This window comes from Pongo abelii, chromosome 17 (genome assembly GCF_028885655.2).
Source record: "Pongo abelii isolate AG06213 chromosome 17, NHGRI_mPonAbe1-v2.0_pri, whole genome shotgun sequence".
In the NCBI taxonomy this organism is placed as follows: domain Eukaryota; kingdom Metazoa; phylum Chordata; class Mammalia; order Primates; family Hominidae; genus Pongo; species Pongo abelii.
The window spans coordinates 1,161,283-1,222,230 of record NC_072002.2 but is presented as its reverse complement, the minus strand read 5'-3'; the positions used below and the strand labels follow the sequence as shown (position 1 = coordinate 1,222,230).

General features: G+C 39.7%; 2 long non-coding RNA genes and 1 pseudogene across 3 annotated transcripts; all 3 read right to left on the bottom strand.

Annotated features, from left to right (window-relative positions):
• Positions 1–9,956: 9,956 nt before the first annotated feature.
• LOC129053946 (uncharacterized) lies at positions 9,957–11,541 on the bottom strand. The gene is made up of 3 exons (XR_010137507.1): positions 10,863–11,541; positions 10,420–10,578; positions 9,957–10,216 (listed from the first exon to the last, which is right to left on the bottom strand). It is a non-coding gene; the product is annotated as an uncharacterized LOC129053946 (long non-coding RNA).
• A 281-nt stretch (positions 11,542–11,822) lies between these two features.
• LOC129053740 (uncharacterized) lies at positions 11,823–18,106 on the bottom strand. 2 transcript variants are annotated; one of them, XR_008518538.2, is made up of 3 exons: positions 17,736–18,106; positions 13,424–13,503; positions 11,823–12,976 (listed from the first exon to the last, which is right to left on the bottom strand). It is a non-coding gene; the product is annotated as an uncharacterized LOC129053740 (long non-coding RNA). The 2 variants fall into 2 exon arrangements; XR_008518537.2 differs by lacking the exon at positions 17,736–18,106 and adding an exon at positions 16,382–16,793.
• Positions 18,107–25,811: 7,705 nt separating this feature from the next.
• LOC129053739 (zinc finger protein 285-like) lies at positions 25,812–42,009 on the bottom strand (annotated as a pseudogene).
• Between the last annotated feature and the right edge of the window lie 18,939 nt (positions 42,010–60,948).

The following is a 60,948-nucleotide window of genomic DNA, read 5'->3' as shown; positions in this document are numbered from 1 at the left end:
TTCTGAACCTGACACTAAACACATCAAGAACTAAGGCAATGGATGGAAACTATCTGAATTCAAATCCCAGCTCAGGCTCTTACCACCTGGGTGACCTAAAGGTAAACCACCTATGCTGTGTGACTGTTTGATTATCTTTAAGATGGGAATGGTGGCACCCAACCCAGCCTCAAAGGGCTCTTGTGAGGATTAAATATGTTAATTAATATCAAACGCTTAGAATGAACAGCACTCAATGTTTAAATACTATCGTTATTACTCATGCCCAAGTACTCCCTCATCCATTTCTGCATTTATTGAACAAATATCAGGGTATCTTCGAGCAGAATTTGCTAATGAATGAAGGAAATATCGTCTCCCCTGGGAAGAAAGGATGATAAGTACTACTCAAGTGAGACTCCACTGCCAAGTGCCAAAGGGTCATTCCCTCCTTCTCCCTGCAGCCTTTTACAAGAAGTCAAGGCTAAAGAAGGAAAGGAGGATGGAAGAAATCAGAACTCCTGCATGAATTACAGTGGACTGCCCAGACAGCCCGGAGTGATCCTCTCCTAAAGAAAAATCTCTCAGTGATCAGAAAAGGGCCAGGGATACTCTCCAGCTGGAGCTCTGACCCCATCCTGGGTTCACAGAAGCTTTCAGGGAACTGAGTCCTTCTCAGAAAATTAAAAACTGCTAAAAACAAGAGGTCCATCTTCTACCACCTGTCAGGCTCTGTTCCAAATCTTTTTATTTAACTCTCAAAAGAACTCCATTAGATAGATACTAGCACCATTTTAAAGAAAAAGAAACATAGGCAGAGAGATTAAGATACTCGCCTTTTATTATACTGCTAGGAAATCGCAGAGCTGGCTGATGGTCAGGGGAAAGGGTTGGGGGTGTACAGAACCCAGGAGATCCCCAGTCCCTGCGATGTAGGATCCTGGACCCCTGGCTCTAAGTGGGGTTCGGCCAGCTGCCCCACACTGCAGAAGGCACATTCAAAGAAAACAAATCCCACCCTTCGCCGCAAGTGGATTCTCCTCCCCTAGAGCTACTGCCCAGTTGCTACTGGCCCCCAGCAAAACGATTATCAGTATGGACGGAAGGAGCAGGACGCAGAGCGGGGAGGGTCACCTTTCTGGGAGGAAAGAAGGCCGTGGCCTAGCGTATCTTGGGTGGAAGTGGCTCTGCCTACAGAGACCTCCTGGACTACGCTTCCCAGAATTCCCGACGGGATCAGGGAGACGGCCTCAGCCTCCTAGAGCGGAAGTTACCCGACTACATGGGGCTCCCAAACTACACTTCCCAGAATTCCTAGGAAAACTCTTCACTTCTCTGCCTGCCTAGGACGCAAGTTCCTGGTGCCAAGCTGAGAGCCTGGATCATATTTCACATGTGCCGGTCCCAAAGGAATTCCTTAACTCCCCCTTCCTGGAACCGAAATGCTTCCAAAGACAGAGAGCCCCTATATATATTTCTCTGTTTTCCCCAGAGGATCGTGCATGAAAGGCGCCTTTCCTGGCGCGTGTGTCTCTGACCCTCTAGATCTTCTGGACAATTCCCGGAATTTCTTGCAGGGCAGCACTTCCCCTTAAGTCGTCTCTTTCTCGTTTGGATAGTCAGTATTTGTATAGTCACTATTCTCTTTTGGTTAGCCCTCTAATTTTATACTGCTAGTCCAGCTCTACTACCTTCTCCCTAGAGTTTGAATTTATTTTTCTTCAAAGGCTACACAAACCCAAATAAACTCAACCAAAGCGGACTTTACCTACCTTCCTACCTACCTACCAAGAAAATATCCCATAAAGGAGAGAACGGAGAAGCTTGCAATACAGGAAGAAAAAAAAAAGAATTACAGAATGGAAGCGATGTGTGTGCTAAAAATGCAGGCACTTAAAGGAAATTGGGCTGATTTGTACTGGACACCGAATTTGAGGAATACAGGACCTCAACCTTTCTTTGACTGGATTGCTTTTTTATTCCATTTTGGTGTGGACGCGTCTGAAACTGATAGTGCTGCTGCTACCTACCATAATGTGTGTGTTGCAAGATCCACAAGAACGTGGATGCCAAGAATCCACAAAAAAACAGATGCAACCATTGATAAGGCCATAAGCAGAAACAGCAAGTGTTTCCCACGTTTTCTCTGCTTTAATAAGGCAAATAGTAGGGCTGTACTGATACAGACAAAATGTTATTATTATGGGAAGGGATAAGTCCCTTGTAAAACCTTGAATTTTTTTTCTTCTTTGAGAAAAATCTATCACCTATTTTCACCCTGCTCTTGATATAGCAAATATTGTACGTTGTCTTATGGAGGATGATTCAGGGAGGACGGTGAATGGGTTGACTCAATCCAGAAAAGGAAGAGGAAAATAAAAAGACATAACGACCAATCTGTGAAAATGCTCAGTGGCTTAAGAGAGTATTAAGAGATGAGACTATTTGATTCTTTATTTAACTCCTTTCCAAGGAAATGTTTTTGAAAATCCACACGGTTTACATATTAAAGAGGATCAATCTGATAATAGGTGATTTCTTTGATAAAATGAAAGGAAAATTTGAAAATAAAAGTGACAGAATAATACTTTGTATACTTCCACTTCCAGTAATAATAAAATGAGTGATTTGGAACAAACATCTAGCAGAGGAAAGGTGAGCAAACTTTTAAAATGTCAAAAGTCATCAAAAGACAAGATAATGGAGAAATGGTGGGCCAAAATTCAGAAACGGTTGAGAGAGTCATGCATTTGGGGCTACTTTTCTCCTGGGGATGATGGTCTAGTCTAGGATCTGAAAAGCCTAGAAGTTCTGCAGCGCTTTTGACACCTATATGAAGCTGGGGGAACAAAAGATTCTAGCAAAAACTAAAATGCACATCTTTTCAAGCGCACATAAGATTTGTACAAATGAGTAAAATGATATGGGATTTCAAAATACTGAAATACTATGTTTTCGAATACAGTGAAATTTGGCTAGAAATCAATAAAAATACAACTAAATGATTCATGTGTGCATTTAATAAATATTGTCTCATCTCCAAACTCACCATTCTTCACTCTGCTTCATGGGGCTGGAATGGGGGAATCTGCAGCCAATCTTTCCCGACCTCCACACCCCCAATCTGGTTCTGTGTTCGGCAACTATTAGCTGAAGAGTATAGGGGTGGTGGGGGCAGGGAGATATACTATATCCTGTGCCTTCCAGCCAGCAGTACTTTTCCTTGTAGCAACTCCCTAATTTTCAGTTTTTCTAACACTTAAATACCTATTTCATCATGGCCCTTTATAAACATTTTTAAACAACTTCCCAAAGACTGACCCTTAGATGTCTAAGTCCTAAAACTGCAGGGCCCTGTTTCTGAGCTCAGAGACAGCAGAACCAGCTGAACACTGGCCTCTCCTTAGAGATCTGAGTTTCAGGTGAGCATGACCTTCCTCCAGGCTTCTAAGTTTTAGTAATTCCTGTCTCTTCACTTTTTGTTTCCTCAGACCTCAGGTGGTTGCTGCTTGCTGCAGTTGCTACTTCCTGCAGTTGTTACTTCCATCATATATTAGAGGTTTTTTTTTTTTTGACAGGGGGTCGCTCAGTTCCCCAGGCTGAAGTGCAGTGGTGCCATCTTGGCTCACTGCAACCCCTGCATCTCGGCTCCAAGCAATTCTCCTGCCTCAGCCTCCCAAGTAGCTGGGATTACAGACATGCACAACCACGCCCAACTAATTTTTGTATTATCAGTAGAGATGAGGTTTCACCATGTTGGCCAGGCTGCTCTTGAACTCCTGACCTCTTGATCCACCTACCTCAGCCTCCGAAAGTGCTGGGATTACAGGCGTGAGCCACTGCATCTGGCCTAGAGTTCTTTTTCTGCTCTTTCAGAAATCTAGCTACCAACTCTACAATATGCTAATTTTTCTTTTCAAATAATTGGTAAGGTTTCAGTGGATCCTAAATTATACACGTGTTTGGAAATTAATCAAACCACTTTTAAGTAATCCATAGATAAAAAGTATGGCATTGAAATTTGGTGTCATCAGTGAATTCTACCAAATATTTAAAGAAGAAATCATGTTAGTCTCAAAATTATTCCTTAGAATAACAAAGTAGGAAGCACTTTCCAACTAACTTCATGAGGCCACTATAATAACACTGACAAAATTTGTGAGAGGCTTCATTAGAATAGAAAATGACAGGTCTGGCTGGGCATGGTGGCTCATGCCTGTAATCCCAGCACTTTGGGGAGCTAAGGCGAGCAGATCATGAGATCAGGAGATCCAGACCATTCTGGCTAACACAGTGAAACCCCGTTTCTACTAAAAATACAAAAAAAAAAAAAAAAGCCAGGTGTGGAGGCACGCGCCTGTATTCCCAGCTACTTGGGAGGCTGAGGCAGGAGAATCGCTTGAACCTGGGAGATGGAGATTGCAGTGAGCTGAGATCGTGCCTCTACTCTCCAGCCTGGGTGACAGAGTGCGACTCCATCTCAAGAAAATAAAAGAAAAGAAAAAAGAAAGGAAAAGAAAATGACAGGTTTATCTCGTCATAAATATACTTTCAAAAATACTAAACAAAATGTTGCCAATGATATATAAAAGGGCAACACATCATGATCTAGGTATCAGAAACAGAAAAAGAAAGTTTACTTAATCACCCATTTGTCATAAGAAAATTTAGGCAACTAAGCGATAGTAAAGATCTACAAAAATGGCAACAAATATCAAAAGGAATAGTGAAATATTGAAAACATTTCCTCTACGATGGGTAACAAAATAATGATGTCCACTCCAACCATTTCTACTAAATACCACATTTGCTCCTTTATCCTGCAATCTTGCCAACTAATCTAATTAATTTTTATATTTTATGTGTAGATCTTTTGAATTTTATATGCATGCTCATGTTGACTGCAGATCTGCAACAAATGTGGCACTGCAGCACCATAGGAACACGGCAAATATTCAATACATGTTGCTGTTAAATTGAGTATTGTGAAATAAAACTGAAATTGACCTATACCTGCCACTATATGCAACAATCTAAGGCTGGTGTATTGTAGAGCCCAATTTGAAAAGCATTTCTTATGACACTTAAATCTACTCAGTATATAAACCCATAAGAAATGTGTACCAAAATACACATATAAGAATGTTCATAGCAGGATCATTCATCACAATGACATGCTGAGAATACTCCAGATGTCTATCGATGATAGTATGGATAAATATTTTTTGTTATTTACACAAGGTAAGAGCAAGGACATTGAACAAACTTTAGCTGTACATGCAATACCATGATGACTCCCATAAATATGTTGAGCAAAATAACTAGACAAACCCAGTAGATGCAGAGTGATTCCACTTGTACCAAGTTCATTAGACATGCAAAATTCATCAGTAGGAGGATTTTGGACACTTAAATAGTAAAAATATAAAGAAAAGCAGGGGAACCTTAAAACTTAGGGTAGTGGTCTCTTTTCATGGGGAAGAAAGCATCATGATGCTGTGAGAGTGGGGTGTGTGCAATTCTACCATGCTCCATTTTTGGTTGTGGGTGGTGATTATACAGCTGTTCATTTTATGTTCATACTCTTACATGTATATTTATGATTTGGACACTTTTCTGAATGTAAGTGATATTTCAATCCGTAAAAATCAATGATATATGACAAACAAACTGTGGTACATCAATACAATAGAGTATTATTCAGCCATAAAAAGAAATGAGATATGAAGTTATGAAAACACATAGAATAACCTTAAATTCATATTGTTAATGGAAAGAAGCCAGTCTGTCAGAGCTACATACTGTAATTCAACTATATGATAATCTGGAAAAGGCAAAACTAAAGGTCAGTAAAGTGATCAGTGGTTGTTAGAGGTTCAGGGAGATTAATTGGCAGAGCACAGGGTATTTTTGAGCAGTGACACTATTCTGTATGATACGGTATGGTGGATATATGAAGTTATGCTTTGTCAAAACCCATGGAATGTACAACACAAAGAGTAAGCCCTAATGTCAACCACAGACTTTAGTTAATAATAATGTATCGATATTGGTTCATTAGTTGTAACAAATATGCCACACACATGCAAGATGCAAACAATTGGAGAAACTGGGCAAGGGAAAGGAGAGTATATGGGAAATATTAATATTTTCTCTAGAATTTTTTCTGTAACCCTAAAACAGCTCTTAAAATAAAGTCTATTTTAAAAAATCAATGATATATTTCAAAGGAAACTGAATATATGGCATAGACATTTATTCAGAACTTAGAGGGAAGGGCTAAAAATAATAAGGAACTCTGTAATGAATAGGAACATATTGATCAGGTGTATCTTATAAGCTAATGAGAAAAAATAAGGATTAGAGAAAGAAGCAGATTGTAATAAATAAATCATTAAGAGAGAATAAACAATTTATCCAAATGGGCAAAATCGCATATTGGAAGGAGGAGAAGAAGATGGAGGAGAAGTGGGTGGAAGGCCAGGGTGTGTAGGAGGAGAAGTAGGAGGAGGAAGAGTAAGAGAAAAAGGAGGAAGAGACTCCTAGAGATGCACTTGTAGACACTGAGAAATTTTTTTAATGGTAAGGCCGAAGACTAAAGAATTGAGTCAATTTCAAACGAATGAAAAAATAAGCTTTTCATTTGAATTATTGTCTGCAACATTAAAAGCAGTAATAAAATATAAAAATAATCTATGGGATTTTGAGATGAAAAGATTGATCCTTCTATGGTCAGAGAATGTTTTGTTCATGTCTACTATTCTTGGCATACAAGATTCAGTGGCGAATCACTTCTAAATTCTTTCTGGAAAATATTCTTCAAGACGTATTACAGGCCTTTGGCAACAACACAGATAAAGCTTCCACAGACCATCTTCCTAGTTTATTACATAGAAATACTGAATAAAATGTGAACATAAAAATATTTATTTGAATACGGGAATGTTTGAGGGCATACATATTAAAAAGAAAAAAAAAACATTATTTATTTGTTCCTTTATATCCCCCACTACCCACTCTCAATTTCTCTCCTGTAGCATCAGTAGCCAGGTCGATCTGTTTAATGTGTGCCTGTTGTTGGTATGTCTTTTTGGCAAAGTGTGTGGAATTTCGGATGCATATATATACCTTGTGTTATAAAACTGTTAAAATTTGTCACTCAAAGCAATGTTTTTCTCAATATTTTACGAAAAAATATTTTTTTTGAAACAGGGTCTTACCTTGTCACCTAGGCTAGAGTGCAGTGGCATGATCACAGTTCACTGCAGTCTTGACCACCTGGGCTCAAGCCATCTTCCCACCTCAGCCTCCAAAGTAGCTGGGACTATAGGTGTGCCCAACCACACCTGGATTTTTGTTTTTTTCCTAAGATAGAGTCCCATTATGTTGCCCACGCTGGTCTCAAACTCCTGGCCTCAAGTGATCCTCCCACCTTGGCCTCCAAATGTGCTGGCATTATAGGCAGGAGCCACTGTACCTAGCTCTGAAATTTTATGACATAAAGAAGAGTTGGAAGAATTATACAGTAGTCAACCATATATTCTCAGCTTAGATGCTAAAATTAGCAGCATTTATGTCTTAGTTATCCATCTAGATATCTTACTTATTACTTATCCATCAGAACATTAGCATTACCCAACAGATTCCCTCATGACACTTACCAGTCAGTCTCTGACCCCTTCTCCCAGTGGCAACCACTGTTCCACTTTTTCACCATAAATTTTACTAATTTTAGAATATGAAATATATGGAACCATATGGTAAGAACTCTTCTGCATTACAATTCTTTGAATATAGTGTTTTTCTGATCCATCCATGTTGATGCACGTATCAGTCATTTGATCCTTTTTATTACTGAGTGATGTTCTATTGCATGAATATATGTCTTTGGCAACTTGCTCACATTTTAATTGTCTAAATATTTTTATGAATAAAGATCCTGCAGCATACTTATAAAAGTCTTTTTGTGGGCATACGCTTTCTTTTCTCTGGAATAAATATCTATGATTAGAATTGCTTGATGTGTTTAACTGCTTAAGAAAACACCAGATCATCTCCCAAAAGATTAATTTTACACTGTCTCCCAAAATATATGCAATTTCTGATTGTTTTGAATCCTAAGAAGCTTTTGCTGTTATTAGTATTTCTTTTTTGAGACAGAGTTTCACTCTTGTCATGCAGGCTGGAGTGCAGTGGCATGATCTTGACTCACTGCCACCTCTGCCTCCTGGGTTCAAACGATCCTCCTGCCTCAGCCTCCTGAGTAGCTGGGATTACAGGCACCTGCCACCATGCCTGGCTGGCTAATTTTTGTATTTTTAGTAGAGATGGGGTTTCTCCACGTTGGCCAGGCTTGTCTCGAACTCCTGACCTTGGATGATCTGCCCACCTTGGCCTCCCAAAATACTGGGATTACAGGTGTGAGCCACTGCGCCTGGCCTGTTATCAGTATTTTTAATATCTGCCATTCTGGTGGTTGTGTAGTTGTATCTGTCTGCAGTTTTCATTTGCTTTTTCCTGATGAGCAATAATGTCACACTTCTTCACGGGCTATATTAACAATTTGTATGTCTTCCTTTGTAAAGTAACTGTTCAAATTTTGCCCATTATAATTGAGATGTTGGGCTCTTTAATATTTTATTGTACAAGTCTTTTTATATTCTGGGTGTCAGTCAGTCTGAAATTTGGGCAGAGTTTAATGTAGAATAAGGGGCAATTCTTTGCTTGACATCTTGTTCTCAGGATTTATTCCCTCACTTTCCAGGTTCTGTGGTCACCTCAATCTCTGTCGTCTAGATCTTCATGCCACTGGATACTACAGAAGCATCCACAGATTCAATGAAAAAGGGATCAAAAATATTCAGAAAAAAATACAAATTAGCAACACAACAATAAAAATAACACAAATGAAAAACGAAATACAGTATGACAACTATTTACAGGGCATGTTTATTGTACAGGGATAGAAATAATTTGAAGTATGCAGGGTGATAAGAAAAGGTTACATGAGAATATTATGGCCATTTTACATAACAGACTTGAGCATCCAAGGATTTTCATTTCCATAAGGGTCCCTGAATCAATTCTCCACCGATACCAAGGGACAACTGTATTCAGGATTTTTTCACCTGGTTCATGAAGGATATTCACCTGTAGTTTTCTTTCCTTATAATTTCTTTGTCTTGTTTGGTATTATCAGATTAATGCTGGCCTCATGAGACAAGCTGGGGGTGGGTAGGTGTTCCCTTCTCTTTTTGTTTCTGGGTTTATTTAAAATTCACATCTTTACTCTTTAAATGTTTAGTAGAATCCACCAATGAATTAGTCTCAGTATTGCTGTTGTTGTCGGAAGGCTTTATCTATTAAATCAGTTTTGAAATATATATCAGGCCAGGCAGGTGCAGTGTCTCAAGCCTGTAATCCCAGCACATTGGGAGACCAAGGTGGGCAGAGCACTTGAGCCCAGGAGTTCAAGACCAGCCCAGGCAACATGGTAAAAACCCATCTCTACAAAATATAGAAAAAATTAACTGTGCATATATATATATATGTGTGTGTGTAAAAATTGTATGTACACACCCATACATACATGCAACTATCTAGATTATCCATTCTGAGAGAGCTTTGGTAGTTTGTGCCTTTCGAGTAATATTCTATGCCATGTAAATTGATGAATTTATGGACAAAGAGTTGTTTGTAATGTTCCCTTATAATCCTTTTAATATCTGCAAAATCTGTAATAACGTTCCCTCCCTCCTGATTTTTGTTTTCTTCTTTTCCCTGTGGGTGAGTCAGTTGAAAGGTTTATAAACTATATTGACCTTCTCAAAGAATAAGGTTATGATTTTGTTGATTTTTAGAGATTGTTTTTGTGTTTCCAATTTCATTGACTTGTGTAGCTGCCACAAAACTTCACTGTATCCTCTCCAGGACCCAGGACCCAGCTGGGCTCAAGAATTAAATTAACATAACACAGATTAACAGGACAATAGCAGGCAAATTTATTTAATACAAGTTTTAAATGTGATCAGAGCCTTCATTACAAAATGAAGCTCCAAAGAAACAGTCAGTTTTGTATACACTGTAGTGAACAAAGAATAGTAAGTTGTTAAGAAGCAATTAGGCCGGGCCTGGTGGCTCATGCTTGTAATCCCAGCACTTTGGGAGACAGAGGCAGGAGGATAGCCTGTAGCCAGGAGTTTGAGACCATCCTGGGCAACACAGTAAGATCGCATCTCTACAAAATAAAAATAAATGAATTTTTTTTAAAGAAGCAACTAAATCATGTGGACAGGCTTGAAAGATGTTATTTTAAGGTGGTCTGTACAGAATTCTTTTGGGCTTGACTTCTCATTTTGAGGAAATGTATATTGCTCCTTTTTTCTAGTATAAGGAGTGGATCTTCTTTCCTCCTTCCCACCCTCCCTCCTTCCTTCCTACCTTTTCCCACAGATGTTCCAGCAGAATGTGCTAATTAGTAAATATCTTCTGCCCTGAGAAGAGAGATGACATGGCAAGAAGAAGGATGCTAAGTCATACTCAGTTAAGGTTCTGCTGCTAGGAGCTGAAGAGTCATTCTTTCCTCATTCCTGTGACCATCTGCGAGAAATCAGAACTGTGTCTCCCTCCTGCATGAATCACAGAGGACATCCCCATACAATAGCCTGGAGTGATTCCCGCCCCACCCCCGCACCCCCATCCCCACCACCACTTTTTTAAAAAGGGAATCCAGGAATCGTCCTGCTTCCTGTAGAGGTCAGAAAGAAGGGGCAAAATAGCACTGCAGGTGGAACTCTGATCCCTTCCCAGGCTCACAGAAGCTTTCAGGTAACTGGGGCTTCTCGGGAAATTAAAAAAAAATTAATAAAATGAACCACACTTACCACCTTTTACTTGTGACTATCTCATTTAATTCTCCACTGAACTGCGTTGGTTTGAAACTTCTATTCCCCTCATGTTACATAAAAGGAATGCTAGGCACATACAGTTTGAATTACTTCCCAATTTCACACCCCTAGAAGGTGGCAGAACTTCCTGGTCAGTCCTGGAGTAGGAAGACAGCGCACAAAATACAAGAGATCCTCAACCCACCAAGACCAAATGCTGCAAACTCGACAAAGGCGCACTCACCTGGGGCCTAACCCCATCTTCCACTGCTAGCCACGGATGCTCTTCTTGAAGACAAGGAGGGCCACCGCCAGGCTAAAGAAAACATTGCTGTCTCAGGACTCACTCAACTTCCTGAAAGGAATGCTGACCTCACTTTCATGGAGCAGAAGTGACTGTAGTTACCCACAATTCCTGGATTATAACCTCAGAATTCCCAATGAGATAATCGTCACAGCCACGCCCTCCTGTAGAGGAAGCCCGGCTGCCTACACAGAGCTCCAAGGTTACTGCTCCCAGAATCCTCGCAAAGAATTGGCAATGTCGTTGCCTTTCTCTGGTGGAAGGCTGGCTACTACTCTTTGAATTTGGAATGTATGTCATACAATTCTAGAGCAGAATGCAAAGTCAGCACTGTCCTCTTTGAACCAAAATGTCCCCAAAAACAGGATTCTAATTTTTATTTAACATTTCCCCCAGAAGCCCAATCATTAAAGCTACCTTTCTTGGAACAAAAGTGTTTTTGACGCCGTGAAACCTTTGGACCATTTCCCAGAATCCTCTTCAGGTAGCACTTCTCACCAGCGTTTCCCTTTTTATTTTGAATAACTAGGTTCAGTCCGAATCATTCTATCTCACTGGTCAAGCTCAGCATTCTTTTTCCTTATTCTCATTTTTTTTTCTTTCACAGGTGACAAAACAAATGTATTTGAACGCCCCTCCCACCCTGTCCCCCACCCATTTCCCTTTAGTAGAGAACACAGTTTAAAATGAAAAGGAGGCATAAATTATAAAAGGGAAGATATGTGTGAGCTAAAAATGCAGAACTTAGAAACTGGGCACGAAGGTAAGGAACACACGATCTGAAACCTACTTTGACTGGATTTTCTACTTTCATCCATGTGTGTTGGATGCATCTAGAACTCTTGGCGGTGTTATCTGATATCAGCTATTCATTCCATGATACAAGAACCCACAAGAAGGTCATGCAAAGTTTATTAAAGTATAAAGCAGAAGCAGCAAAAGCTTTTGGGTGTTCCTTGAGTTTAATTGTTCATTGTAAAACATGGCTCATGAGGCAAATGAAAGGAGGTGTGTTCATGTGGAGGAATTATTATAATATGAAAAGAGATAAATATATAAAAATTTAAAATTTCTTTTTGTTCAAGTTCAAATATCACATCACCCACTTCCAGCCTATTCTTATTATCATAAATACAATAATAACTGTATTTCATTCAAGTGAGTCGATTGAGAGTTGGACGCAAATCCAGAAAATCCAACAAATAAAAATACCTGAAGGGTCTGCTTACCACTTTTCTTCTGGACAAGAACTTAACATTTTCATACCTTTATATTATGAAAAATTTCAAACATTGATAGAATTAAAGAGTGAAGTATTCCATCACCTCATCACCCAGATTCAGCAATTTTCAAGTGGCAGCACACTTCCTTTATCTATCAATATTGTCTTTCTGCCCTTTTTGTTATTGTAATTTTAAAACAAAATCATGACACTGTATTATTTTCCCCCTAAACACTCCCATGCATACTTCAAAGAATTACATTTTCTAATATAACAAAAATACAACTATCACACTGAAGAAAGTTAATAATTCCTTAGTTTTATTTTATACGGTACAAAACAAAACTTCAAAATTTCCAGTCATCTCAAAAATACCCATTCTTTGCATGTGATTGTTTTCTCTCTTGAGTCTCTTTCAATCTGGAATAGTATCTCCCCTTTGATCCTCTTTAAATTCATGCTTTTGGCCTATAGAAGACATCAGGTCAGTTGTCAAGTAAGATGTCCCAAATTCTGGATTTTTAAAAATGTTTCATTATGCTGCCAGTTAACATTTTCTTGAATATCTCCTGTGGCTCTGGTAAACTACAATTTAGATTTAGAGAGAAGATGAGATTAAGGTTCATCGTTTTCGGCAAGAACACTTCCCCATGGGTAGGTTTATTCTGGCCTTGTTCAGTAGCATCACCTTCTCCTTAGTGCAGATCACACCACATTCTTCAATATTACTGTTTCCTACAGCACCTAAGATACTACACCTCAATCATGCACACAAATGTCCATTACAAGAAGAACAAGATTCAAAGACTTTGAGGGAAAAGGTGAAGATTTTAAGAATCAAAATTTTTTCTCTTCCAATTGCTAATCTCATCCTATTAAGCATCCATAGTCTTGCAAAGTGTGAAAGAAAAATAAATCTCAGAACCCCCAAATCACTAAGCCAGAGGGAAAAGTCAAGCTAGGAACTGTGTCAGGCAAACCTTCCATTTTACTACTTAATAAGAAAGCTATAAAGAAGAAAAAGCTACATACCTCCTTCACAATTTGTCGACAAGGAAATTCCTTGTGGGCCTGAACGTCTTTATCCAAAAGCATTTCTGTTGAATTTCACCCTGGTAATGTAAATTGATAGCTTATATTCACAGGTGTGGGACAAAGGACAGACAGAACTCAAAGTCATTCCTCTGTTCACCTGAAACAAACGCATATCTGATTGCTTCCTCTTCCCTATTTTTTCTGTAATAATGCATATTCACTAAGCAACATTAAGATCTAAGTCACTATTCGTCTACCCACCTCTCACGTGTGAGTTTTGTATTCAGTAAAAAGCTAATCAGAGCCTCAAAATAATGCCACAGTTTCTCTCTTATCTACCTATGATGTAGACGCTCCCACTCCCATTCGAGATTGTCCTGCCTTTCTGGACTTAAGCAATGCATAACTTGCACATACTGTTTGATGCCTGATTTCTCCTAAAAGGTATAAAATCAAGCTGTGCCCTGAACACTTTTGGCACATATCGTCAGAACCTCCTAAGTCTGTGTCACAGGTGCGTACTTAAACTTGGCAAAATAAATGTTCTAAATTGATTGAGACCTGTCTCACATACTTTAGGGTTCACAAAAGTATGCTTTAGTGAACACCCATGTCCATTTGTTCTTGATCTTTAAATGAGTGTTACCATAATATAAATTCCTTGAATGGGGACCCTTGAATCTAAGAGTATGCATAGTGCATAGAGACATATTACCAACCTTATCCCCAAACAAGTGATATGATTGACTGAGCCAATAATATTTGGGAACCTTTTCCCCAAAAATAGATGCTATGAATTGAAATATCTCCTTGCATGGCATGTTTAAAATACTTCTACCATTGCACATACCGACTTATCAAAGTTATCCGATCTCTGATCTCTGTACCTATAAAGCAATGCTTCCCAGCCAAGGTCACATACACTAAGAAAGTGTCTCACAAATAACTTTTAAGTGATAACTGGTACCAAATCTGATGTTATTTAAAAACAAAAACAGAGGCAAGTCAATATTCCTCACATAATAGCATCACCGGCACCTGAACTGGTTTGCTGTCTAGAGTAGGAGACCCAAAGATGATTTTAAAGCTGCGGGGCCAGGTAATATATTTAACTTGTAGCCTTTGGGACATATGCTATTGACTGGCTCACAGAGCATCCATTCATAATCCCTTTGACCCTGCATGTCTCTTCTATAAAATCAGGGGGGAAAATCAAAATACTTTTTTAATGTTCCTTAAGTCTACGGTTGTCATGGGACAATATTTTGAACAATTAGGTATAAGTGTAAGTCTTCTGTTTATACTAGAAAGAAGAGAAAAGATTTGGTTGGTATTGAGGATATGAGATGGATAAGGGATATTGAAAATGCAATAGGATCAATGAATTGTAGAAATTGATGAGGTCAATATCACAGCAAACCATAGGAAGATCTGGCAAGAGAATATGTAGGGCAGAGTGTAATGCCTTAAATGGAGACTATGGAGGGATTGCAGCTATTGCTAATTTAAGGCCTATAGTATGACCATGGAAATGAGTACCCCAAGTAGGATAGACAAAAAAGATGACCAGAGGCATGGAAGTCAGCATATATCTCTTAAATTGTAAAACATTTCATATATACATAAAATTATGAGAATAATTTTTAAACACATCCCAGATGCCCAGGTTTAACAAGTGCACATTCACTCAATAGAATGTAACACAATCATTAAAGATGAACTTTATGAAGAATGTGGGAAACAGCAAAATTAACTTATTGTATATTACTAACTGAAATACTAATTTAAAATTTACACATTATTTAATAAAAAGCAAATATCTACATGAGTATAAAATAAACCAAAATGAAAATGTTTACATGAGGGTGGTGCTAGTAGGATTATAGTAAGTCCTAACTTACTTCTGAACTTACTTGTAATGAGGTCCTGCCACTTAAAAAAAATAAAGTTCCAGACACTTTTAAAAAGTCACATTTATTGAAGTGCAATATACATACATTATAAAGTCTACTACTGTTAAGTATATAGTTCAATGAGTTTTAACAAATATGTACAGACAGGTAACTACCAACACAATCAATTTACAGAATATTTCCAATGCCTCAAAAACTTCCCTAGGAAGCAGCAATGCTGATTGGTGGGTCCAACACAAGGGCTACGGGAGTACAGGACCCAAGAGACCATCAAACCCAATGATGCAAGACCCTGCCTCATTCTCCAAACCGGGACTCAGGAACCTCCCCTAACACTAGAAAGCTCTACTGAGTTGAGGGAAACGCAAACACTTCCAATCCTAATCCTCCGTCGGCTGCCACTTTTCCTCTTCAAGACAGAGGGTCTTGACCATCTTTGGTCCCTCACCCAGGCTGAGGAGGCGCAGAAGCCTCGCTGGGGCTCAAGTCTCGCATGCAGCATGATGGCCGCAACTTTCCCTGGAGCGGAAGTTCCTGCATCTCACTTCCCAGAGTCCGGAGTCACACGAGAGGGCCACACCCTGTACTCCCGAAGACGAAGTGTTGTCGACTATATGAAATGTCTGACCCACACTTCCCAGAATGTTTAAGCAGGACGACGACAAGGACTCCACCAGCCTGGGCGAAAATACTTCCGACTACAGTTCCCAGAACACCCAGCACGCTAGTGCTTCTGCTTTCCTACAGCTCATTCTGTTGGTTAAGTGCGTTCAAACTGAAGGTCACTTCTGCATCGCGATTAGCCCTTGGGCTTTTTATTTTTGTAATTTTTTTTTTCCTCAAGAAAAAATGAATATGTGAAAATATAAAGAAAATATAACTATTTGGGGATAAAAGTGAAGGTTTTAGTATGAAAAGAAACACAGTTTAGCGGAAAAGTGATGAGTATGAGAAAAAAACAAGATTCTAAAAGGGAGTTGGGCTGTCCACTGGACATAACCTTAAGGAATATGGAATCTCAGACGTGGTTTACCTCTCTTACCTCTTTATATGTGCCTGTAGTCATCTAGACCTCTGCTTATGCTATCTGGCATGGATAATTTATTTCAAGATGCCAAGAATCCACAAGGAATTCCGAGGACAAATCAGTCTTGAAATCAAGCACAGAAAGAGCAAGTTGTATCTGAAAAATGAAGGAAGCTGTACCGGCAGGAAATTTAGAAAATATGATATGGAAAATCGCTCCTGTCTTGAAATTTTTTGCGTTCAAATCAGGCTTGGAATTGGCTATTCCTCTGTTGCCTGTTGACCTCATATATTTAACATGAATGTATCTTTTCTACAAATCTGTTTAAGCCATGTGAATTTATTGTTATTCAGGAAGAGGTGGGTAGGTTGAGATGGGAGACGGACTCCAGATAACTGTAAGAAGTCAACCTAAAGGAAATATGTACTTACCACTTCCTTCTGGGCAGGAAAAAAAATTTTTTAATGAAACTTTCGATATTAACACAAAAAGGCAGAGCTTGCAGTGAGCTGAGATCGCGCCACTGCACTTCAGCCTGGGCGACAGAGGAGACTCCATCTCAAAAACAAAAAAGAAAAAGAAAAAAAAGAAAATGATAACATGAAACACCAAATACGCCTTCCCTAAATTGAACACTTCCCAACATTTTGCCATACAGGCAATATCTATGACTATTGAATTTTGTTACTGAAATATTTTAAAGCAGATCCCTGGCCTTGTCCCTTCCCAATACTATCTGTATCACTTAAAAATAATGATGTTTTAACATAACCACAAAATCGTTACCTTATGAAATAAAATTAGCAATTCTTAGTATTATCTAATATGCATCCCAATTTGAATCCTGTTTTTTTGGGGAAGAAATACTTTTACAGCTGGTTTATTCCAGTCATTATCAGAATATTTTGATCCATTGTATTTGATTTTTATCTCACCAGGAAGTCATTTACTCTAAAACTATGCCCCCACCCCGACCCACACACACAGAGCACCACCACCACCATTTTTTATTTCCTTGAACTTTTGGGGAAATAAAAATGTCAAATTAGGTGTCTAAATTCTGGATTTGTCTAAAGGAATCCCCATATTTTCTCCTCTGCTCTTTTAAATGTTCTGTAAAGTAGAAATTTGATGTAAAGTCTAGATTAAATACAAGTTACTGGTTTTTGCAATACTTCATAGAAGGGACTGGAAATATTTGAAACAGAAACCATATTCTCTCCAACTAAAGTCAATGCAAATCCTCAGCAAGTTTCCCTCTGAAGAGAAAGACAAAAATAAATAACAGCAAATATGCAAAAAGAGACAGATTAAAATATGGAAACCATCATAAGAAATCAGATTCTAGACTGAGTACAATGGCTCATACCTGTAATCTCCAGCATTTTGGGAGGCTGAGGTGGGAGGATTGCTTGAGCCAAGGAGTTTGACACCAGCCTGGGCAATACTGTGAGACCTTGTCTCTGCAAAAAATCCATTAAGATAAGCTGGGTATTTGAGACCACTTTTATCTCAAAAAAAGTTTGAGGTGGAATTTGCCAATTCCTTAAGGTAAAAACCTGAGAAGCTGATAGTTGGATTCTAGGACCTGCCAAAGATGGAGTGGATAACCATGGTTTAAAAAATCACTTGGGATGCGGTGGCTCACGCCTGTAATCCCAGCACTTTGGGAGGCCAAGGTGGGCAGATCACGAGGTCAGAAGATTGAGACCATGCTGGCTAACACGGTGAAACCTTCTCTCTACTAAAAATACAAAAATTAGCTGGTTGTGTTGGCACACACCTGTAGTCCCAGCTACTCAGGAGGCTGAGGCAGGAGAATCACTTGAACCCGGGAAGCAGAGGTTGCGGTGAGCTGAGATCGTACTACTGCACTCCAGACTGGGCTACAGAGGGAGACTCCGTCTCAAAAAAAAAAAAAAAAAAAAAAAATCACTTGGGTTTTGTGTATGGAACACCAAAGGGCTGCATCCTAGGAGTAAAGTTGAATGGGAAGTAGGCCCAACCTGGCAGGTATTCAAATCCAAATCCAAGTCAACTCAATCCCTGACCCTGTATTGCTTGTAAATCTGGCAGAAATAAATAAAATCCTCTATAGAGATCCTAAGCATCCAATTTTTTTAACCTTTAATTTTAAAATAATCACAGATTCATATGAAATTGAAAAGATAGTAGAAAGAGGTCCCATGTACCCTTCACCCAGTTTCACCCAATGATTATACTGTCCTTAATTAAAATACAACATCAAAACCAGGGAATTATATTGATACCATGAATATGTGTAGTTGTATGTTATCACTTGTAGACTGATATAGCTACTACTACAATCATGATAAATAACTATTCCATCACTGCAAAGCCCTCCTTCTTGCTACATCTTGATAGTCACACCCAGTCACCTCCCTTCCACCATTCCTGATATCTAGAAACAACTAATCTGCTTTCTATCTCTATAATTTGGTCATTTCAAGAGTGTTATACAACTAGAACCATAAAATAGATTCACATTTTTCACTTAGCATAATTATCTTAAGATCCCTCTAAGTTGTGTGTGTATCAATAGTCCATTCCTTTTTATTGCTGAGTAGTATTCCACGGTATGGATGTACCACGATTTGTTTAACGTTTACCTATTAGGGAATATTTTGGTTGTTTCCAGTTTTTTGCCATTATGAATAAAGCTACTATGAACATTCATGTACAGGTTTGTGTACATTTGTTTGTGTATGTAAGCTTTCATTTCTCTGGAGTACATGTCCAGTATTGAAGTTATGGGGTTCTATGATAAGGATATGTTTAATTTTTTAAGGAACTCTAAATTGTTTTCTGGAGTGGCTCTACTACTTTACATTCCCAACAGAAACTTATGAGACTTCCAGTCTCTTTACGTCCTTGCCAGAGTTTGACATTGTTGCTATTTTTAATTTTAGCTGTTCTAATAGATGTGTAGTGATATTTCATTGTGGTCTTGATTTATATTTCCCTAATGACTAATGATGTTGATTATCTTTGCATGTGCCCCTTTGTCATACGTATATCTTTTTCAGTGAAGTGTTTGTTTAAATCTTTTAGCTTAAAAAATTGGATTGTTTTCTTATTGAGTTTTGAGAGTTCTTTATATGTTCTCTATACAAGACTTTTACACATATATGATTTGCAAATAGTCTATCACTCCCTAGCTGGTCTTTTCATACCTGTGTAAGAGTTATGATTTTATTTTTTGAAAATTATTTTGTTAACAGTTTTGGGGGTCCCACAGAGATGCCAAATAGATTGATGTAACAAATCCAGGTGATGTTTGTCGCCAGAAAAGTACACCTCAGTGATGGTCTTAGGCCCAGTTGCATTGTCTCTTGGCTCCCAGAGGTAAATACAAAGTGGCAATAGAAATTTGTTGATCCTCTGTTTTTCTCATTTTAATTTTCTTCTAATTTTGTCTTTCATTTTTGTTTTGTTTTGTGCTCACTTATGGCTGACAAATTTTCACCATTGGCAACAATAATTGGGAATTTTTTATGATCTTCTTTTTAAAGTGACTATCAGTGCTGCTCCCAATTTCTCAACTTTTTCAGAACTATCCTTGTCAAAAGGCTTATAGTCTTAGACAAATTTATATGATACATTTATTCAGCTGCTGCAAAATATAATTCAACTAACTCATCATCAGTAAATAACTTTTCTTGCTTAACAGATTAGCCGCCCTAAAACTTACTTTGGTTATAGCCTCATTTTCATGTTATTTTATAAAAGTAATTCTGCTTTCATAAGATATTCCATTTTAATTTTTTTATTTTTGGCCATAATTATCTGTGATTTGGAAATATTGGGATAAAGTTTTAATCTGGCAGTATTAATGTTATAATTTTTCTTCTTGTGCAGCTGTCACTGCATAACAAACACAATAGTCAGCCGTCTGATTCTATAACAAAATAATCTAAACTTTACTATACCTTAAAAGCATAACATTCAAAATTTGATTTTCTCTTCTTGTTTTGACATGATGGATATGCAAAATAAATAAAATATCATAGTAGAGTGATACATATGGCACTCAAAAATCTGTTAACTTGTAATAACTGTGTTACTGTGATTTATGATACACTGAGTAGCAGTATGAAGTGATGAGAGCATTATATATTGTCTCTATCATAAGTACACAACTGTACCAATATAATATGAAAACAGCCACAGACAATATGTAAACAAATAAGCATGACTGTGTTTCAACCAAAATTTATGAATGTTGAAATTTGAACTTTATATACTTATAATATGTCATAAAATATTCTTCTTTTGATTTTTTTGAGTATTTAAAAGTGTAGGCTGGGTATGGTAGCTCACACCTGTAATCCCAGCACTTTGGCAGGCCGAGGAGGGCAGAATGCTTGAGCTCAGGAGTTTGAGACCAGCCTGAGCAACATGGTAAAACCCCATCGCTACAAAAATGCAAAAAATTAGCTGGACGTGGTGGTGCATGCTTATAGTCCCAGCTACTCAGGAAGTTAAGATAAGAGGATTTTTTGATCCCAGGAGGTTGATGCTGCAGTGAGCCAAGATCATGCCACTGCACTCCAGTCTGGGCGATGGAGTGAGATCCTGTCTCTATAAAAAATGCAAAAGCCATTATTATTTCATGTGGGTATACAAAAACAGTCAGTATACCATATTTAGCCATTAGGCCAGAATTTCCCAGCCACTGGCTTACTCCATCTTACCCAGAACCAGAATTCAAAATTGATCTATAAAGTCAACACAATATCAATCAAATTTACAGCAGGTTTTTGCAGAAAATAATATTAAGATTTACATTGAAATGCAAAAAACAGCCAACTAAAAAAACTAGAATATTCAAAATTGTTTTGAAAAGGAAGAACATCATTAGAGGAATAACAGTATCAGATTTCAAAACTTATTCTAAAGCTCCAGTAGTCAAAACATAGTAATAGCTTAATAATATTTATATAAATCAGTGGAACAGAAGTGATTGCAGAAAATAGAGCCAAGTACATATGATCAGTTTATTTTCGGTGCAGCCACAAAGATAATTCGATGAGGGAAAGTTGTTTCAAAAAATAGCACAGAACACCTGGATATCTATTCGAAAATTATGAACCTCAACACTTACCTCACATCATACACAAAAACAACTCAAAATAGGTAACGGACCTAAATGAAAAGCTAAAACTACAAATTTTACAAGAAAATATAAGAGAAAATTTTTAAAACCTTGGGATAGGCAAAAAAAGATTTCAAAGGTAGGCAAAAAAGAACACAAAATCTAATTTAAAAAGATAAACCAGAACTTCATCAAATTAACTTCCTCTCTTAAAGACATCATTAACAAAATGAAGAGGCAACCCAAGACTAGGAAAAATATTCATAATGTATTTATCTGAAAAATAATTGGTATCTAAGCTATATTAAGAAATCTTACAACCCAACAATAAGGAAACAAACCAACAAAAAACAAGCAAAACTTTCAAAAGTTCTTTTCCAAAGAAGATATAAAATGACCAATCAGCACATGATAAAATGACTGATAACCACATCATTACTTATCAGGGAAATGCTAATTAAACCACAGTGAGATAACACTACAAATAATCCCAATGACTAAAAATCCCAAGTGTTGGTTAGCATGTACAACAAGTGATCTTTCTTTGATTGCTAATGGAAGTATAAAGTGGTATAGTCACTTTTAGAAATGGTAAAGTTAAACAGACACTTAGCATATTCACTGTTATTTGCCTTGTACCAAAAGTATAATTCTTAAAGATGTGAGATAGTGGTTTGAGAATAAACAAAAATGGGCTGGGAATGGTGGCTCATGCCTGTAATCCCAGCACTTTGGGATGCCGAGGTGGGTGGATCATGAGGTCAGGAGAACATCTTGGCCAACATGATGAAACCTCCTCTCTACTAAAAATACAAAAATTAGCTGGGCATGGTGGCGGGCGCCTGTAATGCCAGCTACTCAGGAGGCTGAGGCAGGAGAATCACTTGAACCCAGGAAGCGGAAGTTGCAGTGAGCCAAGATCGTGCCACTGCATTCCAGCCTGGTGACAGAGCAAGATTCTATCTCAAAAAAAAAAAAAAAAGGTCAGAGATTTCAGTAATAAACATGGAAGATAGGAGACTCTAGGAATGGATATACCTAGTGTAGTATAAATGTGACCTTTAAGATCAGTAAATAAAAAAGGGACTCATCAATAAATGTTGAAAGCCTTGACTATCCAATTGGAAAAAATTAAAATTAGACTTGTGCCTGACACCATTTAAAATATATTCTTCATGTTTTGAAAATAATTAGTGCCTAGGAGTATGGGAAAGTTTTCTTTTACAAAATCATTATACAAAAATTTCATAAACATATTGAAATTTTAACCACATAAATTTTTTTAGCTAAGTTGCCCAGGCTAGAGTGCAGTGGCTATTCACAGGCACGATTGTAGCACCCAATAGCCTCAAACTCCTGCCCTCAAGTCATCCTTCTGCCTCCCCAGTAGTTGGGACTACAGGTATGTTACAGGTATGTGCCACCTCACACAGCCCAAACACATAAAGAATTTAAGTGAACAGTAAAGTACCTCATTCTTTATGTTAATAGACAAGGACAGGCAATTCTTCATAAAGATAACATACACTTAGCCTATGACAGCAATTCAACTCTTAGGTATTTACCCAAGAGAAATCAAAGCATATGTCTGCAAAAACACCAATACAAGTATATTCTTAGTAGCTTAATTCAAAATTTCCAAAACCTGGAAACAAATGTTCACCAACGTGAGAATGAGAAAACTGTGGTAATTTCCTGGTTACTCTGAACATTAAATGAAGACTGACAAGCATAATAGTATAAATGAAGTTAAAAACTTTATGTTAAATGGTGGCAGCTTCTATTGAAAACAGAACGGCAGATCCTGAAAAAATTGAAAATACAATTACCATATGATCCAGTAATTCCACTTCGGGGTGTGTGTTCAAAAGAATTGAAAGCAAGGTCTTGAAGAGATATTTGTACTCCTATGTTCATAACAGCATTATCCACAGTAGCCAAAATTGGAAGAAACCCAAGTGTACAAAGGAAGAAAATTCTGACATATTCTACAACACAAATAAATCTTAAGGACACTATGGTAACTTAAATAAGCCAGTCACAAAAAGGCAAATACTGGGCCAGGTGTGGTGGCTCACGCCTGTAATCCCAGCACTTTGGGGGGCCGAGGTGGGTGGATCACAATGTCAGGAGATCGAGACAATCCTGGCTAACATGGGGAAACCCCATCTCTATTAAAAATACAAAAAATTAGCCAGGCGTGGCGGAATGTGCCTGTAGTCCCAGATACTCAGGAGGCTAAGGCAGGAAGATGGCGCGCGTGAGCCCTGGAGGCGGAGCTTGCAGTGAGCCAAGATGGAACCACTGCACTCCAGCCTGGGTGACAGAGCGAGACTCCATTTCAAAAGAAAAAAAAAAAGTCAAATACTGTATGATTCCATTTATGTGACTCAGAGAAGTCAAATGCATAGAGACACAAAGTATAGTGGTTGCCAGTGGCTGGGAGCAGGGGAAAATTGAGGGTTGCTGTTGAATGGGATAGAGTTTTAGTTTTGCAAGATAAAATGGGTTTTGGAGATTGGTTGTACAACAATGTAAATGTACTTAACACTACTAAGCTATACACTTAAAAATGGTGAAGATGGTAAATTTCATGTTATGTATATTTCACCAGTAAAAAATTGTAAAAAGCTGAAAGCATTCCAGGCAGCTCTAGTTTGCATCTAAGATTAAGAGACATTTATTTCCATCAAAAACCAAGGATCTGAAAGTAACCAATTTATGAGCTCACAAGTTAGCCTGACAGTCTCACAGATGCTGGCACAAGACGAGAGACTCCTGACTCTGAGACAAAGGACTTTATTTAGTCACAACCACAGCAGTAGCCAGAGTGTCATTCTTTGCAATGACTTTTGGCATTCTAATCCCATAGAGTGACATGGAAGGCCAGGTGCTGCAGGCCTAGCGGGCTGCATTGTAGGAATAGAACCCTAAGCTTAGGAAACCTGAATCTTTTATGATAGCCCATGGGAACAAAACCACTGCCCTTCACCCTAGAGGGAGACACTGTCTTCACTAGAGTGGGCCATAAACAAATCTACTGCTCTAGAGGGAGACACTATATTTTTGTTCCCTAACATGCACCTTTGAAAAGGCAGTGGGGAACAAAGGTGACCAGTGTCTCCACTCAAAGCCATGCAGAAAAAGAGAAGTAGACACCTAAGTAACCATAGTGTCTGCAGAAAAATAAAAGAAAAAAATAAGGGAAGTAGATACAGAGAATGAGTGGGGAATGAGGAATAATAACTAATGCTACATTCTAATTCAAAGCCAGTTGACTTCAGAAGAAAAAGGCCAATTCTGGGTTTACATCTCCTCTGTTAGTGGTATGCTAATAAATGTTTAATAAATGGCTCTCCAGAAAGAAAAGTATGTACATTATAGAAGTTTACTATAAATTTTAGTAACATAGAATGTTTTTGGAACACAATTTATAAACAATAGAAAATATGCAACACTCTTTATTATAAATTACTAATTTAGAAAACCATGTTGAATGAAAAAAAGCCAAATACAAGAGTATATTACAGTATGACTTAATTTATATAAAGTTCAAGAACAGACAAATCCAACATATGGTGATAGAAACCAAAACAGTGATTATATCCTTTTTTGGAAAGAAATGAAGGGAAAGGGGCACAAGGGAACTTTTTGGGGCAAAGAAAATGTTTAACATGTTGAATGTGCATTATTAACAAGGATATGTACATTTTTAAAACAAATGTAGTTAAAATCTGCACTTTATGTAAATTATACCTGAAAAAAATGAGTTAAAAAAATGACAAGACAGATCAGACACCTTTGGTAGCTGTTACTATGTGTTTCTATGGGGAGTCTAGTGGAGGCACAGCCACTGATCCCAGTCTTCCAGCTGCATGTTATTTGTATTTATTACCTGCAATTTTATGAAGAACTAGTGTTAAGTAGCCAGTGAACCCAGCATCAGTTATTAAAATGACTATTATTTCTCCAACATATTTCAAGGCTGATAAACTGACTCATTGTATACATGTGGATCTGTTTTTGGACTCCCTATTCTTTTCCATTGATCTATTTTTTCTCTCCTGAGCTAATACTACACTGTATTAATTACAGAAAATTTATAATAAATGTTGATCTCTGGTAGTGTAAGTCCACCAATGTTGCTCTTCATCAAATATTATCATCACACATAAGGGACTTCTTTTTTTTTTTTGAGACAGAGTCTCTCCCTGTCGCCTGGGCTGGAGTGCAGTGGTGCGATCTTGGCTCATTGCAATCTCCACCTCCTGGGCTCAAGCCTCAGCCTCCTGAGTAGCTGGGATTACAGGTGCCTGCCACTATGACCAGCTATTTTTTGTATTTTTAGTAGAGACGGGGTTTCACTATGTTGGCCAGGCTTGTCTTAAACTCCTGATCTCGTGATTCACCCACCTCGGCCTCCCAAAGTGCTGGGATTAGGACGAAGTTTTATAGGGAAAACACATAAGCTAAGGGTCTGGAAGAGAACGCACAGGACCACAATTTCTCTCACCACTTGAAGAATCACCAGGGCCTGGGTGAAGGAGGAGATAGACCACACCTCACCCCTATGCTTTTATCCTTCTTAAAGAGCAATTGTGAATGCATCCATGTTGGTGGGGGAACAAATTGACTATGAAGGTAATCTGGACTACTTAATTAAAGCAGAAAATCTGGCTTTAGTTGTCAGATCAAATGACTAACTGATCCGACATATTGACTAGAACAGACAATCTGGCTTTAGTTGTCAGAGCTTCACAGAAGTTGCATGAGATAGCCAGGTTCTAACACCTCCCATCAGAAAGAGAAAGCCGCTGGGAAGTTGAGCTCATGTAAAGCCCTTCCCACTGAAGAATGTGGGAGTCTGAGGCTCCAGATAGCTCCTCACCTAGGCATCCCAAAGGGAACTCCCAGAATTACCTTTGGACAATTCTGGTCTTTGCACACAATTATTATTGTGAATGAAACATTTTGGCTACATTTTATAAAAGACACTTACATAGTGATGCTATGAATTTTCATGTGCCAATTTTGTGTGAAACCAATTTTTTGACCTGATAATTTTAAAACAGACTTCAACTGGTCAAATTTTACAGGTGAATTTGAATTTTATGAGTAAATAACATTATTCTCTAACATAAAAATAGTACCTTCGTTTTCCTTCCAATGATTATGTCTCAACATTTTTTATCTTGTCTTAATCCCACCGCATGAATCTAGGCCAGTGTTGTGACTTGCTTTAATCATTAGAATGTGGTGGAAGTATCATTGAGCCTGTTCTCTGATGAGGCCTTAAGAGATCACAGTTTTTGCTCTTGAAACCCTGGCACTATGGGACCAACCCTAGATTGGTCTTCTGGAGGATGAGAGACCATGATGACAGAGAGAAATTCATTGTCTCATCTATGACCATCATAAAACAGCCAGGCCCAGATGAGCCATCAGCTGAATGCAGATGCATGCACAAAGCCCAGTTAAGGTAATCTAGCATGTCCCACAACAGAACTGCTCAGCTAAGGCCAACTGAACTTGCCAGCTCACACATCATGAGCTAAATAAATTTGTATTTAGAGCTACTCAGTTCTTGTGTGTGTTATGAGGCAGAAGCTGATAAGCATATTTAGGATAAATTATACATGAGCAGAGTCTGTTATGCTTTTATCAAACCATTGGATTTGACATGCTCATATTTATTTAGGATCTCTGCATCTACATTTGTAAATGAGACTGGCTCCCACTGATTGGGTGCTGGACTAATTTCTGCTTTTTCCATGCTACTTTGTTACAAGAGGAAAAGCAAACAATGTTATGAAGTAGGGAGACAATCCTGTTAGCATCATATATTTAAAAACCTTAATGTGATATGCAAGGGCTGCTCCTGACCAAACTGGAGGATTGCCTGGGACACCTCCACCAAGGCTGAGGGCTGAGTCTCTCATGAGGGAATATAGCACCCATTGTAAACCCCAAAAGCTTCCTGGGATAATGTGTATCCCAGATTTTTTCTCTAACCTACTGTTTGCAAGTAGGAAGACTGGAGTATGTAGTGGACATGGACAATAATATGTGGACATGTTTATAGATCTAGATCATTGTTGATGGAGTCATGTTATTCCATTATATGGGATGCCTTAATTTACTTAATCTCTTACACATGAAGCTTCAGGTTGTTTACGGTCTTCTCATTGCCAAATTCTTAGAATATATTTCTTTCTGAAACCATATTTTTCCACTCATGTAATTACATCCTAAAAATACATTCTGAGAAGGAGGATCATTGGCTCAAAGACAATTCAAATTGTACATCTGATATATATAGACAAGATCCTCTCCAGCAACTTTGTACCCGTTTTTTTTTCCCACCAACTTATGTAAGAACACTCATTTCTTCATTTCTACTGACATAGAATTTTTAAAATACTTCACTCTTATCCACCTGATCAGTAAGAAAATGACACTTCACAGACGGTTTTATTTGCATTTGACTGGCTATTCTATTTACAAACTATAACTGGCAGGAAAATGTAATGAAGGAAAAACTAGGAATAAACCATGATCCAAATGAAGAAACCTATAAGTCAATTAAAACAAAAAAGGACATTGTTTTTGAAGAAAAAATAAAAGACATTGTGGGCTGAGTGCAGTGGCCCACACTTGTAATCCCTGCACCTTGGGAAGCTGAGGTAGGAAGATCACTTGAAACCAGAATGAGACTAACCTGGGAAATAAAGCAAGACCCCATCTCTACAAGTAAATTTTTTAAAGAAAACATTAGCTGAACATGGTGGTATATGCCTGTAGTCCCAGCTACTCAGGAGGCTGAGGCAGGAGGATCACTTGAGCCCAGGAGTTCAAGGCTTCAGCAGTGAGCCATGATCAGGCCACTGCACCCCAGCCACCTGGGTGACAGAGCAACACCCTGTTTCCAAAAAAAAAAAAAAAAAAGAGCAAAGAGATCGCCTCTCGAATTCATCTGTTACCCCCAATTAAATGACAATTTTGGGAGGAAGCTGACAGAAAGAGCACCCTTTAAAAACCCATTATTATACAAGTCTGCTGAGAAGAAGACTGCATCAGTCTGAAATGAACACTGTTGGTTTTTTACATGTTATTGCTCACTTTAGTAAATGTTAGCTTTATTCAATTAATTTTATTAAGACTAACCACAGAACACCTATTCTAGTTAATTTTTAATCGCATTTAATGTGTGAGCTGACAAATTTATTCAGCTCCCACACTACAGACTTTCTCTATTGTATGAGATTTCTTACGTCTGTGGGTTGTACTTTTCAGTAAAGTTTTACCACAGCTATATCATCTTGAACATTTCTTTTTGGTGTACACACCAAAGAATGAAGGTTATCACTGGAGAAGTCCCATCCATACCATTTTAGATGGTTGCACTGCCACATCAAGCCTTAAAGACTTAAAAGCTTTGAACTCTGAATTACAATGTTGCTTCTGTATGTGGACTCCAATGACAATGAAACATATTGCTATAAAATCCCTCCATGCTAGTCAGGATGGCCTAGGCAATGCTGCAGTAAAAATTAAACCACTAAAAATCTCAGTGGTGAGACACAATGAATTTTTATTTCTTACTCTAAAAAGAAATCCAACACAGATCAGATAGCGACCTTCTATCGACCCAGTCTGGAATAAGCAGCCTCCAAGGTCACCTTGGCAGGGATAGAGAAGCCTGAGGATGTTTATAAAGGCTAGACCTGAAAGTGGGTTGTATCACTTTTGCTCACACTCCATTGGCTAGAACTCAAACATGGGCACACTCTTAACTGCAAGAGTTACTGAGGAATAGAGTCTTCTTATTTGCAAGGAAATGGAACCAGTATGATTAATACAGCACTGCCTTTGCCACATCCTTCAAATGTCACTTCTGCAGAGCTTCTTGCCTGTGCAGAGAATCTCATAGAAAACCTGAGTACTAATATTCTTTCATAGTAAGAGCATTGGTTTCATTCCTGAGCACACTTTTGAATGTTCTTCATACAGAGAATATTTTTCCGTTGGGGACTAAAAAAAATCTAGGGACTTTGGCTAAACTGAAGACCTTACCATAATCATCCCAATTAGAATTTTTTTCCTGGATACACCCTTTAATGGAAATTTGACCTCTAACTACAAACACTACCACAAACCACCCATTTGTCAAGAGTAACCTACTTTGCCATTGTAGCATACAGAAGTTCTTGAAATCCACAATACTTGCCTGGCACACCCCAGTGCTGCGGGCTGACATTGTCGATGGCATTGTCCCTGTCTTTTGCTCCCCCAGCCTTCCCACAGGCTGAGTAAGCTTCTATTATCTGGAATACAGTGTGGCTTCTGTTTTCCTAATTTAACCCTGACTTACTACGTTTATAATGTTTCTCTCTGCTCATGTAGTCTTTGATGAGTCAGAAGGTCTTTCCCATGCTCACAATGTGTGTACTGTGTCTCATATATATGCACTCTCTGTTGGGCAAGGAGGTGTGAATTACGACTGAAGCCCTTACCACATGCCTTACACTTATAGGGCCTTTGTCCTTTGTGGACTCTGAGATGAACATGAAGATCTGAATTCCGGCTGAAGCCTTTACCACACTCATCACATTTATATAGTTTCTCTCTGGTGTGATCACTCTGATGGAAGTGAAAATATGAACTGTAACTAAAGCACTTTCTACACACTTCACATTTATATGGTTTTTCTCCAGTGTGAACTCTGATGAGTGTGAAGAACAGAGCTATAAGCAAAATCCTTTCCACACACATTGCATTTGTATGGTTTCTCCCCTGTGTGGACTCTCTGGTGAATGTGAAGCTGTGTACTTTGGCTGAAGCCCTTTCCACACTCACCACACCTATAAGGTTTCCCCCCTGTGTGAAACCTCCAGTGGACTTGAAGAACGGAGCTTGAACTTAAACACTTGCCACACTCACTGGATTTGTAGGGCTTCTCTCCAGTGTGGACTCTCTGATGGATAAGAAGGTTGGAGTACTGTTCAAAGCCCTTCCCACACTCTTCACCATTTGTAGGGCTTTTTCCCTGTGTGTACTCCCTGATGAATACAAAGAAGTGACCTAAATCCAAACGCTTTCCCACATAAGTCGCATTTGTAGGGCATCTCCCCTTTGTGGACTCGATGATCTTTGTGAAGGGAGGAGTTGCACCTGAAGCCCTTGCCACATTCTTTACATTTGTAGGGATTGTCTCCTGAGGGGACTTTCTGACATCTGGGAAAGTCTGAGCTCTGTTAGCAGTCTGCAGGCCATTCGTGGAATTCATAGGGAGTCTCTTCTGAGTGGCTTTTACAATGAATGATAAGATATTGGCTCCGACTTAAGTTCTTTCCATACTGGTCACATTTATAAGATTTTTCTCCTAGGTGAGTGCTGTGATGGACACGAGGATCTGTATCATCTGCAAAGGCCACCCCACAGTTATTACATGTGAAAGGCTGTGGTAAAGCATGGGCTGCATCATGTTGTTCAACTGTTGATTTCATACTCAAGTTTTTCCCACAGTTGGGGTGTCTACCAGGGTCCTCTCCTTTACGTTCTTGGGACTCATGATGATCACGTGAGGTCCAATTGAGGCTGTCATCATGCCAAGCACGTCTGTACAATTTCTTTTCCACGTAAATTCCCTTATATCTTCCCTGAGATTTCTGGGGCTCGGTCATTATGTTGGCTTTCTTCCAAGATTCTGGGGTAAGAACCTGTGTCAGGCTTTGCCATGCTGTGATATCTCGATTTTTGATAATGGCATTTACTCCATAGTTTTTGTTTTCAGAAATCTGAAGAGACATGCCTGCCCACTCTTCACAGAGGTAAACATCTTCTAAATGTGGGGAACACTGTTCTTGAAGGTTCATGATATAATCCTGACTCACACTTAAATCCCGGATCCTTTGTTTCCAAATCTGCCAGCAATGAAGCACTTCTTGAGAAAGGCAATTTAACCCCTTTTCCTGAAGATTCAAAATGTTTTTTTAATCCCGTCTCCCATGAGAAGAAAGAGAATTTGTGAATCACCTGTCCAGAGGTTTTGAGAAAATGAAATATTATGATGGGGTGGGAAGTTGTCCCTGGCTCCCATTGACATGTGAGACAGTTAGATCAACAATAATTATAACCTGTGAGCTGCCAATTAGAAATCAAGTATTGTAGGGAAATTAAGAGAAATCTTGGCCAGGTGCAGTGGCTTATGCTTGTCATAGCAACACTTTCAGAGGCTGAGGTGGGAGGGTCACTCAAGTTCAGGAGATTAAGACCAGGCTGGGCAGTACGGTGAGATCGCATCTCTACAAAAAAATTAAAAATTGTCTCGGTTTTGCCTATGATCCCAGCTACTTGGAAATGTGAGGTTGGAGGATTGCTTAATCCTGTGATGCAGAGGCTGCAGTGATCCAAGATTGTGCCACTGTATTCCAGCCTGGGCGAAACGGCAAGACCTTTCAACCCCCACACAGCAAAAAAGAATAAAAGGAAATCTTAGGAAAAATTTATGAAGGAAGAAATTCACCTCCCCGCTATAAGAGTAGTCAATAAAAAGACTTTAATAATCTTGCTACAAAAGGTATGGGAAAGGCTCCCATTTTGTGTAGTGTATGTGTGTATAGAAATAATACACATTGATGGAGTGTTTTTCATATGTTGGGCAGAGTAAGGGACACAAAGGGTTACAAGAAGTTTCAGAAACAAACAGGTTCTATCTCCTGATGGCTTCCCTTCCTTCACATCACTGTCATATGGAGGACTATCATGTATGTTTGTGTACAAACTGCACAACTGTACATGGTGAGCCTTAAGGGGATGGGGATAAAAAGGCAATGGGGATTGAAATAGGGATAAACACTGTGAAACATGGTCCTGGCATTGTGCGGGGATGCATATGTAAACCTCTGAGACAAGCTCTAAGAGACAGCCTTTTTATGTTCCCCGACGTTCTTTGTCTTCATGAAAAGATAGAGACCACTCAGATCCTATAATCCATTTCCTTAAGTTCTGACCTTTTAAGTTATTGCAGAATCTCAAACAGCCATGACTATGAGAATGGGGAACAGATACTGTGGATTGTCAATGGCCTGGCACCCAGGGAAGCAAGATTGTGGTATATAACAAACCGGGGGCTGAGGCAGAAGAGGACGATCATATTTTTGGGACCCTATGATGGGTTTCAAAATGGCATGAATATCATGGTCAAGTCCCACTGGATACTGCTTCTGGTTTAAGGTCCTTTCTGGGTTGTTTTATTGAAAGTGACTTTAGTTTATAAGATAGTATCAGGGAAAGGGAGACCATGAGCAGCCCCAAATGGGCTTTAAGCAGTGGTTTCCCAATTGTTCTGATTGTAACCCACAATAAAATCAGCATTGTGATTCAGTAGGAATAGGCACGAACATCAACACAGACTGCTCACTAAAACAGAAGTTTTATCAGCTGATACTTACATACGATGTGCAATGCACTTTGATAAATTCTTTTGTTTTCTGTTCTATTAATCTATTTTGCTTTTTAAGAATTGCTAGTTATGACACAGTAATTTGATTTCAGGACTCACCAAAAGGGTTTTATCCTGCAGTCTGAGAAACAACTGCAGGGATATGCAGATTTATGTAGAAGGTCCTGTGTTTACAGATTACACTTTGGTTTCACGAGGTTATTTATTAAAAACACAAGACCTAGGGCAAGATTAGGAGGGCTCAAGTCCTAGTTCTTCTTATAAGCTGTGTGATCATGGGCAAGTTATTAATTCTGTGATTCAGTTGTTTCGTCCATTGATATGGTTTGGCTGTGTCCCCACCCAAATCTCTTCTTGAATTGTAACTCCCATAATTCCCACGTGTCATGTCCCATAATTCCCACATGTCACAGCCCCCACACTGAGTCCCTACCAGGGCACTACCTAGTGGAGCTGTGAGACGAGGGCCACTGTCCTTCAGACCACAGAATGCTAGATCCGACAGCTTGCACCGTGTGCCCGGAAAAGCCACAAACACTCAACACCAGCCCACAAAAGCAGCCGGAAGGGAGACTATACTCTGCAGAGCCACAGGGATGGAGCTGCCCAAGACCATGAAAACCCATCTCTTACATCAGCGTGACCAGGATGCAAGACATGGAGTCAAAGGAGATCACTATCGAGCTTTAAGATTTGACTGCCCCGTTGGATTTCAGACTTGCATGGGGCCTGTAGCCCCTTTGTTTTGGCCAAGTTCTCCCATTTGGAACAGCTGCATTTACACAATGCCTGCACCTGCACTGTATCTAGGAAGTAAATACATTGTTTTTTTATTTTAAAGCCTCATAGATGGAAGAGACTTGGCTTGTCTCAGATGAGACACTGGACTGTGGACTTTTGAGTTAATGCTGAAATGAGTTAAGACTTTGTGGGACTGTTGGGAGGCATGAATGGTTTGAAATGTAAAGACATAAGATTTGGGAGGGGCTGGGGTGGGATAATATGGTTTGGCTGTGTCCCCACTCAAATCTCATCTTGAATTGTAACTCTCACAATTCCCATGTGTCATGGGAGGAACCTGGTAGGAGGCGATTGAATTATGGGGGAGGGTCTTTCCTGTGTTATTCTCATGATAGTGAATGAGTCTCATGAAATCTGATGGTTTTTAAAAGGGAGATTCTGAATGGGCGCAGTGGCTCACACCTGTAATCCCAGCAATTTGGGAGGCCAAATTGGGTTGATCAGGAGGTCAAGAGATTGAGACAATCCTGGCCAACATGGTGAAACCCCGTCTCTACTAAAAAATACAAAAATTAGCTGGGCATGGTGATGCATGCCTGTATTCCCAGATACTGGGTAGGCTAAGGCAGGAGAATTGCCTGAACTTGGTAGTTGGAGGTTGCAGTGAGCCAAGATAGCACCACTGTACTGCAGCCTGGCTACAGAGCCAGACTCAAAAAAAAAGGGGGAGGGGTGGTTTCCCTGCACAAACTCTCTTCTCTTGTCTACCACCATGTGAGACGTGCCGTTCACCTTCCACCATGACTATGAGGCCTCCCCAGGGATGTGGAACTGTAAGTCCAATACATCTCTACCTTTTGTAAACTGCCCAGTCTCGTGTATGTCTTTATCAGCAGTGTGAAAATAGAGTAATACTTCCATAAAAGGGGGATAATAACAGTAACTATCTGTATTAGTCCATTCTCATGTTGCTAATAAAGACATACCCAAGACTGGGTAATTTATAAAGGAAAGAGGTTTAATTGACTCATAGTTCCATGTGGCTGTGGAGGCCTCACAATCATGGCAGAAGGTGAAGGAAGAGCAAAGGGACATCCTACATGGCGGCAGGCAAAGAGAAAGCCTGTGCAGGGGAACACCAATTTATAAAACCTTCAAATCTCATGAGACGTAGTCACTCTCATAAGAACAGCACGAGAAAGACCCCTGCCCCATGATTCAGTTACCTCCTACCAGGCCCCTCCTACAACATGTGGGAAGTATGGGAGCTACAATTCAAGATGAGACTTGGGTAGGGACATAGCCAAACCATACTTCTATCTCATACACTAAACTTAGGTAACACATAACTGTATATGAACCTCTGAGAAATGAAAACGAGGTTAGATATTTATCAAAAAGTAATCAAATAAGCCAACACTTAGATTACACTTACTATGTACAAGTTAGTGTTTGCTATTGTAACTGCCAACCAAACCAAAGTTCTCCCTTGGTTCCTTTAACAGTGGTTTATCCAAAACAATGGATAAACATTGATTTTTCTGCAGAAGCAACCCATAGATCAAGGCTCTTGGTGATGTGTGAATTTTATAAGTCTCATTCTGAGAAATACGAGGAAAGAATGAGAGCCTAAATGTGTGATTAGGGGAGGGAGTGATTACTAACTGCATTGAATGCCCACAGGCCAGAGTATGAGATTTGGGGAGAGCTCCCTCACAAACCCTTCACAAGGGGCCAGATCCTCACACTGATCTGTAAAAACTCATTAACTGCAGGGTTCTAACCTGCACATGCATCTCTTAGGAGTTTTCTTTCCAGTGGTCAAAGTTTCTCTTTGTGATCTAACTGGAGTTTTCTATCTGGTATGAAATGACGATTTCAGGACACAGGTCCAGTGGTCTGATGCTCAGTTACTCACCCACGGAGATGAGGTTCCTGAAGTTTTCCATCATCACGTCTTGGTACAGGTTTACCTGGGTTTTATCCAATAGAGCCAGCTCTTCCTTGGTGAAGACAATAGCCATGTCCTTGAATGTCACCCTTTCCTAAAACATCAACCACATGCCACGTCAATCATCCACGCAAATGACTGGTGTTAGTCTGTTTGGGCTGCCTTAATAAAATACCACAGTCTGATTAGGTTAAACAAAATAAACTATCTTCTTACTGTTCTGGAGTTTGGAAAGTCTAAGATCAAGTACCACCAAGATAAGTTTCATTCAGGTTTCTTCTCTTGGCTTGTAGACAGCTGTCCTCTCACTGTGTCCTTACATGGCAGAGGGAGAATGAGAGCAAGCTCTATTGAGGCTCTCTCATAAGGACATTAATCCTATTGGATCAGGGATTCCCAAAGAACAATATTAATCAAATTATAAAATATGGCCCAGGAAATAGGCACAGATAAATGTATACTAAGGTGTTGTGCTGATACACAAGTCTAGTACTGTTCCATGATTTCATTTCTCATCACACACCAAGATTTGGTATTTTCACTTTTTCATGGCAGATTAATCTATTTTTATCATGTTAAAAGGAACTAAGAAGACAGGGTAACTAAAAGCCTGGCTCCTAGATTCAAAAAACACAATAGAGAAAAGGGAGATTATTAGGATAATTAAGAACACTTGGATATCAACTCGGTATTAAAAAATGGTGGTATCAATGTGAAATTTCTTGAGTATGTTAGCAGTAAGGTGGAAATGTAGGAAAATGCTCTTACTCTTAGGAGACACAAGCTGAAATATTTAGGGATGAATTATATTAATGCCTGCAATTTATCCCCAACTGGGTCATCAAAATACAATATAGATATGTGTGTATATACGTATATTATGCATATGTTTGTGGGTGATTGTCAACAATTGGTGAATCTAGGTGAATATTACACATTATGCTCTTCTTTCATTTTCCTGATAAATTGAAATTTCTCAAAATAAAAGGATGTGGGGAATAATCTGATGTTAATAACCATCTCCTAATCAAGAAACAAATTTTTACATAAAATATTTCTATCGCTGCATATATCACACTGCTCAGAGTTAAGTATTTACAGATATGTTCTCTCAATAGACTCTGCATCTCTAAATAATGCAGAGCTTTCAAACGAAAGTTGCAAGCGGTTACAAAGGACGTCACGAAGAATATGTTCCCAACAATTGTCCAATTACCCAAATCTGACAATGATTAAAAACAAAATCTAGGGGAGTCAGCACGGTTGTCCTAATAGCATCACTCTCTCAGTAACACAACTGTATACCTTCTTCTGTGGGAGGCAACAAAATCGAATTTGAGTTAATCATTCAGGAAATACAGATACCCTGAAGTCTACTTGGGGTGTTCAAATGTAGGGAGAAGGGGTTAGGGATAGAGGTTCACCCAGCCTATGCCCCATTCTCCCTTCTCTGCCTCAACTATAGAGCCTGGGATAACAAAACACTCATTTCTCCACCACCCTTGTAGCTGGATGGATGCCTTGTAGGAAGCCTAGGCAGCGATTGTCATAGGATGCAGATACAAGGAGAGCCCCAAAATATTAAGAAACCAAATTTATCAACGAATAAACACTTGCAAAAATCTATAAATCTTTTCCTGTCTTAAGTATTCTTGTATAACCATCTATGAAGTATTCTTGTAAAACCTTGAACCTGAATCTATTCAAGCATCTGGTGCTTCCACTTACAAGAAATACTGTGGATAGATAACACATTGAAAGATAAGAAAAGGAAGCAAACAAATGCATTCCAAACATAGGAAAGAACACAGGACACCAAACTTGGTTTCTACAACAAGTCAATAACAGGAGAGAATAAAGTAGAGGGGCAAATTTCTCTAGATTAAAAGAGATTATGAGACACAACAGCCAACTATATGATAGTATAGACCTTGGTAAGATCCCATTTGAACAAACCAACGGTTAAAAATATTTTTGAGATAATCAGGGAAATTTGGTTATTGTCTGGGTATTAGATAATACGAAATAATTATTGATTATCTCATTAGTCAATATTTTAGGAAATATATACTGAAATACATAGAGAATGTGGTAAATTAGATTGCTGTTTAGAAATATCCTCTTCCATACTCACTAATCCCACTAAAGGACCAGAGTGTGTTTTCTTACCCCTTTAGTTTTGACTTGGCAATGTAACTTACTCTGGCTACCAAAATGAAGCAGAAGTGAGAATGTGCCTGTTCTAACCTGGGCCTTGACAGATCTCACGCGTTCACTTGCTCTCTTGTCCCTCTGTCTTCACTATGAGGGCACACCCAAGCTAACCAAAACCAGCAGAGTGCTACCAAATATTCTTGGCATCGGCTTTAGGTCCAGGCCGTAACCATTGAGGACACTGTTATAGGAGGTTGGAAAAATGGTGACCTGGATGTAGTGGTGAACATTTGGTAAACTGTTGCTGTAATTTAGAAGATAGAAAATTTACCTAATGAATCTTGGACTTGGGCAAGATGGTTTCCAGGCAGAAGGATAAAAGTGTGAGCTCATTCATTTTAGTTGCATATATAATAAAGTACTATAAAAAAGTGATGTGCTCAGAGAAAAACCAATACAGTGTAAAATAACATGCCTCTTAAAATACTCTGGGAAAGAAAAAAATGAAAAAGAGATTAAGCAAATCTCTTTGGCAAAAAGTTAACCATTGAAACTGCATGATGGGTACTGCAAGTGGAGATTCATAATACCATTTGTTTTTTTGTGTACTTTCATAATTAATTTTTTTATGATTAAAAGAAAATCCTTCCTCCACACTGTGATGGTGTTTTTAATGTGACAACTTGGCTAAGCTACAGTCCTCAGTTATTGAATCAAACACTAATCTAGGTATTGCTATGAAGATAATTTGTAGATGTGATTAAAGTCCATAATCAGTTTACTTTAAGGGAGATTATTCTAACTAATCTGAGTATGTCTGATTCAAAAAACTGAAAGGTCTTATGAGCAGAGCTGAGGCTTCCCTGAGAGGTGGAGAAATTCCACCCATAGACAGCGGCTTCAGTCTGTGTCTAAGAGTTCTGGCCATCCTTCCTGAGGGACTGCCATGTGGATTTTGGACTTGCCTAGTTAGCCTCCATAATCATATAAGTCAATTCCTTAAGATAAATCTCTTAATATATATGTCTTACTGGTTCTGCCTTGCTGGTTGAACTCTGACCAATAGATACCCATTCAAATCTTGTTACTTATCGAACGAGACCAGTGACATTTAGAGTATAGTCAATGTATATGCTGCCCATGCACTTGGATGCTGCGGCAACACCAAATTGCTATAAAAGTTTCTGAACTTACTCTTGATTCTTTTTCCCTCATGGGGCAGTGATAAGCAGTTCATGGACTGGTACTGCTACATGAACCACACTTAGAGTAGCACCAAAGTAGACATCTTGAAATCTGTGAGTTTGTTTCTTCACTTCTATAAAGGGAGTCAAACCATCTGCCTCACAAAGTCATTATGAGCAAGATGAAGTACCTAATACATAGTAGTCATTCAAAAAATGCTGACCTCCTTTCAGAAAGCAGAAGTGTCTGGTTCCTCAGAATGAACAGTATATTTAAAGAGAAAGAAACCTTTCACTTACCTGGAACTTAATCATACCGTCTTCCTTTTGGAAAGGGCAGGATTCTGGAAAAGCAGAACTGCAAAGAAGAAAGAATCCATGAGATCATGGATTCAACAAGTTATAAATGAACATTGGTTCCTTCCTTATCTGAACAAATTTCTCACAATTTTTTCTCTCCCTAGATATCATCTCTTCTCATTCTGAACAGACTGAACTCCCACCTCCTCAAGACTTCCCTAGATTTGTCCACAGTCCCTCAATCTCAGACCACTGTGTAACTCCTATCTCTCTCCTCAAGCTTTTGGGTCAAAACCTGCACATTCTTTTCCTTTTCTCAGACTTGTGAATGAACTGACATAATCTACATCTGAATTATGCTGGAAAAAAGGATCCAGAATTGCTGAATAAGGGAGCAATCTCAGGGCTAGGCACAGTGGCTCACGCCTGTAATCCCCAGCAATTTGGGAACCCGAGATGGGTGGATCATTTGAGGCCAGGAGTTCGAAACCAGCCTGGCCAACATGGTGAAACCCCGTCTCTACTAAAAATACAAAATTAGCTGGGCTCGGTGGTTGGCACCTGTAATCCCAGCTACTCAGGAGGCTGAGGCAGGACAATCACTTGAACCTGGGAGGCAGAAGCTGCAGTGAGCTGTGCTTGCAACACTGCACTCCAGCCTGGGCAAAAGAGACAGACATTGTCTCAAAAAAAAAAAAAGAAAAAAAAAAGAGAGCAATCTTAGGATGACAGGGGTCTTCTGCTGTTTCCACTTTCACATGCAAGACTTGATCTTGTATGGCCAGGCATGTGGTCTAAAGAACTTGCGATTAGCCAAGATATACAAATTAAATTCCAATTTTTATTATTATGCTAATCAATAATACAAATTTTTAAACATATACACCTTGACTCTTGGCTTCCTAAACTATCTCTCCAGCACCCATTCTATCCCTTGCTTTTGCAAATATTGATGACACACCTATGACATATAAGACACATCCTCTGCTCTGGAAATGCTCATCGTATACTGAACTATACATGCTCTCAGACTGCACGTAGCAAAGTAGATAGACAGACCTTCTAAGCTTGCCACTTCATATACACTAAAGCCCCTTCCTGTTCTGCTTATATCAGTGGATTCCCTTGCCAATTAGCTTCCAGTTGAGTTTAGCCAATGGGGAAAGCCAGCAAGAGATCCAGGGAAGGGACAAGAGTGAAGTCAGAATATTTATTCCCCCAAGTTTTTCCCTACAGGTTGCTGTGGAATGGCTATGTTCCATATCCATTGACCAAAGGTCATGGCCACCATCAGGCAGCTGTCATCCAATAAATATTTCTTCAGGTTTTTGCGACTGCTTCCTCCCTTAGCCCTTCAGTCCAAAAGGCAGTAAGTTACCCTGCTATCACCAGCTCTGAAATATTGCCATATCCTTTGTTGATTACCACAGCCTGCCTAAAACTTTATAGATTGTCCCTTTATTAAGCTCTTCTCAAATTACCCCATTTGAGTGTTCTGTTTATTTTTTATTGGGATTCCATCAGATAAACCCTGTAAACACAATTGCCTTTCACCTTTGTGGAGAAACTTACTGTATAAAATTGGCACTTTAAGCACTGTGGAAACTCCAAAGATTAAAAAATAAAAGCCAAAAACCAGGTTCCTGCCTTCTAAGATAGTGCTTCTCACACTATCTGTGATAAAGGACTAGTTTTTTTATTATTATTACTGTTACTTTCAGTCTGTCACAGACTGATATTTTGGTAAGATACACTAAAAAGAAATTACTGGAAAAAGGAAATTAAGAAGGTATGCAAATTAAAGCCCAATTGTTATTATTATGTTAATCAATAAGACAAAATTTTAAACATCTACAATCAAGTTCTCAAATTATCTGGTCACAGACTAATATCATTTATTGGCACTGGTCTGTTGGCTACCCTTTGAATTGCAGCTCACAGGGTTATAGAATGAGGTTAATAGAATACGAAATGTCTTTATGGTAAATCCTTGGACTCTTTTTCTCTCCTTTACTACCTTTAAGAGACATCATTAATCACTTCTTATTTTGGGCTCCAACAAAGGCCAAAATAAGGAATGTTCAAGTCATTAATACAGCATGAATTAAATCATTTTGCAATAGTTAAGACCTACCAAGGAACACTCCTCCTTTCCCCTGTCAAAAAACTACAAATCCTAAAAAAAAAAAAAAAAAAACAACAACAAGCTGTAGTCTTTTATCCACTGTACTTGCTAAGGATCTTATCATTTAACAAGCACTCAATCAATGTTTCTTAATATTAACAAACGCACAAATAGAATTGGCTTGGATATTATATATTAGATACACGTGCAAAGACATAAACTAACCCTCTACTTCCAGTACCTGTTCTCACTTAAGAGCCAATAATGGGACAGGTTTATTTTCAAGCACACATCTCCACACATGCAGTCACACATATATGGTTGAGGGTTTGGTTTCCTGAATTTCTGGCTTCAGACACTCCTTGCCTGTGTGAACTATGGGCCGTGGCAGGAACCAGATGGCACATTCAAATTTGAGGGGAGTTTAATAAACAGACGGCTTACAATGGTGTTGGCTGGGGGTAAGGAAATCAGAGTGGATAAGGCTCTATCCTGGGAAGTGACAGGGACGTGCCATTATACTACCTGGGCCTTAAGAGGTAAGGGGAGGGAGCAGTCTCTGGAGCCTGGAACTGAGAGGACTGTGTGGCCAGGACCACCAAAACCATGACCTGTTGTTTAGAAGGGCAGCTAATCTGTGACAATCCTGCAGAGAGAGAACTCGGGGACAAGATCCTCCAACTCACACTTCTTCCTCTCTCCAAACTTTCCTGTTGAGACTTCCCATTGGCCAAAGACAAGCAAGGCCAGAAGGCAATGGCGGCCTTTCAGGGCAGACAGCAGGGTGGAAAAGGTGGGGAGCCAAAGGCATGGGACACATGGCACTTCAGGACTCTTGTTTTTTTCCCTATCTGCCAAAGTCCACACAGCTCTCTCACACAAATGCCTTTCTCATCCCTCAACCTGACAACTACTCTGATCTGAGGAATACATCACGAATGAGACCAGACGCCCATATCAACCTCTTCAGCGAATGAAGACCTAGAGGAAAAGTGCAGCTGAATTTGGAACTGCAATTGTTCAGAAACACGATCAGAAATGTAATAAAAGCTGCTATTACACGTAAAATAATTAACACTAAATCTCTAACTTTATCAAATATACAGAAAGGATTCAAATTTCAAATTCGTTGAGTGTAATTTAACACTTACATTTGCTCATGTGCTTTATAATACTCAAATTCTGTACTCCCTGGCTCACAGCATGTGAGGTGAGAATGGAGTTAATAATTTGGGGAAGTTCTTTTCTTTTCTTTTCTTTTTTTTTTTTTTTGAGACAGAGTCTCACTCTGTTGCCCAGGCTGGAGTGCAGTGGCGCGATCTCAGCTCACTGCAAGCTCCGCCTCCCGGGTTCACACCATTCTCCAACCTCAGCCTCCGGAGTAGCTGGGACTACAGGCGCCTGCCACCACGCCCGGCAAATTTTTTGTAAATTTTTTTTTTTTTAGTAGAGACAGGGTTTCACCGTGTTAGCCAGGATGGTCTCGATCTCTTGACCTCGTGATCCACCCAAAGTGCTGGGATTACAGGAGGGAGGCACCGCGCCAGGCCTGGGACCGTTCTTTTCAAAATGTATGCGGTGATATTAAACTCCTGAGTTATTACAGTCTGAGTTGTTTCCTTATTGCCAGAAGCCGGAACCTCTGCCCTGAAGTCATAAATGCCCCAATGGAGTCAGAGCTGCTAAAATCCAGAGTTCAGACCCAAGACAACTCCCCATCCAAGAACCTAGGGGTGCTGAGCCAGAATCGCCCGCGCCAAACTGAGCGAGAATAGCCCAAGCCATCATCTATCTCCAGAGAAAAGCTGCTTAAGCAAATCCCTCATCCCATTCAGGGAGGCACAGCCCCAGCCATTACTCCCAAACTCTGAGCCAGCGCCCCTCTGCCCTCATCCAGAGATGCACATTCCAAGACTGGACCCTAAGCCTCGACCCAAGGTGGCACAGCGCAAGTCGCTGTCACGAAACGTGAAGATGCACGTTTTGTCAAACCCAGGGCTGCTCCCCAAACCGAGCCCACGCGCTTCCCATCCCACCCCGGGTAGGTAGGGGCCGCTGAACTTCCCTAGCCTACCCCACCCACGAGGCCTTATCATTGGTCACCAGTCCCCTCTTCCACTCCTCCTACTTCAGTCCACAGGGACGGGTCACAGCTGCACATCCTGCAGCCCTATTCCTGGCTACGATTCCGAGAGGGGCGCGGTCCACGCGGGACTCACCCCAGCATCCCAAACAATGTCGCCCTCAGCTAGCGTCTGGTACCACGGCGCATGCGCAATGAGGCCTATGGACTACAATCCCCAGAAAGCCCCGCGCGCAGCAGTGGACATTCGCAAGGCTACCAGGGTGAAGGTAGCCTTTGACTTCCGTGCGTTTGGAAGTCCTTTGACTTCCGTGCATTCGTCTAAAACAATGACAATCGTAATAACGATAAAATATTGAAATGTTAAATAAATCACTATCAACGATGAAAAGAAAAAGTTTCAGTATTTTACCACTTGGAAATGAGCACTTTACCATTTTAGTGAAGACTTTTATGGGTTCTTATTTTATAGGCATGTCTTTTAATGTTAAAACCACGAAACTTTTCAATTAAAATTCACTTAAATATTTCCATCCCCGCCCCCTATCATGTTTTGTTTCTGTTGATGAAGACTGCATAATCTACACTTGCAATATAACATACCCTGTAATTTGTTTCCTAGTCTCAGAAGAAGCAGAATGAATTAACCACCATTGTCTGAATCCTTAATAGGGGAATTACAGGAGCACTTGTTACAACATAACAAGAAAACGCGGGAAGTTTTCAGATTCTTTCTGAAAATTTCCCCTTGTTGGGACTTAGGCTTTATTTTACTTTATGTTATTGCATTTAAGATTTAAGATCATTAAAAAGTCAGGAAACAACAGGTGCTGGAGAGGATATGGAGAAATAGGAACACTTTTACACTGTTGGTGGGACTGTAAACTAGTTCAACCATTGTGGAAGTCAGTGTGGCGATTCCTCAGGGATCTAGAAGTAGAAATACCATTTGACCCAGCAATTCCATTACTGGGTATATACCCAAAGGATTATAAATCATGCTGCTATAAAGACACATGCACACGCATGTTCATTGCGGCAGTATTCACAATGGCAAAGACTTGGAACCAACCCAAATGTCCAACAAAGATAGACTGGATTAAGAAAATGTGGCACATATGCACCATGGAATACTATGCAGCCATAATAAATGATGAGTTCATGTCCCTTTTTAGGGGCATGGATGAAGCTGTAAACCATCATTCTCAGCAAACTATAGCAAGGACAAAAAACCAAACACCACATGTTCTCACTCATAGGTGGGAATTGAACAATGAGAACACATGGACACAGGAAGGGGAACATAACACAGCGGGGTCTATTGTGGGGTGGGGAGAAGGGGAAGGGATAGCATTAGGAGATATACTTAATGCTAAATGCGTGCAGCACACCAACATGGCACATGTATACATATGTGACAAACCTGCACGTTGCGCACATGTTCCCTACAACTTAAAGTATAATAGTAATAAAATTTTAAAAATTTAAGATTTCTATTAAAGAAAATTTTGGGTACTCTAATGGGGTAAGAAAATTGAATAAGAATTCCATTAGAGACCCACAGTTTTAGCCTGGAGGAAAGCCTTGATAATGGGTGAGAACAATCTCTGTCCTAGAAATGGTCGCCTGGTTCTGCTGGCGGAGGCTCTGCTTAGAATATCTGGCTGGCATTCCGTTTTCCACTCATCCTCAAGCTGTAGGGGTCGTGAGGCAGTTCCAGTCCTAGAATAGACAGGGAAGTGAAGACCCCCACATCTAGGCAATGGGCAGGAAATGGTTGAATAGTATCCAACTATAGCTTGACATTGCAACTTTGGGCACATAAAGGGACAGTGCCATTTTTGGGCTTATCTCTGTCTTTTGATGTTTACATGTTTGATGTTCTTATATATTGCTCTAAGTTGAAGGATTACTTGATTTAATTTGACATACTTGAATTTTAAAAAACGAGTTCAGGAACATTTTTATTTTTGACCTAATACAAGGTTAATTTTTGTGACATCTGTGTGTATTGGAAAACAATGTGTGTTCTCTATCAGAGGGATATGCATACGTTTATATTTTCACCAGACTTGTTAATTGTTTCTATTTAAATTTCGTACGTGCTTATTTGTGCTTACTTAGATTTTTTCATTATGCATCTGTCAATGATTGAGAAGTTCATGTCAAAAAGTCACCCAGGCTGGGCGTGGTGGCTCAAGCCTGTAATCCCAGTACTTTGGGAGGCCGAAGTGGGTAGACCATGCGGTGAGGAGTTCAAGACTACCCTGGCCAGGATGGTGAAACACCGTCTCTACTCAAAGTACAAAAATTAGCCAGACATGGTGGCAAGCACATGTAGCCTCAGCTACTTGGGAGGCTGAGACAAGAGAATCGCGTGAACCCAGGAGGCGGAGGTTTCAGTGAGCCGAGATCATGCCACTGCACTCCAGCCTCGGCGACAGAGCAAGACTCTGTCTCAAAAAAAAAAAAAAAAAAAAGGAATAAAGAAAAAAAGTCTATAATGGTAAATTTGTCATTTTCCTCTCTATAGAATTTGCTTTATTTATTTATTTAATTTATTTTTTGAGACTGAGTCTCGCTCTGTTACCCAGGCTGGAGTGCAGAGGCGCCATCTCAACTCACTGCAAGCTCCACCTCCCAGGTTCACGCCATTCTCCTGCCTCAGCCTCCCGAGTAGCTGGGACTACAGGCGCCCGCCACCATGCCCGGCTAATTTTTTTGTATTTTTATTAGAGGCAGGGTTTCACCGTGTTAGTCAGGATGGTCTCCATCTCCTTGTGATCTGCCCGCCTCTGCCTCTCAAAGTGCTGGGATTACAGGCGTGAGCCACCGCACCCAGCCTACTTCATTTTTCAAAAGTCGTGTTATTAGGTATACAAGCGGCTTTACTTTTCAAAAGTCGTGTTATTAGGTATGGAAGTGGCCTGTTCCTTATCTGCAACACTTGGGACCAGAAGAGTTTCAGATTTTTTATTTTTTTCAGATTTTGCAATATTTGCATATGCACAATGAGATATCTTGAGGATCAGACCCAAGTCTAAAGCAAAATTCATTTGTGTTTCCTATACACCTTATACACTTTCCCTGAAATTAATTTTATAGAATTATTTGATTAATTTTGCTCACAAGGTTTGTATACAATCTTTGTCTGCATTGAACCATCAGAAGCAAAGATTGCCTTCATCGTATGATCAAAGAAAAATCAATTAATGAAAAGAAGAGGAAGAAAGCAAATATTTCAGGTGTGGAAATTTCCTCTTTTGGTGTCATGTTCACATTTCAAAAGTTTCAGATTGTGGAATATTTTGGATTTTTAAATTTAGTGATGCTGACCCTGTGTAAGTTTCATAATGGTCATATCTTCTTGATGGACCAAAAATTTCATTAAAATTTTAAGTACTTTTTATTTTCACCTTGAGTTTACTTTTCATTGCTGACTGTACGTGCTTTCTTTTCATTAGATTTCATCTAGTATTTATTTTTCACTTTGTCCTAAAATTAGCATTTTTACCTTGTTATTTTTATACTCTTTATTATTATAGTTATTTTTAAATGTTACTTTTACCTAATCTAAGAGCTTGTCTTTAGTCTGAAAATACACACTTAAATGGGTGTGTTAGGAACAAAGGAGAAAGTGCTTGTATAATTGATCTAGGAGCTTCTCCTATTTCCATACTATGGAACAGTGGCTCTGGCCTGTAATCCTAGTTGATCAAGCAGCTGAGGTGGGAGGATGGCTTGAGCCTGGAAGGTTCAGGGTGCAGTGGGCTATGATGGTGCCACTGTACTCCAGCTTGGGTGACAGCATGAGATTTTATGTCTAAAAAAAGAAAAAGAAAATGAAAAAGTAGGACAGTGACCCTCAAAGAGGAAGGAAATAGCCTCCCTAAGACTCCTTTGAATTGTGTGAGTGATCTTTGCTTGCTCCAGTGACTGGGATATGAGTTTAGTATGCAGAGGTAAGGAATGCTAAACATATTGCTTCTGTAAATTAATTCTCTCAACAAAGAAGTCATCCATTCAGAACACCCAACAGTAACCCCTTGAAAATCATTGCTCTAAAGGAAAGAAAATGAAAAACAACAACCTCAGTCAAATAAAAGGAGGGAAAGAAATGATCGAATCAGTAAAGAGAAAGTCAAACTGCTGCTGTTTGCTGATGATATGATCATATACCTAGAAAACCCTAAAGACTCCTTCAAAAAGCTTCTAGAACTCATAAATGAATTCAGCAAAGTTTCAGCATACAAAATTAATGTACACAAATCATACCTCTGCTGTACACCAACAGCAACCAAGCTAAGAATGAAATCAAGAACTCAATGCCTTTTACAATAGCTGCAAAAAAAAAAAAAAATACTTAGGAATATTTCTAACCAAGGAGGTGAAAGGCCTCTACAAGGAAAACTATAAAACACTGTTGAAAGAAATCACAGATGACACAAACAAATGGAAACACATCCCATGTTCATGAATGGGTAAATCAACATTGTAAAAATGACCATACTGCCAAAAGCTGTTTACAAATTCAATGCAAGTTCCATCAAAATAACACCATCATTGTTCCCAGAACTAGAAAAGACAATTCTAAAATTCGTATGGAACCAAAGAAAAGCCCACAGAGCCAAAGCAAGAATAAGCAAAAAGAACAAATCTGGAGGCATCACATTACCTGACTTCAAACTATACCATAAGGCTATAGTCACATGAACAGCATGGTACTGGCATAAAAATAGACCAAAGACCAATGGAACAGAATACGGAACCAAGAAATAAATTCAAATACTTACAGCCAACTGATATTTGACAAAACAAACAAAAACATAAAGTAAGGAAAAGACCCCCTATTCAGGCCGTGTGCAGTAGCTCAGGCCTGTAATCTCAGCACTTTGGAAGGCCGAGGTGGGTGGATCACAAGGTCAGGAGATGGAGATCATCCTGGCTAACACGGTGAAACCCCGTCTCTACTAAAAATACAAAAAATTAGACTGGCGTGGTGGCGTGGGACTGTAGTCCCAGCTACTCGGGAGGCTGAGGCAGGAGAATGGATTGAACCAAGGAGGCAGAGCCTGCAGTGAGCCGAGATCCCACCACTGAACTCCAGCCTGGGTGACAGAGCGAGACTCTGTCTCAAAAAAAAAAAAAAAAAAAGGCCACCTATTCAAACAAATGTTGCTGGTGTAATTGGCAAGCCACATGTAGAAGAATGTGAATGGATCCTCATCTCTCACCTTATACAAAAATCAACTCAAGATGGAACAAAAACTTAAAACTTGAAACCATAAAAATTCTAGAAGATAACATCAGAAAAACCCTTCAAAACATTAGCTTAGGCAAAGACTTGTTGACCAATAACCTAAAAGCAAATTCAATAGAAAAAATGATAAATAGGTGAGACTTAATTTAAGTAAAAAGTTTCTGCACAGCAAAAGAAACACTGAGCACATTAAACTGACAACCCACAAAGGGGGAGAAAATCTTCACAATCCATACCTCTGAAAAGGATGAATATCCAGAATCTAGAAGGAACACAAACAAATTAGCAAGAAAAATATGAAGAATCCCATCAAAAAATGGTCTAAGGACATGAATAGACAATTCTACAAAGAAAATATACAAATGCCTACAAACATATGAAAAAAATGCTCAACATCACGAATGATCAAGGAAATGCAAATGAGAAACACAATGCAATACCACCTTACAGCTGCAAGAATGGCCATAATAAAAAATTTAAAAAATAATAGATGTTAGTTGGGATGTGCTGAAAAGGGATCACTTTTACATTTCTGCTGGGATTGTAAACTACTGCAACCACTATGGAAAACAGTGTGGTAATTCCTTAACGAACTAAAAGTAGAACTACCATTTGATTCTACAATCCCACTACTGGGTATCTACCCAGAGGAAAAGAAGTCATTATATGAAAAAGATAGCTGCACACACGTTTATAGCAACATAATATGATGTTTTATAAATATAAGTGATAAAATTCCTCAATTAAAAGTTTATTAGAGTTCATCAGTGTTGATATCATCTTTCCAAATTAAAAAAAAAATGTTTTCTGTTCGTTGTTTTGGTTTTTGTTTGTTTGTTTTGATGCATGGTCTTGCTCTTTTGCTTACTGCAGCCTCAGCTTCCTGGGCATGAGTAATCCTCTCACCTCAGTGACCCAGGTAACTGGAACTACAGGTGTGCACCACCATGCCTAATTGATTTTTAAAAATTTTCTTACAGAGTCTCACTGTGTTGCCTAGGCTGGTCTGAAACATCTGTGTTCAAACTATCCTCCCACCTTATACTGAAAAAATGTTGACATTACAGGCACAAGCCATCCTGTCTGGCCAGAAATGTTTTTCCTTATTTTTTTCTTTCTTTCTTTTTTTTTTTTTTTTTTTGAGACAGAGTCTCTTGCTCTTTTGCCCAGGCTGGAGTGCAATTGCACGATCTTGGCTCACTGCAAGCTCCGACTCCCAGGATCACGCCATTCTCCTGTCTCAGCCTCCCGAGTAGCTGGGACTACAGGTGCCTGCCACCACGCCCGGCTAATTTTTTGTATTTTTAGTAGAGATGGGTTTTCACCGTGTTAGCTAGGATGGTCTCAGTCTCCTGACCCCGTGATACGCCCACCTTCTCCTCAGAAAGTTCTGCGATTACAGGTGTGAGCCACCAGGCCTGGCCCAGAAAATTATTTTTAATAAGGTTTCTTCCTTTCTTCCCCTCTCATCTCCCATATTTATGTCTCCTAGAATCTTAACACTAAATTTTCTTTTTTCCTCACATATAACAATTATTTAGATTTAACCTTAAGATTTACTGTGTATTCTTGCTTGTTGTACATACTGTACATCTTCCTCTAACTTGGATTTATTTATTTTTCTGGACAGAATTCTTAAGAAGTTTTTTCAGACAGTTTGAAGTTGGTAAGTTCATTGCGTCCTTTTGTCTTATGTCTTCATTCTTCCCTCACAGCAAATGTTGGCTTGCCTGGGCATATAATACTTAGACACAAGTTACAGTTCTTCATAACTTTGAAACATTATCTCTCTCTCTTTTAGTTTTTATTACTGATGAATACTATGATACCAGATTAATTCTTCAATCTCTAATAGGTAATATTTGGGTTTTACTTTTTTTCTTGAGGCATTTAGGATTTTTTTCTTTATCAGCTGAAATTTTACCATAATTTAATTTGATGAGGTTTTTGCTTCTTCCTGTTAAGCACTCAGCACGAAATTTCAATAAGAATCTCAAATCTCTCCTCCAGCTATGGGATATTTTATTTTATTTTTTCTTTTGAGGTTTTCCTCCCCATTATTGTATATTCGCGACCTTTGTGATACTCTAATTATCAATATGTTGGTTCCTTTTTTCATGTCTCCTTATATCCATCGTATACCCATCATATATACTAATGTGCCATCTTCTTGCATTACTCTCTGGAATAATCCCTTGCCTAATCTTCCAGCTCACTAATTTGCACCTTCAGCAATATGCATCCGTTATTCTGCCCATCAATTCATATTTTTGTTTAAAATTCTGAAATAAAATGATTGTCAACTTAGACCCAGTAATAGTTATGCAAACTATAAATTGCCTAAATGGAAAAATACTGGGATTCAGAAAATGTACTTCCTATGTACTCTTTATGTACTCTTAGGAGAAGTAACCCTCATGCTGTTACTTGATTATGTGCTGCAGCAAATGAGGTAATAATTTAATAAAGAGGAAGACTTAGCATCTAGGGAGTGGGAAATTCGACCCTGGATTGTTTGCTGGATCACAGCGAAAGGAAGTCCCAGGAGACTGAACCAGACAGTAATCAGGCCAAGATGGTAATCAGCCCTCAAGGAAGGATAAAGATGGGGGGATCCAGGAAGGTGGAATCTGGAAAAAGTAGACTCCATACATTATAGAGCATATTTGAAACACTGAAAACTCGGAGAAATAATAACTATATATAATGTACCAAAAAGCATTTAGAAACACCAGGAAAACAAAAACTGTATGAGTGGTAGTAGAATCATAACCTCCCACATGGTTTTATAGTGAATAATATTAATAGAATTTATATTAATGCATATTAATATAATTATACTGATTGAGACAATGCTGCATTATACTAATGAAGACAATCATCCACACTAATGATACAAGTGGTGTCATATGCTACTCGTAGGTGAAGTAAGATGAGAGACTCTGAAAACTGACTGCTGGATTTGGCGATGTAATCTTAACTAGAGCAGCTATGGGGAAATGTGTGTGCCAGATAAGATGATGCGGAGGTTGTGGGAAGCACGAATGGAGTGAGTTTTAAAAGAATTGGATGAGAGAAGCTGAGGCAGTGTCTCTTGACAACTTGTGGTCAAGAACAGCAGTGAAAGGAGGGAGGGTAGCTAGGAAGGCTAATGGAATCAAATACCATTCCATGCCTACCAAGACTGGAGATGTTAACCAAGTTCCTAAGTTGATGGAAATGCACTGAAAGAGAGTGAAGCTGTTGATGCTGGAGAATCGAAGGGGCAGCAGCAGGAACAGAGTACTTGAGCAGGAAAGAAGAGATAGGATATTGGGCACAAGCTGAGGGGATTACAGTTAGAAGGAGGCACAGCCCAGCCATGGTGACATGAAGGCATATGGGGATTCAGTGCAAGAAATTTGCTAGATTTCTTGGTAGAAGGTGGAATATTTTTCCTGATTGATTTTACTTTCTCAGTGAAAGGAGAAGCAAGGTCATGAGCTAGAAGGGAGATTGCCTGGAAGCAGTGAGCACTGGCTCATTGTCTGTGGCCTGAAATTTAGAGGAAGACCAGGTAGCACAATTGTGTGTTTTTTTCTCCGGCCACTTCTCAGGTAAGCTTGTGATACATTTTCTTGCTGTTGTAGTTTATTTTGATTTTTTGAGACAGAGTTTTGCTCTTGTTGCCCACACTGGAGTGCAATGCTGTGATCTCGGCTCACTGCAAGCTCTGCCTCCTGGGTTCAAGCGATTCTCCTGTCTCAGCCTACTGAGGAGCTGGGGTTACAGGTGCCCACCACCATGCCCCGCTAATTTTTGTATTTTTAGTAGAGATAGGATTTCACCATTTTGGCCAGGCTGTTCTCGAACTCCTGATCTCAGGAGATCCACCCACCTCAGCCTCCAGAAGTGCTGGGATTACAGGCATGAGCCACCATGTCCAACAAGTTTGTGATAAAAATTTGCATTTAATAAGGATAAGAGTTTTGCGACAAGAGCAACAGAGATAATGGAAACAAAACTCAGGATATATAAAAGGTTGTGGTTATATTGCACTATGGATTGGGTATGGAGAAAAAAATGTGAACATGAGGTGTGTGATAAAGTCATAGAAATTCATGGGTTTATGAATTGAAGTTTCCCTCAGAACAAGGTATTGCTGGAGTTGGGATACTAGAGGGAAGGATGCATAAACTTCAGGGATGGGGTTGCAGATTGATCATGGAAACTGAGGTTTTGATTTTTTTTTAAATAAGGACTAGTGAATGGCCGTGGAGTAGGATGAATGCGATAGAATGAAGAACATCATTTGCTTTCCAAAAGTGACAGAGACATTGACATAAAATGAAAAGATACAAAGGTTTTGAAATACAAAATGCTGTAAATATTCATGTATATGTAATTTTTATATCACAAAGACCAGAAAAAAATGTATGGCTTTTGTTGTGGGTTGAATCGTGTGCCCTCCCATCCCAAAAATATGTTCAAGTCCTGACACCCAGTACCTATGAACATGACTTTATTGACCAACAGGATCTTTGCAGATATAATCAAGTTAAGATGAGACCACATTAGCTTAGGGTGGACCTTAATGTAATGATTTCTGTCCTAAAAAACAGAAGAAACTTTGGACACAGACACACCCAGAGGGAAAACTGCCACTTTAAGATGGAGGCAAAAACTGCAGTGATACAAGAAAGGGGATGCCAAAGATTGCTGGAAACTGAGGCTAGGAAGAGACAGGGAAGAATTCTTCTCTAGAGCTTTTAGGGAGAGCATGGCCCTGCTGACATCTTGATTTCAGATTTCTATTCTCCAGAACTGTGAGAGAATTAATCCCTGTGTTTGAAGCCACCCAGTTTCTGGTACTTTGTTACAGCAGCCTGAGGAAACTAATATAGTTTTCAAACATGCATTAAAAAGCACTGAGAAACTAAGATGAAGAACAAAATATAGACTACATATGACAGCTCAAGAGTTATTTTCTGTGGGAGATTGCAGAAGTGAAGAAATCCTTCACTCTTGACAATGTGACATTGTAGCCCCTTATTTCTTCAAGAGCTAAAGTCTATTCCCCTATCCCTTGAAAGCTGGCATTGTGACTTGCTTTATCTGACAGAATGCACACCTCTGTTCAGTCTCTTGGGCCATTGTGACTGCTATAACTTCGTGAGCATGTAACCTGCTGGAGAATAAGACCAAGTGGGGCAGAGATCCCAGTTGAGGGCCCCACCCCATCCCAGGACCCAGCTGGTGCAGTTGACAAGGATGCGTGGGTTCTATTTTATGCAGTGTTAACTTAGAAGTTGACTCAGATGCATGCGTGAGCCTGGCTGAGGCACACTCAAACTACTGATTTATAGAATCATGAGTTAAACACATAGTAGGTTTTGTTTTTTGTTTGTTTGTTTGTTTTTGAGACAAGGAATCTCTTGTCTCAGCCTCCTAAGTGGCTGGGATTACAGATGCATGCCACCATATGCAGCTAATTTTTGTATTTTTTGTAGAGACAGGGTTTTGCCATGTTTCCCAGACCGGTCTCGTCCTCCACTGCCTAAGTTCCCAAACTGCTGGGATTAAAGGCCTGAGCCAACTCGCCTGGCTCAAATGGTAGTTTTTGAATGCAATAGATAACATATGTCCCAGAACAGAAACCATGTAGGTCACATTCATTGATCATAATGCAATTAAATTCACAAAAGGACATAAAGAGTGGTCTGTAAGTTATTTATTCACCTCAAGATTGAAAGGAACCTGAGGACACTCTTTAAATGCAGGCTTGGATTAAAGAGGAGATCAAAATAATAGTCACATACTATTGAAAATAAATAAAAACAAAAGAAGTACATATCCAAAACAATGGAAAATAGCTTAAAATCATACTCGGAGGAAAACTTGTAACATTGGTTAAATTTATGAAACACAAGAGTGAAAATAAATTAACTTAACTTCCACTTCAAGAAAGTGGTAATAACAGTGGTAGCTGATATGCGTTGAGGGTTTGTGTGTTCTAAGTCTTTCATGTGTATTACTTCATTTAATTCTCATGTCACGCTATAAAATGGGCACTTTTATATTGCTAGGTTATCGATGAGGACACTGAGGTACAGAGAACAGCATGTCTAGTAAAAGACAGACCAATTACTAAACAATCTAGTATAACAAACTGAGAGGAAGTTTCCAGAGCTCAAGCTTTTTTTTTTTTTGACAGAGTTTTGATCTTTTTGCCCAGGCTGGAGTGCAATGGCACTATCTCAGCTCACTGCAACCTTTGCCTCCTGGGTTCAAGCGATTCTCCTTCCTCAGCCTCCCAATTATCTGTGATTATAGGCCTGAGCCACCACGCCCCGCTAATTTTTTGATTTTAGTAGAGATGGGGTTTCACCAAGGTCGTCAGGCTGGTCTTGAACTCCTGATCTCACGTGATCCACCTGCCTCGGCCTCCCAAAGTGCTGGGATTAGAGGCATGAGCCACTGCATCTGGCCCCATGCTCTTAACACAGAACTGTCTATGTCTCAGATATACAGCAGCAAAACAAAACCAGAGAAAGTGGAAAGCAGATAATACAGAAGAAACAGAGGTGAAATGAAGAATATAATACTCAGAGAATATATAGAGAATGCAAATATATTTAAGAATCAGTATAAAGGCTAAATAAAACAACAACCTCAGAAGAAACCTAAGGTTCATCCCCAAATAGGAAATCCATTCTGAATGCTCTAAGAGATAAATAACACAAACCTACAAAGAGGTGATTATTAGAATAAATTTTTCCAGAGAGCAGAACGTGTTAGGAGCTTCTTAACTTATTATATTACTTCCACAAATCCTAGTATAATCTTGATAACCAAATTATACCCTAACAGAGCAACAACAAAAACAACAATAACAACAACAACAAAAAAAGCCAGAAAACTAAAGGAAAATGTCTCAATGAATAGAACTGAAAAATTTTATGAAAAGCAGCAAACAAAATCCATCAACATATTAAAATTATTACAGTACAACAGTAATGCATGGAAATTCATCATTACTTCATTTAGCAATATAATTCATCTTATTAAGAAATATTACTTTCTAAAACATATCACCATGGAAACAAATGTCAATCAACAGGTAAAAAGTAAATTTCTTGTTAATACATATAACAGAAGAAAAAAGATCAAAACCTAGAAAAAAATACACACAAAGAGTTCATAAATAAGATGAATACCTAAACAGAAAGAAACAAGGAGTAAATAGCAAGGGGAATACAAAGGAATAAGCTTATAAGAGGATGAAGAGGCAGGGAGAGATGAATCACACCTGTAATCCCAGCACTTTGAAAGTCCAAGGCAGGAGGAGAGCTTGAGCCCAGGAGTTTGAGACAAGCCTGGGCAACATAGTGAGACCTCGACTCTACAAAAAATTTAAAAGAAAATTATCAGGTGCAGTGGTGCACACCTGTAGTTCTAGTTAGTCAAGAGACTGAGGATCGCCTGAGGCTCCAATTGTATCATTGTAGTCAAGCCTGGGAGACAGGGTGAGATCCTGTCTCAAAAAATAAGAGGATGGCCAATATCTCCTACCTGGAAAAATTAACATAACGTAATGCCATAATTGTTCGCTTGATGGAAAAAGACTAAAAGGATTAATAAAAGCCAGGTTTTTTTGTTTGTTTGTTTTTGTTTTGAGATGGAGTCTTGCTCTCTCACCCAGGCTAGAGTGCAGTGGCATGTGATCTTGGCTCACTGCAACTTCAACCTCCCAGGTTGAGGCAATTCTACTGCCCCAGTCTCCCAAGTAGCTGGGATGACAGGCGTCCACCACTTAAGCAAAAACAAACACACAAACCCCAAGCTCTATTCCTAACTATACACAAATATGTGTGTAAATATATAAAAACCGATCTGAAACAACTGAGGTAAAATTGTTAATAACGGTGATTTTGGGAGGAAAAAGAAAGTAACAAGATAGAAGAGGTTGATATAGCAATGGGGACATTCATTTTAACTTAAAAAAATTAAAACATAAGCAAATATTATCTTAAACATGCATGTAATTTGCATTAGCAAAAAGAGAAATGAAGTCCCAGAAATATGCCGACATTTAAGAAAACACTACTGATGTGAAGTCATTATACTCAGCAAAGAAATCCAGGAACAGAAAACCAAACACCACGTTCTCACTTATAGTGGGAGCTTAAAAATGAGAACACATGGACACAGGAAGGGGAACAACACACATTGGGGCCTGTCATGAGGTGAGGTTGGGGGAGGGAGAGCTTTAAGAAAAATAGCTCATGCATGCTGGGCTTAATACCTAGGTGATGGGCTGACAGGTGCAGCAAACCACCATGGCACACGTTTACCTATGTAACAAATCTGCACATCCTGCCCATGTACCTCAGAACTTAAAAATAAAACAAAACGCTAGCGGTAAAATAAAGTCTCAAAATGAAAAAGTGACAGACCAATTTTTGGTTCAAATAATGGTTTTCAACCCAGGTGTCATAAAGTAAAGACAAAGAATTTGATTACATATTGCAATTAAGAGATACAGCAAATGACTAGAAAAATTATTCTCAACACATATGACGGTTAGTAGCTAATTTCCTTAAGAGGAAATGGTCATAAAACAATGAATGGGGGACAATGAACACTTGAAAATGGACGAACAGCTAGGTCTGGTAGTGTGTGCCTGTGGTCCCAGCTACTCAAGAGGCTGTTGCAGGGGAATTTTTTGAGCCCACGGTTTGGAGGCTATAGTAAGCTGTGATTGGACCACTACAGTTCAGCGTGGATGACACAGCAAGACCTTGTCTCTAATTTTTTGTTTCTTTTTGAGACGGAGTCTAGCTTTGTAGCCAGGCTGGAGTGCAATTCCGCCATCTCGGCTCCCTCCAACCTCTGCCTACCAGGTTCAAGCTATTCTTCTGCCTCAGCCACTTGAGTACTTGGGACAAAAGGCGCAAGCTACCACGCAGGTAATTTTTGAATTTTTAGTAGAGACGGGGTTTCGCAATGTTGGCCAGGATGGTCTCGATATCTTCACCTCGTGATCCGCCCGTCTCGGCCTCCCAAAGTGCTGGGATTGCAGGTGTGAGCCAGTGCGCCCGGCACAAAAGATTTTTTTAATTAAAAATTAAATAATTAAAAAGTGGGTGAAAGACGTGACAAGGCAGTGAAAAGAAAAATGAGAAAAAGACATCAAATATGATCACCTTGATTGTTAGCAATAAAATGAAAAAAAATCCGTTTTATATATCAAAGATTAAACATTTTTATTGTAAATCAAGTGAACCTCAATAGTGTGAGAAAATAGACCCGTTTACATTTTAGGCTGAGTGAAAAAAACAAAAACTGTATTTCCTCCACTCTCATATCACAATTAACAAAGAAGATTTCTGTGTCAACAGGTCCGGGGATTTCTCTCGGTCAATCAAGCACACAGTGCATTCTGCTCTCGACATCAGTTGGGTGTCTTCTAATTCAATTATGAGGCTATCTACCTGGACATAGCGTTACATTCCCCAGGGCTCGGTTCCACAAGACTGGCCTCCCACTCTAATACAAATGGCAAGTCCTAGGTTGTTTTACCTGTGCTTCTGACCAACAGGCTATAAAACAGGTTTCCACCACTCCTGATTTAGCTGCACTAATTTCCTCGAACACCTCACAGCAAGCAGGAAAACACTTACATTTACCATTTTATTATAGCGGAAATGGCAAAAATTTCAGAAAAAAGATTCATGGGGCTCGGCATGGGAGGAGGGGCGCACTACATTCCAGGAAGTTTTACCTAGAAGCTCTCAAAAGCCAGTCATTTTCAGTTATTATGGAGATTTCATTATACAGGCATCAAGAGTTAAACCATAGGCTATTGGTGAACAACTCACGCTGAGGATCTCAACCCTACCTGGAAATTGGGGTTGAGGAATTGCCATTCTCAGCCTGAGTAAAAGAATTTACACAAACTGAATTTTAAAACAAATTACCATAACTGAAAACTTAAATAGATGATTGAATTATCAGAAGCCACACTATGATATTCCTATCCCGAGCACACTCATCCAATGAATGCTCCACCCAACTGGCACCGGAGTCTCTACGGGGATCCAGAGTACAAGAATGTTTATACAATGTATATCTCCAATATTTCTTCAAAGCCTTTTCAATTACAAGGGTAATTCTTAAGCTGCCATGCATCAGGGTTAGGGAGAGGGATTGTTAAAACACAGATCTGTGGATCTCCGGGTTTGAGGGTTGCAAGGATACTGCTGGTATCAAAACCACAATGTGAGAACCACAGAACCACTAGTTGGTTTTCAGTGTTTCAGTGCATTTAATGCGTAATATATTTGGCCAAGAAAACTTGTAAGTTCGTAGATGGTCCCAAATGTGGCGCATGAAATGAAATCAGGAGAAGAGTTTCCTAGGAGGTGTAGCCTGGGAAACTTGGGGGTGACTGATGGAAAGGAGGAGCGAAGCTCCGCCCTTTCCGCTGCTAGGCTGCGCCCGAGGCTATTTAAACCCACACTGGCGGGCCTGTACTCAGATCTTCACAGAGCAGAGCAGCCGCCGGAGCGTTTTACGGTATCTGCGTGGACTTGGAGCTTACAGCGTCTTGCGACTTGGAAGCGGATTCAGAGGACAGGACAGAACACTTGGGTAAGTGTATCTCTGTCTGTCTGTCTGTCTGTCTGTCTGTCTCATTGGTTGGTTTATTTCCATTTTCTTGAGGAGCACATACCTCACAACACACACAGACACACACACACACACACACACACACACACACACACTCGTTCATTCCGCGGGTTAGAAAATTGGTAGGGGTCCCTGGGAGCTACAGGTTTCCTAGTCATGTCTGCACCTAAGAACAGTAGGGTCTTGTCTGCCTCTTCTTATGAAAGGTCCCCCAGCCGGGACTCCCCAAGATCCATGCTAGCCTCACCCAGCTTCTCCCTCTCCCCTCTCAGAAACTCAGACTTAAGAGGAAGCTCCTCACCAGGGATCCGGAGCTACCATTCACCATCCCCTAGGGCTTCACCACACTCACCTCTGTCATCACCAGAATCCCACAAGCTCCCATTTCCCTTTCCTCACCGTGATGGGCAATCAATGAAGCCTTTGGGCTCTCCCGTGTCCTCCTCTGGGGATTCTTTAGAGTCACCAGGTTCATCAATAATATACCACATGTTCTTACTGCCATCACCCAGCAGCTCACAACCAGCTCTCGGGGAGACTCTTGTGTCTCGCAGCTACTCTCCAAACAACCCCAGATTTCAGCTGGAGTCAGCCCCCCACACCCAGGAATCACCTACAAACTCACGGGCCTCACGGTGCTCCTCCCCTATGTCTTTCATCTCTTCAACCCCAGGCCTCAGGGACTCTCCCGTGTCTCCCACTTACTCTCCAGCCATCCCCAGGTTTCTGGGGGAGTCAGCCCCATGCACCCAGGAGTCCCCCAGAGACTCACAGGTTTCGGGAGATTGTGAGCGGTCCCCCGTCCCTGACGCCTCAGGATTCATGCCCGCCTCACCCAGCTTTTCCCTCTCCCCTCCCAGAAACTCAGACCCAAGGGGCAGCTCCTCACCAGGGATGTGGAAGTACTCCACATCATCCCGCAGGGCTTCACCACTCTCACATCCATCATCAACAGAATTTCACAACGTTACATTTCCGTTTCCTAACCAAGCAGGACAATCACTCATGTCATTGTGCTCTCCCGTGTCCTCCTCCGGAGATTCTTCACAGTCACCTCATTCATCAATAATATACCATATGTTCCTACTGCCATCATCCAGCAGCTCACCCCCAGCCGTCAATGACTCTCCTGTCTGTCCCAGCTACTCTCCAACTACGCCCAGATTTCAGCGGGAGTCGGTCTCCCACACCCCAGAAGCACCTACAAACTCACAGACTTCAGTGAGATCCTCGCCAGTCTCTCTCACGTCTTCACCCCCAGCCCTTACGGACCCTCCTGTCTCTCTCAACTACTATCCAACCACGCCCACATTTCAGCGGGAGTCAGTTCCAGCAACCCAGGGATCACCAGCAAGCTCACCACTTTCACTGAGTTACTCCCCAGTCTCTAGCACGTCTTTATCCCCAACCCTCAGGGACTCTCCTGTCTGTCCCAGCTACTCTCCAACCACGCCCACATTTCAGCGAGAGTCAGTTGCAGGCACCCAGAAATCACCACCAAACTCACCAATTTCACTGCGTTACTCCCCAGTC